Source organism: Danio aesculapii, chromosome 19 (genome assembly GCF_903798145.1).
Source record: "Danio aesculapii chromosome 19, fDanAes4.1, whole genome shotgun sequence".
Classification (NCBI taxonomy): Eukaryota; Metazoa; Chordata; class Actinopteri; order Cypriniformes; family Danionidae; genus Danio; species Danio aesculapii.
The window spans coordinates 16,676,236-16,748,324 of NC_079453.1; the positions used below are offsets into that span (position 1 = coordinate 16,676,236).

Consider the following 72,089-nt stretch of genomic DNA (forward strand, 5'->3'; position numbering starts at 1 on the left):
ATAGGACAGGGCTATTTAATTGGCGGCCTGCGGGCCTAACCCGGCCCCTGAGGTAATTTGTTCCGGCCCTCCAGTTAGTGTGACCAAGACGTCAGAAATAAATTTAGTTCATTCACAAAACGGCCGCTATAGTTCTGAAGTGAGGTGCGTCTGTTCAATAAAGCACGAGCTGCAGTTTAAGGCTGCACAGAGCATGAGTCACCTGTCATTAAGCGAGTGGCGCAAGCAGCCGAAAACATTTGGATGTGTTTGTAGAAAAGGCCTTTTGTCCAGTGCACTGATATCGTGGATGCAACGATTAGCCGATTTCACTATTAACTGCGCTTTAATTCATCATGGTTAATTAATCGTAAAGGTTTCTCAACGCTGCATTTGTTGCATGGAACAAAACTGCTGCAATTAAACAAAGTTATGCCACCTGTGTGCTAGTTTAAAGTTCCGAGCTTGTACACCGAGGCTAATACGCACACACACTGGATTGACTATACCGGCGAGCAGTTCCAATATCACGTTGTTTCCGTGCGCAAGTTTGTTATTTCTAATGTAAGAATATATGAGCGTGCACACGAAACAACATGCTCACGGCTTTCTGGGCACACGCAGTAGAAAACATTGCTTTTGTTGTGCTTTGAAATACAACATTTGAATGTTTGTTAAAAAAAGCCTATTGTACAATGCACTGATATGATGTAGTTTCAAAATACAATATATTAACATTTTAATGTAGAAAAAGCCAATGTAGGTGTCTTGAGTAAAAATACAGCATACGTGTTGTGTTCTCACTCATTTGTGTCCTCATTCATATTGCAAGTCATATCTCTCCGGCCCTTAGTTTAGGAAGCTTTTCATGCACTGGCCTTCATGACAAACTAATTGAATAGCCCTGGTATAGGATCTACCATAGACGTTGTTGATTTGGATGAATTTATCAGTTTAGACAGTTCTTCCTGACCTACTGTTTCTAAGTGTATTTATTAAGAATCTACAGTGCTCTAATTGGGACGATGCTGTAGGAGGCAGATTGATGGTGCTTATTTTATCTCTGATATCATCAATCTTGCAAGTATATTTTTATATAAGTTTACAGTATAGAATGGAGATCTCCCTCTGGAGCAGTCTGTTGTGTTCAGTTACAAAGAAGTTCCACAAGGGGGAGCTGTTGTAGTAAAAGTGAAAAGATGTAGAATAAAGAGAAGATAAGAAGTTAAGACTGAAAAAGCTGTGTGTGTGTGAATTTTCTGATTCATGCTGAGGATTTAATGAATTGGCGACGTGGACGGCAGTTCATCTTCCTCCTACATATTTGCAATGGTGGAAACCCACTGATGGGTATGGACTTAATATCTTCCTTGAATCTGTGTATAAAGGAAAACACAGTACGGATGTGCTAAGTACTTTGTGCATAAAGTGAAATTGCGTGAAATTGTGACACCTGTGCAACAAAAACCTGTGTCGATTACCATTTTCTGTGAGAGATGCTGTGTCAAAGGAACTGCACCGTTTGCTAGCAGTAGATGTCGAAAGAGTAAATACTTCACCCTGGGTATCACCTATTGTAGTGACCCAAAAGAAATCTGGAGATATCAGAATGTGCGTGGAACTTAGGGAACCGAACAAAGCAATTGTTGTGGACAGTTACACCATTCCACACATGGAGGAACTGTTTCTCAGCTAAGAGGCGCTGTGATGTTTTCAACAATTGATCTCACAAACACATACCATCAGGTGCCCTTACATAAAGATAGCAGGGACCTTACAGTCTTCATTACACACGAGGGCCTGTTTCGTTACAAAAGAGTCTATGGATTAGCTTCAGCCGCAGCAGCATTTCAAAAATTGATGTCCACAATCCTCAAAGATGTTCCAGGCGTTCAATGCTACCTGGATGATGTGATTGTATTTGGTGACTCTATCGCAAGTCATCATGCTCACCTTAAAACAGTACTGCATGAACTTCAAGAAGCAGGGTTAGCCTAAATGAGCAGAAATGTAAATTTCACCAGAAAAAAAACTCACATTTCTGGATCATACAATTTCTAAAGAAGGATTAATGACAGACAACAGTCACCGGAATATGTAAAATTTTGCATTGTATGCAATATGAAATGCTCCACCGCCACAGGATACGTCAACACAAAGATCATTCTTAGGTCTTGCAGCATGGTATGCTAAATTCATTCCAAACTTTACAGTCATAGTAGAACCAATGAGAGATGTGCTCAGAGCATATTCAGAGTTCAGTTGGACTACCAGAGCTCAGAAGAGTTTTCAGAAGGTCAAAGAACTGATTGTTGACAGCTCAGCTCTGGCATTATTTGACCCGGCATTGCCCAAAATCTTCACAACAGACACATCGGATTACGGGGGGTGTTCTGACCCAGCTTCATCCAGATAAAGTGGAGAGGACAGTGGGTTTCACTTCCAGAGCCCTGATTGCTACAGAGAGGAAATATTCAGTAGTTGAAAAAGAACTACTCTCGCTTGCGTCTGGACCACTGAGCTTTGGAGAACATATCTGTGGGGCATAAAATTCAAGTTGAGGTCAGACCATCAAGCACTGACCACCCTCTTGACTACTAAGGGTATGGGAAGGGCTGGACTGAGAGTAGCCTGATGGTCTGCCAGATTGCTTTGCTTCAATTATGATATGGAGTACAAACGTGGTGTTGACAACCAGGTCGTGGACTGTCTGTCCCTAATACCCCTGCTAAATGATACTAACCCGGACATGGACACTGAACCAGAAACTGTAGCTGACGTGAGCACTTTACTATCAGCTGTGCCACTGACTGATAACGCTACTGAGTGTTTGTCCTGCCCTGAGCTCACCAAACTTTGCAAGTATGTGGAGAATGGTTGGCCGACTACAGCTAAAACTTTGCCTGATGACATGATTCCTTACTTTCCAATAAGAGACAAACTGTCAATTCATGACGCATATGTGTTGAGAGGAACACAAAGGTTAATGGCACCACTCAGTGTGTGTTCAAGATTGGTTACTCTGGCTGATGAGTTCCATCAAGGAATTGTAAGGACTTACAAGTGCAGTCCACCATATCAACCTGTGTCATCTGCCAGCTTCATGATAAGACCGCTAGAACCACACATGCACCTCTGACTCCAGTTCAGTATCCAGCAGGCCCTTGGCAAAAACTTGGCATGGATGTAGTGGGTCCATTTGAGATAGGTCCTGCAAACTGCCGATATGCTATTACACTAATTGACTATTACTCGAAATGGCCAGAAGTAGCATTCACATCGAAAGTGACTGTGGGAACGGTTATGAGCTTCCTTACAGCTGTCTTCAGCCAAAAAAGGAATCAACTGGAGATTGTTACAGACAACGGCCCACAATTTTGCTCTACAGAGTTTAAAGATTTTCTGCAAGAGAGAGATGTCAAACATATTCGCACCTCCATATATCATCCTGAAGGAAATGGAGCAGTGGAACGTTGGAATAAAGTACTGAAAGATTCTATTCTGACTGCACAAAGAAAAGGAGTGCCATGGACTTCCTTTGTCGTGGAATTCTTGCAAACGTACAGAGCTACACCTCATGCCATTACAGGAACGTCTCCTTTTGAGATGCTGTTTGGAAGAAAGTCCAATAAAGCATAGTTTCAGAAGAAAGCTGATGTGGCTGGAGGACTTTGTGACGTAATTTTTACTAAAATAGCAGGATTGAAACAAGGTAGGTGTAAGGTTAAGTTAAACTGTTCTAATACCTATCTTTATGGTATTCATTGGATTAACAAGACATTGTTTGGTAAAAGGATAACGTATTAATATCTCAGGACTAGTTTTTGGATTCCTTGTCTATTTGCTGTATAAGTCCACGAAAGTACAGGTGTTATTCTTAATTAAGGGGAAGATGTTGTGTTGTGTTGTGTTGTGTTGTGTTGTAGTAAAAGTGAAAAGATGTAGAGTAAAGAGAAGAGAAGAAATTAAGACTGAAAAAGCTGTGTGTGTGTATTTTCTGACTCATGCTTAGGATTTAACACAGTCGTGGAATAACACATTGAAAGATGCCTTAGACCGGGTATGAGTGATTGAGTGGCAACCCCTCCAGCCTGACCGACCGCCCACCTATTTTGCAATTTTAAAAAGATAGTGTGTATCAATGATTCAGGACACTCAAACAGTTCCAAAAAGCTGTTGGTAATTGCTATTCCAGGCAACTCACTTGAACACCATGGCAGGACATTTAGGCCACACTGAATCGTCATAAGTGGCCAGATTGAATCGTCTCATGGCCCAATTTTTTTGGCCAGGCATTCACGGTGACATCTGCAGATGGTGCGCTGCATGCCAGGAATGTCAGCTGGTAGATCCACCAGCCTTCCCAAAAGTTACATTGTGCCCTTTACTCTTAATAGAGACTTGCTTCAAAAGAATGGGTATGGATCTCATCGGCCTGTTGGAAAGATCTGCACGAGGACACCACTTTGCATTAGTCCTGGTGGAGTAGTCAGTCTCCGCAGCATTTCAGCTAAAAGTGGCAAGGAGGTGCTCTTCTATATTATTTTGCAGGTGGGGAATCACCTAACGACCAAGGCACACCATTTATGTCATGCATGTTATGTAATTTGTGAGAATTGGAAGCTGAGGTGGAATTTTAGATCACCTCTTGTACATGCAACTCACCAACATCTGACATCTCGAATCATGTGTTCTGGCCTTTGCCCGTACAAACCAACTCGATTCAGCAGTATATTGAGACTGAACCAGACATGGTAGTCAGTATCTGTCCGTATCATTTGCCCAAACACAACAAAAAAGTGACCCAGAAAGGATTGAAAATATGTTAGATATGGGTGTAGTTGAAAAATCCCACAGCGAGGGGGCCAGCCTGATTGTCTTTGACCCAAAGATGGATGACTCAGTCCAGGGGCCTCATGTATCAACGCTGCGTTAGCACAAAAACTTTGCGTACGCCAGATTTTATGCTCACGTTTGGATTTACTAACGATGAAATGAACATGGGAATGTGCGTTGGTCCACGCCAACTTCATGTCTGGCATATGTGCATTTTATTGTGTGTTTGTTTTATTTCCATTAGCGAATCCTAGAGGCAATTATGTTAAATTGCACACTACAATGTATCTTTGAGCCGTGCAATGGCAGCTGTATGGGGATCATCCGCATGTCTAGCAGGTATATGAGGTTTCCATACCATGCAGTTGACCAGCCAAACATTAAAGTGCAATTTGCAGCAATCGCCGATTTTCCCAATGTAATCTTAGTGATCGACTGCGCGCACATTGCTATAAAGGTACCATCTGAAGATGAATTTGCATACGTGAATCAAAAACATTTCCATTCAATAAATGTGCAAATACAGTATGATGCTTAAATGCGCTTAACATAATACACACACTTATTAATGATTCCTACTTGTCTTCCTTGTGATGAAGAGTAGGCAAAATCTGATATGTAGTGGGTAAAAAAAAGAAGAATCAGACGCTGGATTCGAGTTCATGCTCGAACGTGTCAAAACATGTTGCCATGCATGCACTTTACCAGCTATGCCACTCACTCTGTTAAAGACATTACAAAATTTTACACCAGACCATTTCTTTTTTAATTCACTCATAGTGCAATGTTCAGACCCAACTGCGTTAACCGCGTCAACTCTCACACCCTATTTTTTATTTTTGTTAGTAATTCCGGAGGACAAACTTGCAAATAACACAGTTTTTCTCCGGTCTACCTTCGAAAAAAGAACCTCCAATTCTTCCAATTTCTCTTTTTGCTTGCTTTTGTCATTGCTTTTTTGTTTGGTTTTGCCTAAGTAGAGTCATTAGCATATTCATATGGGGGAGGAGGCAGGGAGGGGTTTTGCGCTTGCATGTGTGCTCAGTTTCACGTTAATTCAGATGTACAAAGAGAATATGCGTGGGATTCCGCGTACGCAGTGTTTCATACATCTGAATTTTTTACTGCGTACACACATTTACGGCTTTGTCCGTACGCAATGTTTTAGTATGATTTCAACGCAAGTGTTCGTACATGAGGCCCCCGTTCTGTGTGGATTATCGCAAAATGAACAGTGTGTCGAAATCCGGGGTATGTCCAATGTCGTGAATCGATGAGTTGCTGGACTGGTTAGGTGCCGCTTTACTTGACATTGGATCAAATAAGGATATTAGTAGATTCCTTTAACTCCATTATCCAAAGAGAATACAGCACCGGCCATGTTTCAGTGGTTAATTGACAAAATCTACATCTACAACCATTTACATCTGTGGGCACATGCTTCGCTCCAATGGTTCCACTGCATGAAGGATACCAAAGTTCAGATCACTAGCTGGTATCTAGCTTTACAGCTCTTTAAATTCAAGGTAATCCATTGGCCGGTTGTGCAGATGGCTGTGGCCGACTTTCTTTCCAGGACAGGGGGAGGAGGACTGCAGTCTGGATGGCTGCCTGGCATGAGAAGGGCGGTGGGGGTATATCATGAATAGGGCACGTAAATAGAAAAACAGTTTACAAGCAGGGCAGCTTGAAAGTACGCTCAAATGTATTAATAACACCTACTATTGGTGAATACTAAACGTGTTATACATAATAAAGAGAGAGATAAATTGCATGCCTCAGTGCCTGCAGAATTCCTATGAAACAGTACTTTTCTGATATCCATTATACAGAGAAAGAAGCATGCATTGGTTCAAATAAATAATGTAGATCAAAATCATTAAAGGTGTCGTATATGTTATATGGGTCCTATATATTAAACATAAATTATTATTTTTTTAATGTTGTTGCATTTCATGTGTCAAACCGGATTCGTATAAATGGGATTTTGTTTTCAGTTGAATACAGAGCCGGTGCCAGAACATAACTAACAGATGGGCACACAAAATCCAACTAGGGGGAACCTAATCAGCAATCCTAATTTGCAAAAACGAGGCATAAAAAACCAATACAGTGCAAGCGCTGTACAACAACTGGTAAAGATCAGCTCATTTCCCATAAATTGAACAAGAAATATCACAGAATAAATAAGTATTAACAACAAAACAGGTTGACTTTTATTGGGTATAACGATGTAGGAGTAGTCAAGGGTCACATTTAAGCATGCATAATAAACGCATAACTAACCTTATAAAAAAGCTTAAGGCAGCAATTGTGAACATTAAACCTTCTCAAAACTGCGTCCTTCCATTCAGTTATGCATTTTCAAGAAAGCTCCCTCTCAAAGGCTAGCTGTACTAACTGGGCCTTCCGTTAGTGAAGCATTGAGGGTCTGTGTGAAAGGATAATTTCACTTTACGAAAATGTATGTGAAAAATAAAGGCCTGATTTGGTCACTAAAAACATTACGTAGAGAGGAGAAATCTAGCAGCAGGTGTTTGCATGATGTCAGATGGAATAGGCGGTGCAGGCTGAGAAGGCAGAGTGATAGAAGTACATTCTGAATCTAAAGGCGGCCTTGCAGAAGCAGAACCAACAAGCCATTTTCTAATATCCATATTTTGCGCGATCCTTAAAATATTGTGGGGAAAAAACATGTTGCTACCTTCAAGGCTTTACTTCATGTACACATGTTAAAGACGCAATGACGCAAAAGACGACACAATGCATCCAATCAGAGAAATTGACAAATAAACACACATAAACAAAAAATGTATTACATTAAAAATCATGGAACAGTCAATGCTTATTTGAATTATTCTTAATACATTTTAAATGAATAGTAATAATAATAATAATAATAATAATAATAATAATAAAAATAATAAAAACTGTGTAGGTATCACAACAAACTCTTTAGGGGAGCATGGCCCGTGAGTGCCCCCTTAACACCAGCACTGGTTGAATAGGTTTTTGGTGTCGAAGTGTTCAGTTCAGCTAGGAATTCTGCAGTACCCTGAAAGCTAAGGGACATTGTTGGAGTTTTCTTAAAGAAAGAAACTGTAGGTCCTATGCAGGCACCACTCCAAATAAGTGTGTTCCTGCTGGAAGAAAGGGACATCATTCAAATAATATCTGTTTTTATAGTAACAAGTTACATAACAACCATGCCCAATGAGACAGTGCCTTGCATGGCTGAGACTATTTGAACTGTCAAAGGAGAATAATTTCCCAGTTATGAAGAACATTGTAAAATGTTAACCTGTAATATCTGAGATGTGATTTGGGTGAATATTTTCTGTAACTTGTATCAAAAACAGCTAGATGACATTTGAGCAAGATGTTATCTGTATCACTGAACTCTCTAGTAACAGAGAATGCAGAATTAGACAGAAATTACAAACAAACAATAAATAAATTATAAATGTAACTAGAATACAATTAGGGAAACATGGAAATAATATATAAATTATGGCAAATTACAAAAATCGTGGGTGTCTAGTATAGAAATCAACAGGGTGAGTTTCTTGTTAAACTGTTTTAGTGTTTTGTTTATTTTTAATACACAAACTTTTACTACAAAAGAGAGTATAAACAATGCTTCAATGGATGATTATGTCATTTATCAGTTAATCTATGGTACATTATCAAATTACTGATAACTCTGCAATTAAAGATGGTTTGTTCCACAATAATGTTATATGCACAGACAAACATGTCTCTGTGTGTGAGAAAGAAGAAAGTCTTCATCTAGAATACAAATAGAGGAAATAACCAATGACATCATAACAATGTAAGGATTTCATAGTTGAGACACCCAAATACTGAGACATACAAACTGACCAATCAACATGTGACCACATCGTAAAACCCTCAAAGTCCACACACCAGTCCCTGATCTAGGGGAGCGCGGGGCACAAAGTAATGCAGAGTTAAATGCAACACAGAGTTTTAAGGTTGCTCAGGGTTAACCATGGCATGCTTCCGTGGTTTTCACCACAATGTCGGCAGACGTCTTCCGGCCAATTATTGAAAAAGTTCAGCAAAATTTGGATGACAAACACAGGAGAAACCATTTTTGCAGCATAAAAGTATTATAGTGATTTTTTTTTTATTTTAAAAAAATCTGTGAAAGTATGTGCGTAGAATCTTATGTCGTTGTGATTACTGTCTTCTAAGCTAAAAAATGAAGCCATTTTTAAAGATGTAAAAAACACACAGTGACTGCTAGCCAGTTTTGAGGAAAACATGACACAGCGGGGTTAGTTGTAACAGGGTGTTACAATTAAGCCACACACTGTTGGACACCAATTAAACTAACAAAATAATTTTTTGAATTTTGAGTGTAATGTTGAGAGCTTTTTAAATAAAAATGTTTTTGATAGAAAATACTCTTTAAATAGAAAAAATATATCTATTTTATTGCTAATAATGCAAATAAATGCATTGTATAATAATTGATAATAATGCAAATAGATTCAAATGTGTTCATCCAATAAACAAACAAATAAATATACATACTGTGCTATGTAGAATTTAAAAAAAATGAGCCAATTACTGAGGAAATATAGTAAACAGTATAGTTTTATAGTATAGTTTAAAGTAAACAGAAATTAAATTAACTGTGTGAAATCTGCCTTTGTAAGCATGTGTTACAACTAACCCTTTGTCTGTTACAACTTGCCCCGCAGGTGGGGTAAATAGTAAAATTTTTACTCCTGGCACTTTTGGCAATACTGCACAGAAACCACAGGTCCGGCGATCATAACTTCTTGAGAGTAAGACATTAGAAAAAAGATTTAGGCTTATTTTATCTATAATATAGAGCACATTTGGATGGTGGGAGGAAACCGGGGAACCCGGGGGAAACCCACGCGGACACGGGGAGAACATGCAAACTCTGCACAGAAACACCAGATGCCACCATGCCGCCCATTCTGGATAAAGGTGGAAGAAGGGGAGGAGGGGGTTTCTTCCAGATTAAGATAGTTGTAGAGAGGAAATAAGGGGATATATAGTGACTTGGGAACCTTTGATTGGAGGATCATGATTAGCTAATGTGGACCAGCTGGGTCAATCATGAGCACATGCTCCTCTCGAAATTAGTTTAAAATTAAACTTCACTTATGAAACTCAACGTAAGCAAGTGTGCTTTATCTTGCTGTAATATGAAAGATTATCTAGTAAGACTGGCTTACAGCAAGCTATGAGTGAGTCTGCTCCATTTTCCAGTGATGTGCTGTGACTTTTTAGTGTTCACTTTAAAACCATACATACAAATATGTCCAACTGATGCACCTCTGATAAATTTGGTAAATTGCTTAATTAATTTAGACCTTTTTATGCCCATCCAGGCCATGATAGTTTAGTGTGTGTGCTTGACTTGTTTGACAGGATTTTTTTTCAAGTTTGCATGAGTTTGCAGATACGTTTTAACAAATTACAGATAATAGTCAGTGAGTCATCTTTATTCATTTAAAAAATATATATATTTTTTTTAATTGAAAGGCCAAGTGCATGAACAAAAGCCAAAAAACAGTGGTTTCAAAATTATTTTGACATTTATTTTCAGGTTTGAAGTGATAAATGCAAAGGATATAATAATATGACAACAAAAACTGAACCCTTTCAAAAAAATGAAACATAATTTCATTGTAAAAAGGTATATGCTTTGGCACACTTACTAAACTTACAAAAACTAAACATGATAAAAAAAATTATGTCTGTGGTTAAAAGATGACATTGATGACTTTTATAGGGTCGAAATACTTTGGGCTGGTGCACATTTCACTGAAGTACAGTCATTACTATAAAACATTGGATAGAAAAGTTTACTTGAAAATATCAGAAAAGTATGGCTTAAGCCGACTCCACTGATGATAATGTCTAAATAGGCAGAATGAGAAAAACAAACCTAGCTATATTTATATATACACACACACACACGCACACACACACACACACACACACACACACACACACACATATATATATATATATATAAATTGTGTTGGCTCTTGTACAACTACATCATTTAAAAAAATTCAATTTTGATTTTTGAGAAATTCACTAGCAAGAGACTGATGTAGTTGGATTTGTAATATAATGAATATAAACATGTCAAATATTGAATGTCAAATGTTTAAATAAATGCAAAAATCACTTATTCTGCCCAGTATTATACTATGTATAAAACTCATTGTTAAATCTCCTCTTCTCATTTTAGTGTTTCATATCAATTATGCTCATTCCAGCGAGCACACGTTTGTTCTTGAAGCCAGCCGGCTGAGGTCATGTCTGTGGTATTTGATGCTGTTGTCTCTATATTGTCACGTCTGTTAATGTGCTGCTAATAGCTGTGAACAGACGTCCCATCTCAAGCTGCTGACTGGCAGAGGTGACATTGAAGACTGTGTTTCAGACGTGATGCATATTGTGTTTACAACAGCAGTGAAATGCCAGTTCCCCAACATAGGCTGATTTCACACTATAAATAAATACATATTCCATAAGATTCTTTCAACATTTATGTTAGCGTTAACTTGCCTCTTTCGCAAGTCTAATAACTGATTATTACACTTCATTGCTGCAATATTTTATATGAAAAGGTGTATCTGAAAACATGTAAAGTGAATGATGCAACAGGACAGTGCAGCAGTAAATGTATGCAACAACAAATCTGCACAGATTTTAGACAGATTTTTTTAAAGTTATTGTTCATAAGTTAACCTTTGAAAAAATCTATGGAACTATAAATTTTGTCACGCCTCTAATTTATTTAAAGTTTACTAACATTTGTTAATTAATTAAATGTACATGCTCCTTGCATTAAGCTGACACTTAAGCGAATAAGATAAATAATAATATTTAATAAATATTTGAACCATAATGTTATGTGCAGTGTGTATATGTGTACTTTATTCATTGTTGATAAAAATCAGTTTGACATTTACAAAAGTCTGACATCATAATTATAAATTAACACATATGTGTGCCTGCCTGTTCATTTGTAAAAAGTGATTGCTGTATGCTTTGTCTATACAACAAATTTAATGTAAATTGTTGTATGTACTGAGGCCAATCAAACCAGTGCCAAGGGACCCTTTACTAGGACTAGCCCTGAACTTCAAGAGTGAGCAATCCAGTAAATACATTGAAAACTGTTGCAAGCAATTTATATGGGTTGAATTTAAACAAATTAAAATAATTAATGTTCAACTTTTTTGTTGGTAACACTATTTTGTTGGTCCATTTAAGTATTAGTAGACTGTCTGCTTAATATATGTTGATAATGCTCCTTCAACAGACATTCAACTGACTATAAGAAACTTTGCAAGTATATGTCAACTTACACTAACCCTAACCCCAATCTAAGTCTGCTTATAATCCTATGTGAATTAGTTGACATGTATATGCAATGTAACAAACGGACCATCAAAATACAGTGTGACCAATTTGTTTGTTTAAATTCAGCCCAAATAAATTGTTTACAACCATTTAACTTAAAAATATTTTGTAAATCCAAGCAGTCATCTTTCAATCTTTTTATGTAATAGTATAATAATAATAATAAAAAAAATTATAATTACATTTAGCTAAAAGCCTAAATTTTGTTTATTTTAGTATTGCTGTATTTTCATTGGTGTATTGGTTTCTTACCTTGAGCTTATGTTGTTTCAGTTATTCTGCAAGGAAATATTTATATATTGTATATCATCATAGTTCACAATTATTTGTAATTAATTAGTAACAACACTGGCTGTTTCTAAGCCACTTTATTGTGTTTCTTGTAACTTAGGCTCCTGATAGATGTATAAACAGGAGAGCAAGCATTGTGAGCAAAATCAAGCCAAAATAATTTAGCTTTTAAACTACAATAAAACTGGTCCATAATTAGTAGATGTGGACATTTTTCTCAGCTTAATATGCACTGTTCGGTTTGAAAACTGTCTTAATATTGTCAAAATTGAAAGTAATGCCAACACAGATTTTTTATCTTTGATGCTGTAAAGTTGATTGCTTTAAATCAACCTAAACATGATCAAAATCATGTCATGATCAAAACATGATTTCAATGCAGCCTACAAAGTTTGATCAAATATATAAACACATTGGTATGTTGTTGTGTGTGTGCATATTTACATATTCTGTTCAATTATGCTCTCAGCAGCATGTGCATGACCAGAATCTCGCGAAGTGTTTCAAACCACTTCTTTCATCATTAGGCCAGGTGACTGAGGAAATCTGAAACATCTCACCTATAGTCTCATCAACAACATACACAAAGGCAATGAGTCTGAGTCATCTATTAATGTCAGTAGGCACAGGGTTATAGTCTGTGCTGAAAATGAAATGTTAGTCTGCAGCACAGACATCTTATCAGTTGAGTATTTCCTTCCATTTGTACGGGTGTTCACTGGAGGATGAGAAAATGAGTTTTTAGGATCACTGTTTCTTCTCTAAAGTCTCTGGAGAGATTGGTGTTTCCTGTGATGCTGGAGACTGAGCTCCTCCAGGACCATCTTCAGAAAAAGAACAACATGCCAGGTTAATGTACAGAAGACCAAATTTGTCTGTAAGCGTGAAAGTAAAAGAGTTTGACCTGTGAGGGAGATTTCAGCTAGTGTGAGGGGCAGGTCGGATGGGTTAACACCAGCAGGAGAGCCCAAAATGTCAGGAAGGGCATTACGTCGACCTGACCGGCCTGATGATGCAAAGTCCAATGCCGGCTCCACCTCCGTCATCTCACCACAGCCATTCTTTTTAGCCAAAAACAGAAACAAGAGCTGTTTTCAACAGTGAAATTAATATTCAATTATTCATTCACTTTTCGACTTAGTCCCTTTATTAATTTGGGGTCGCTACAGTGGAATGAACCACCAACTTATCCAGCATATGTTTTACACAGCAGATGCCCTTCCAGCCACAACCCAACACTGGGAAACACCCATACACACTCTTTCACACACGTACACTACTGCCAATTTCGCTTATTCAATTCAACTATATTGCATGTCTTTGGACTGTGGGGAAAACCGGAGTACCCAGAGGAAATCCACACAAACACAGGAAGAACATGCAAACTTCACACAGAAATGCCAACTGACCCAGCTGGGGCTCAAACCAGCAATCTTTTTGCTGTGAGGCAATCGTGCTACCCACTGCGCCACCTTGACACCCCCTGAATCAATTATCATTAAGCTAAATAACACTTTTATAATAACGACACACTATGAATAATTTATTAAGCATTAGCAAATAGTAAATTCAATATCTTTTAAGCATTAACTAATTGGCGTTATTAAGCAGTTTATAACTGCAGCTACAAATGCTGAATTCTTGACTTATAAGTAGGGTCAGACAGAATCTGAGGATTTTTTTGCTGAGAATTTTATAAAAAATCTGCGGTCTGAGTATCATAACTAGAAACTTAATATATGAAATAAAAAAGAATACCTTTTTAACTTTTATTTAAAATTTTATTTAATTTAATGCAAATCCAGATTCACTTATTTGGTAAACAAAGCAAGTCTCTTATTTAATATATCTACTAAAAGACAGAAAATATTACTTTACAAACTATTATAAATAACTCATGGATACTTTAATATTAGTCAATAATGTTACTAAAATTTATTTAAAAAACTGAATAAATGTACAGTGTATAATGGCTTTATGACTGTTGTAATTTGTACTATATATACTTTATACTATTTTCATACTTTGTTAATGATTATTTTTTTATTACTAAATTAAGTATTGCAATAATTACAAACCTTTTATTTAAGAATAGTTGGTGCTTTTCAACCCTCTACTGCAGGGGTTTTCAAACTGTGGGGCGCACCCCACCAGGGAGGTGCCAGCACCTATTAAAGGTGGTGAAAAATTTGACTGTTTACTTGGTAGACTCTAATCACAGTATTGTCCTAATCGTATTAAAATCGTATTAAAGTATTGTTGCCCATGTAAACATAGTCAATGTTCGACTTAACCACACCGTCAGTGCTCTGTGGTCTTGGCTTTGCGAAGCAGCATTTTCTGTATGTATGTATGTACATCAAAAGCAAATATGCTATGGTTCACGCATATTGGCAGTGGACGATGATTTACGGTTAGTCGTGTCAGAAATCCAACCACAGATTAACATGTTGTCCTCACAGCAACAGGCTCAGCCATCACACTGAATCAGGTAAGTTGTATATTTATGTTTCAATGTCATTAATGCTACACACTTTAAACGCAGCAAGTAATATGTGAATGATGTTTGCACATGCATTATAATTTTGGCTCGAGTGAAATTGGACAAACTTGGGGGGGGGGGGGGGGGGGGGGTGTCCTAAAAGTTTGAAAACCCCTGCTCTACTGAATGGTGTAACCATATGGCAACATGATACTTATGTTAATTTCCCTGCCACTGTTTCTTTAAGACCAACATTGTTTTTTTTTGTTGTTGTTAGAAAGAGAAGAGTAGTGTAGCCAATGATGTGCTTTGGTTAAGCCACATGACATGCAGTGTTTTTCTGTGGCGTTATTTCTGACAGACTGGCGTTTATTGTGAGTAGTTGCTAAATGCAAATGTAAACGTCAATAAAAACAAAGGATCAAATTATGTCAGATCCACAAAAAAATCTGAAACATCACCTTTAGTAAGTTATGATGACATATTCACAACTCAATTTTTTTAATCAAATTAATTTTTTTGTAAATCGCTCAATTGTATCTGTTGCCAAATGGCAACACTGTGCAATAGTGGAACATGCAATATTGCAATGGGTTAGCTAGCAAAGTCAGCTGTGAACTTTTAAGTTGTAACAATAACAACATGAATGCTAGTAATATAATGTTGATTAGTTGTGTGTTAATGGCATTTGCATTATGGACAAAATCTAGTTTTAATGGCAATACTACCTTTGAATAGATATGAATACAGGGAACAGTGTTTTAGTGAGCACCACCATGTTCTATGGTAAGTGAAAGAAGAAAAGGACAGAACTGGCTCTTTCTGCACATGAAAGTGAGGATGAGAATGATGCATACTGGACATTTGATAGAGACAGTTCAGGTAAGTTAGCTCTGAGGCAGATAGACAGGCGTAGTTTAGTATATAGTATAATATATAAATATTGTTAGCTATTAGCTATATTATTCTGATGCATCTGGATATATTAGACTTGTTATTTATTTGTTATAATATTTACTGGAGAAAATATTTATATTTACTGTATGTTGTATACATGATAATACAATATTATGTTTGTTTATATTCAGCAAAAAATAATGGAATTAATGAAAACTGTTGGAAAGTATGTATAAGTTCTGTGTTAAAGTGTATAATACTGCAACACCAATTGAATCATTTCAAACAACAAAATTATTACTTATAAGGAAAATTCTAAATTTGAAATTTCTAAGTTAGATCCACTGTTGGACGATGGTGCCATATGACAAAATATCATAAAGTACCTTAAAATAAAAATGAAAAAAAAATGTTTTTAAAGCACTTCACGTCATTTTAAGAAAAGAAAAACAGATTTATCTGTAAACAGATTTATCATAATGCATGTGGTAGAGAGTTAAGTCTCTAATATATTGTTTTCCAGGAAATTACTTCAATTGTAAAAACAGGAGGTAAAGACTGGAGGCAGAAAATGAAGAGGCACTTCAAAGGTTCGTAGCAGGTAGGAGAGCTGAGTAAGGGATGCTTATAGGGTGAGGGTAGGAGGGATGCTTAGAGGGTGTTTGGTTCAACCCGGGCTCATTCTGAAAACATACCTCTATATATATTTCTGTAGAGTTCCAAATATGTCTCAGGAGCTCCTTTTTTTGAAGTTTTTGTTTTCACAAATCCACCAGAGGCCGCTGTTAGCTGAATAATTGACTTACTGAATGACTGACTGAGCAATCGACTGACCCACCCTCCGCCTTCTTTAAACCCAACCAATAGTGTTTTCAAAAGCACAGATTGACCCACCCGCCCACTACCATAAACCCAACTGACAGTTTTAAAAAGCAAACCAGAAAAAGAAAAGCCCTCACCTGATTTTTACCACATTTTCAGATTTTACATTTTCACCCTGTTATTTACTTGTTATTTTAAATTATTTTAGTTTTTGGCTTCTGTTTTTGTCTTGCCTGCTTTCTGGAACCATTCTTCGCCGGACTCTAACCTCTAACCTCATCATCAACTCCTCTCTGCATCTCAAGGTCGCCGACATACATGGCGAGCTAACTGGACAAACTGGTAACATCGGGAAAGCCGTCCATACGCAGGTAAGTGGTCAGCTGGTAAGCACAAAAAGGAACGGCATAATACCGCCCCGTAGCACTTGTTTTAAAAACGAAATGCAGCCATACATACTTCTGGCAACATAATTTCTCCAGAATCTCCAGAAATGTATATAGGGCAAAATTTTCAGAATGAGCCTATGTTGGGTTGGTTGGTTGAATGGTTGGTCATTGAAGTTTGGTGTCTCTCTAGACAGCTAGAAATATATACAATGGTGTGAAAAAGTGTCCCTCACTGATTTATTTATTTTTTATTTTTTTTGCATGTTTGTTACACTTTAATGTTTTAGATCATCAAACAAATATCAATATTACTCAAGTAAACATTTCTCGCAGTTTTGATTATTAGGGGAAAACAAAATACAACACACATACATTGGTACAGTGCTGTTGTTTCTATGGTAATAGGAAAAAAATAACCTTTGCTAGTCAAGCATGCAACTGTCCTATTCTTTTCCACTCTTCCAGTTAAGCACCTCTCTGCTCACTGCTATTCACTGTTACAACTCATGCATTATTGCTAAAATATTGTTTTTTTTTTGTTGTTGTTGTTTTTTTTTTTTTTTAATTTTTGCATTAAAGGTAAAGTCATTATAAAACAAAAAAATCTAATTTATTTTTAAGTATTAAAAAAATGGAATTTAGTGCAAAGATCATATGGTTTATTTTATAATATACATTTATTGCAATAAATTAAAAATTTGTTTTGTAAAAATTTGTGTTTTTTACCCTGCTTGCTTGTTCTGTTTGAAGCATGAGGCTTCAGTTGCACAGATGCTCTCAAGACCCTATTGAGTTCACCTAATGAAAGCAAAACGATTTTGTAACAAGATGAAGATGAGTATGTTGACAACATGCTTGTGGTAGCAAGCCAAGAGTTTGTGTGTTCCCTGTTAGCTTATATTGCATCTAAACGATGCTACCATTGTTTGTAAAGGAGTTTGTTGGAAAAATGTTTAATCCACAAGCCTCAAAAATCAACAAACTTCATATAAAATATCTGTTAGGGTTGAGGAGTATTGGTTACTTTTCTTGATTACAGGTAATGAGTGGGCCGTGATGCGAGCGCACCGCAAGGTTGTCTTAAATTGCTGGCCCGTGGGCCATTTACGGTCCCCCCTTCTCCTCCCTCCGGCCTGCAACTGGCGTCATAAACATAACGAGATTCATCACACCAGAATACATATTTTTGAATTACTATCATTGTTGACCCTCCATCGTCTGCACATTTAAGATACTGCACTTTATACTGTTAGGTTGCAGTGTATGTTAACCCTGGAAACATATGTCCGTAAGTGCTCTATTTCTTACTAAAGCTTTATTTTTGTAAATATTCAAGGATCATTAATAGTTTTACAAAACAGAAAGACATTGAAAAGAACAATCGAGAGTCAGTAAAGTTACCAAAATATTCTGCTGTTCTTATCTGTAGTATGCAATCTGCTAAACATCAGCTTAAGCAACAATTGGTTAGGACAGAATAATATATATGATTATGCCTATTATTTGTAATAATAGTAACTAATATTGACAAGTTGTTTATATTTTGTTTATTTTGTTATAATAAATATTTTTGTTTAAAATTATTCCACTGTGTGGTCTCCCTTTATTGTTACATCCTTGAGCTGGGTGTAACAAATTATAATACAACAAATGACTAACAATTCTGAAAAAAAAAACATCTAGTTTAATACAATAGGTATATAACTAACAGTGTAGCATCTTGGTCTAATCCAAATACAAAAGCACAACCCACTAAAATCTGTATGGTAGCATAAAATATACCAGTCACAGGCACACTAATAATGCAGGCAGTAAAAAAGAAAATAAAAGAAAAACAAATAATAATTCATTCGTTTTCTTTTCAGCTTGGTCCCTTTATTAATCCGGGGTCACCACAGCGGAATGAACCGCTAACTTATCCAGCACATGTTTCAAGCAGCAGATGCCCTTCCATCCGCAACGCATCACTGGAAACACCCATACACATTCATTCACACACAAACATACAGACAATTTAGCCTTCCCAATTGACCTATACTACATGTCTTTGGAGTTGTGTGGGAAACCGGAGCACCCAGAGGAAACCGACGCGAACATGGGGAGAACATGCAAACTCCACACAAAAACACCAACTGACCCAGCCAAGGCTCGAACCAGCAACCTTCTTGCTGTGAGGCGAACGTGCTACACACTCCGCCACTGCGTCGCCCCGACACAAATAATATTCAAAGTAATTTTTTGACAAGCTAAATTGTATACTAATATAAAGAGTCATTACAAACACAAGACAACAGCATGGAAATTAAATAGTGTAATAAATGTTCATTAAACAATATATAGTCTCTGATATAAATTAAACTGTATATAACTGATAATTTAAAAAAATCTAAAACTATTTTGAGATGTTATTATTTTAACAAAATACAATCAAAGAGTGAGATCCCATTGTGACAAAGAGACATTAAAGCTGAGCTACCTTCATGGTGCCCTATACCTTATAAGCCTAGGACTGGTCAAAATTACACTGAAAAACAACAACAACAAATTAACAAATTGTCACCTTGGAATTACAAAGTCTGTGTTCTGAATGATTTTGAGATATTGAGCTTCAAAGTTTTTGCATTCCATAGCAAACAGTATGTGTGTAACATTTGTTTTTTCAAATAAAAAGTCTTTAAAAAACTTAATGTAAATAAGTTGTCATTTAATAAGAATATGTCAATAACTCAATTTTGACAAAAATGTCAGATAGAATCTTATAATTCTAAGGTGACGAAATGTTTAACAAATTAAACCGGTAAATCCATTTATTAACAGGCCATTAATAAAAAAAACTGTGAGTGTATGCTTGCATATTTGTTTGAGAAAGCATCATGTCATCAGTAAGCATCATGTCATCATGGTGCCCTATACCTTATAAACCTAGGACTGGTCAAAATTACACTGAAAAACAACAACAACAAATTAACAAATCGTCACCTTGGAATTACAAGGTTCTATCTGTGTTCTGAATGATTTTGAGATATTGAGCTTCAAAGTTTTTGCATTCCATAGCAAACAGTATGTGTGTAACATTTGTTTTTTCAAATAAAAAGTCTTTAAAAAACTTAATAAAAAAAACTGTGAGTGTATGCTTGCATATTTGTTTGAGAAAGCATCATGTCATCAGTGATAAGAAGCACATTTGGACAGATATAACACAAAGTTGTCCACAATGAGCATATAAAATGAAAAAAACAACGAAACTCATAGTACAAGATTTAACACAGCCTAAAGTATTAATGCTTCAACCCCATGACATTACAGAGGTTCTTTTAAAGTACTTTAATAACCGGCCCTCTAATTAGAGGATATTAGAGCATGTGTATGTGTCTCTTCCCCTTGTTCTGCTTCCATAACAACTGGTTCATTACGTAGGCAAACTGTAAAACACCAAACATCCTAATCATCCATTTACACAAAAACTTAAAATGCATACAAGAAAAATACATTGCATTAAATACACTGGTGGTTAAGGTTGTTGAATCATTTGTGTTTCTGTTCTTAATTATCTGCAGTTCATTGTCAGTTAGAAAAAGCAGATGTGAAAATGTAAAAAGGTCCTGTGGGGATGGATTACACATCTCTTTGTTATAATTTGTTTTTAAATTTAATTACACCGTCTTCTCAAATTTTATCTTTCTAAGTCTTCTGAAAGATCCAACAGAGTCTGGCTACAGACTTGTCCATGCACTCTCAGACATTCACACTCAGACACACACACACTCAATAGAGCAAGTGGAATCGCTGTGAGGGGTAGGTGTCAACGGGGCATCAGCGTCAACGTTTCTCATTAGGTGCGTTCGACTTGAACCATGGCTGCAGCCGGTGATCAATGAGATTAGCCGAGCGCAGGTGGGGGCGGAATTAAAAATGGAGCTGTCAAGCCGGACACTTCGGGCTCAAAGTTGCGTCAGTCGTGATGACCGATCACATGGCGTTCATCATCATTTTAATTTTTTTTTATTTATAACAACAAAAGATTTACAGTACACAATAAAACAGAATACAGTCTCTACAAACTATAGTTCATTTTTTAACAATAAGGGAATTATGAGTTAAATGCACCTATGGTAAAAAATCTACTTTTCAAGCTGTTTGGACAGACATATGTGCAGGTATGGTGTATAGACCCACATATTGGGGTGATATAAACACACCCAGTCCTTTTTTTCAATTCAGCAACATAAAACGGTGGACCAATTGGAGCGGTTTTCAGACCGACGGCAACTTGACGTAGGAGTGCGGTCCCCCCGCCCACCGAATTTATTGACAGCTGCGCGTATTAACATGTCCCGGTAGTCATGTGTATAATCATATTAACAAGACCAGTCGTGCGCAAAGCAACCGGGAATAAAAGGTGTGTTCAGTTTGCTAGGAACATCAATCCTCATCAAATGTGATCAAGAGTAAGTTTCACATGTTTAAAATGTTTTAAAACAGTGCACGTGTGTAATGAATTACAGCGATTTACTTCAGATTCACTTCATCAGCACAGCCACGTGTCAGAACAATTATAAAGGAAGGTGCTTCAGTCCAGGTTTGTGGACGTTAAATCAGGTTTATTTTGTACATTAACATAATAGATATCCAGACAGCAGTGGAGATTAAACTGTATCCTGTCACATTTGCGTGCAAAAATAGTGCAAAGCTAAACGGGCGCTCTGTCTGTGTCTGTGTGTGTGTGTGTTTGTGTGTGTGTGTGTGTGTGTGTGTTTGTGTGTGTGTGTCGATGCAACTGCACAACAAATACTCATTGGTAAAGTTCTTACTGTAGTATTTCTCACAAACGCTAAGTGAGATCTGCTTCCTTTAAGTCTGTCTGTTGTCTGACGTAGCTGAGGGAGGAGATTAAGGCACGCAGAAAGGCACGTAGAAACGGTGGGCGGGGAGGACTAGCCTTAAAGGCGCAGTACGACAAAACAGCCCCCTAGTACAAAAATGTATAAAATAGAATCTTGCAAAAGGTACAATGAAAAATCTGATGGGTTTTTTGAGCTGAAACTTTATAGACACATTCTGGAGACGCAAAACACTTATATTAAATCTGAAAAAAGGGTTAACCTAGGTGCCCTTTAAATATATAACAAACGCATGAGAGAAATAACGAGAAACGAGAGGGTAATATAAACATAAAAATAAATAGGCCTATTAAATACAAAGCAATAAGCACAACTTCTAGTATTTTAAAAATCATTCTTTATGCTAATACTTCTTGCTTGAATATGCTAAAAAGGGGTTTACATTTATTTACATTTATAGATATAAAACTTTCCAATATATATTATTGTAAAACCCAAAACAAGGTGTTTTGATTAAGTCTTAAACAATGATTAAGTTTATTTTGGATAATGACAGCATTATCCAAAAGCTAAAGCTAGAGGAGCACTTTTCCAACTCTGATCCTCGGGGCATGTGGCAGGGCATCCAGGCCATCGGCAACTACAAGCCCAGCCAGTCCACCCCCACAGCCACAAATGTCTCCTTCCTGAACGAGCTAAATGACTTTTATGCCTGCTTTGAAAGAGACAATACAGAACCCTACAACAGGATCACTTCCTCAACCGACCACTCACCTATCACACTCACCTCCTCAGAAGTCTACACTGCACTGAGTCGGATCAATGTGCGTAAGGCTGCTGGACCAGACGGTATTACTGGGCACGTCCTCAAAGCATGTGCAGAACAGCTCGCTGGGGTATTCACAGACATTTTCAACCTGTCGCTTAACCTGGCAGCTGTGCCAACATGCTGTAAAACCACCTCTATTGTGCCAGTGCTCAAACACTCCAGCCCAACATGCCTGAATGACTACCGCCCTGTAGCACTCACACCCATCATCATGAAGTGCTTCGAGTGGGTTGGTCCTGGCACACATGAAAGACTCTCTGGCATCCACACTGGACCCACATCAGTTTGCCTACCGTGGCAACAGGAGCACAGAAGATGCCGTCTCCATAGCACTGCACTCTGTCCTCACACACCTGGACAATAAAAACACTTATGCACGAATGCTGTTTGTTGACTTCAGCTCAGCATTCAACACTGTCATACCCTCTAAGCTAATGATCAAACTTAGAGAATGTTAGATCAGGCCACATCTGCTCCACCACCGTAACACTTAACACTGGTGTACCACAGGGCTGTGTGCTGAGCCCCTTCCTCTACTCCCTTTTTACCATCGACTGTAGGCCTGTGAACAGATCCAACACCATCATCAAATTTGCAGATGACACCACAGTGATTGGTCTAATCAGCAATAATGATGAGACTGCCTACAGGGAGGAGATACAGCATCTGGCCACTTGGTGCACCGACAATAATCTGCTCCTTAACAGCAACAAGACCAAGGAGCTCATTGTGGACTTCAGGAAGGGACGAACAGGCTCACATGATTCCATCCACATGAATGGGATGGCCGTTAAGCCTGTCTCATCTTTCAAGTTCCTGGGGACCCAAATCTCAAAGGACCTTTCCTCGACCACCAACACCTCCAGCCTGGTCAAGAAGGCTCACCAGCGCCTATTTTTCTTGAGGCAACTTAAGAAGAACCAGCTTTCATCAGCTGTCTTGGTGAACTTCTACCGCTGCACAATAGAAAGCATCCTGACCAACTGCGTCACAGTCTGGTATGGAAGCTGCTCTGTTGCTGAGCGTAAGGCACTGCAGCGGGTGGTGAAAACTGCCCAATGCATCACAGGGACCACACTGCCAGCCATTGAGGACATCCAGAAGAAACGCTGTCTGCGCTGAGCACGCAGTATTCTTAAGGACACCTCTTACCCTGCTCACAGACTGTTTTCTCTCCTGCCTTCCGGCAGGCGCTTCAGGCTCCCCCGGACAAAAACCAGCAGACTGAGGAACAGCTTTTTCCCGAGAGCTGTCTCCCTTTTGAACTCTGCCCCTCACTGACTCTTTTGCATCCCCCCCCCCAATACACCCCCACACTCCGCTAACTTATACTCCTCACAATCACTGCACTTTTTAACATTTGCACATTTAAATTTGCACATATTCATTGCACTACATTGCACTGATTCACTTATTTGAACTGTACATACGCACTGCACATGGACATTTCTAATTATGTACACACCCACTGTACATATACATTTGTAATTGTTTATCTATCTGCACACTTCTGATTACTAATAGCAACCTGTGCATATATTCATTTATTGTAAATCGCTGTTCATAGCTAATACAACCTGTATATAATGTTCATAGTACATCCATCTGTAAAAATTACCATAGTTTTTCTATAACTGCACTTTATAACTTATACCTGTATCCTGCACTTGCTGCTATTGCACTGCTGGTTAGACCTAAACTGCATTTCGTTGTCTTGTACGTGTACATGTGTAATGACAATAAAGTTGAATCTAATCTAATCTAATTTTCAAAAAAGCACTTTAATCCAAAAAGATTTAACAAAAGGTAATTCCTAAAATTAGTGAGCTACACCTTAAGTAGAAGTTTCCCAGAAAGAGCAAGGTACATCAATGTCACTTTTAAAACTTGTGTATAAATAGCTTGACAGGAAAGAAAATATATATATTTTTACAATCATAAATCGTTTTATATTTATTTGATAAAAAAGTTCTTTAACTTAGTGTCACGGATTGGCCAGGCTCTTCCACCAGCATCACGCAACGATCACCGTCACCTGAGTATTAACCACGCACAGCTGCACCCAATCACTCCTATTCACTATATAAGCACACACCTCACTTCAGTCAGTGTCCGGTCTCGTTCCCACGAAGCGGACTCATAGCGAGTACCTCCTGGTAGTCACTATCACATTGATCTAATCTCTTGAACTTACCTGATCTCTGTTTCGTTCCAGTCTGTCCAGTGTTCCCGGTGTCCTGTCTGTATTGAGTGTCGTCAGTTTGTCTTCCCCGCAAGCCCTCTGGTGTGTGCATTCGGTCTCCCTCAGTGTCTGTCATCCATCCTGCTCCGAAGAAGGAATATCAACTCAACCAAACTACATTCACATCCCCATTGTTATCCTTGTGTGCTCCGTTGCTGTAATAAACATCTTTCATCATATACTCACCTAACTTGTCCGTCTGCTTCCCTAACAGAAGACCGGACCAAACTTCCATACAGCATGAGCATTCCCGATCCCATTCAGGAGTTGGTGGACTCACTGAAGAGAGTTTTAATGCCAGCTACTCCACTTCCAGAAGCACCACCAGCACCGAGCACTTCTTCACCGTCCACCCACTCATCCAGTCCCATGGCTCGACCAGCGCCTTACTCTGGCGGGGCGGAGGAGTGCAATGGCTTTCTATTACAATGTTCTCTGATATTTACAATGCAACCAGATTTATACTCCACAGATCGGTCCAAAATTGCATTCATCATCTCCCTTCTCTCTGGGTCGGCTCTCCGGTGGGCTGAGACCATCTGGCAGCAAGCTGGGCCGGTAACCAATTCCATTCATAACTTTACCACATATTTCAAGGAGGTCTTTGGTCGTACAGATGGAGAAGTAGCAGCCGGAGAACAATTATATCATCTTAAGCAGGGAGCCATGTCCACCCAGGACTATGCGCTCCGGTTTCGTATTCTGGCTGCTGCTAGTGGATGGAATGAACGATCTCTCCTAACAACCTACCGGCTCGGATTGGAGCCCAACCTGAGATTACAGCTGGCAGCCCTCGACGATACCATGGGGTTGGAAAAATTCATCCAACAATCACTTCGATGTTCTGATCGTCTGAAGGTCTACCAGCATGATCTCCCATCAATCTCACAAGCACTCCTTCGTCCGCCAGAGCCAGTCGTCCCTCCAGAACCAGAACCTATGATCGTCGAATCTGGTAGACTTACGATTACTGAGCGACAGAGGAGGCTGACCCGGGGTCTGTGTATGTACTGTGGTGCCGAAGGACATGTCAAGCTGGATTGTCCCATTCGTCCAGTACGTTCCTTGGTGAGTGTGTTCAGTTCTCCCATAGAAAAAATGCACCTTCTCACCACCAATGTTCAGTTAACTGCCCATTCTGTCTCTATTTCAGTCACGGCCCTCATCGACTCCGGGTCAGCTGGAAATTTCATCTTGCACGCCCTCTGTCGCCACCTCCAGCTCCACACCGAAGCCTCAACGCACGTCTACCAGATTCAACCTATAACCACCGATATCCATTCCCAGGCACGTATCCATCGTAAATGTAAACCCGTCACTCTCAGAGTAGGTTTACTTCATAAGGAAGAAATTCAATTTCTGGTTCTGGAGGGAGCATCAATGGACATCATCTTAGGGCGCCCGTGGCTGGTGAAGCATGATCCCATCCTCTCTTGGGGCACAGGAGAGATTAAAAGATGGGGTAACGAATGCGTCTCCAGCTGTTTTCCCGACCTACCCTTGCAGATTCAGAGACCCATAACTGTCTACGCCACGTCTGTCGAAAGTCCAGTTGAGAAACGATCCATCCAGATCCCGAAGATCTACTCCTCATACGAGGACGTATTTTGCCCCAAGAGAGCTTCCCAGCTACCTCCACATCGGCCATGGGACTGCGCCATCGACCTGCTTCCTGATGCTCCTATGCCCAGAGGTAGGATCTACCCGTTGTCCCTTCCAGAAACTAAGGCCATGGAGGAGTACATTCAGGAGGCTCTGAGTCAGGGGTATATTCGCCAGTCCACGTCACCCACGTCAAGGATGGAGGGCTGCGGCCATGTATTGATTATCGAGTCCTGAACCAAGGCACCATCAAATTCAGATATCCACTTCCTCTCGTCCCTGCGGCCCTGGAACAACTCCGATCCGCCAGGATATTCACCAAGTTGGACCTCCGCAGCGCCTACAATCTGGTACGAATACGCGAGGGGGACGAATGGAAGACGGCGTTTGTGACCCCTACTGGGCACTACGAATACTTGGTCATGCCCTATGGTCTGGTCAACGCCCCCTCCGTATTCCAGAACTTCATACACGAAGTCCTCCGGGAGTTCCTCCATGTCTCCGTCATTGTCTATATTGATGATATCCTGATTTACTCCCGGAGTGAGGCCGAACATCGCCACCACGTTGCGGAGGTCCTACAAACCCTACGGAACCATAAATTGTACCTCAAGGCTGAGAAGTGCTCATTTCACTTACCATCTGTTCAGTTCCTCGGATACATCATCGACCGAAAAGGGGTTCGCATGGACGAGGGGAAGGTCACTTCCGTCATCTCCTGGCCTGAACCTAAAACCATTAAAGAACTCCAACGATTCCTAGGGTTTGCCAATTTCTATCGACGTTTCATCCTCAACTACAGTCTTATCACCGCTCCGCTCACCAACCTCCTAAAGAATCAACCCAAAACGCTATCCTGGTCACCCGAAGCTGCCGCAGCCTTCCAAAAACTCAAGAAGTCCTTCACGCAGGCTCCCCTCCTGACTCACCCCAATCCCGACTTACCTTTCGTGGTCGAGGTGGATGCATCGACCACCGGAGTAGGAGCCATCTTGTCCCAGCTCCATGGTAATCCCTCACTACTCCATCCATGCGCCTACTTCTCCCGAAAGCTCAGCCCGGCGGAAAAGAACTATGACATCGGAAACCGTGAACTTCTAGCCATCAAGCTCGCCCTGGAGGAGTGGCGACACTGGTTGGAGGGAGCTAAACACCCATTCCAGGAGATCACCGATCACAAAAACTTACAGTACCTTAAAGAGGCAAAAAGACTCTGTCCTCGTCAAGCCCGGTGGTCCTTATTCTTCTCCAGATTTCAGTTCTCCATATCATATCGACCAGGATCCAAAAACATCCGGGCAGATGCACTCTCCAGAATCCATGACCAACAGGAAATGAGTGAGACCCCAGCCAACATCCTCCCAGATCAGATCACTGTCTGTCCCATCACCTGGTCTGCTCCAACAGTTGTCGCCACCCCAGAGTCCAGAACTCCGCCGGGCTGTCCCCCCAATAGACGATTCATCCCTGAAAATCAACGGGTAGATCTCATTCACTCCAGTCATACCTCTCTGGGCATCCCGGGGCCAACAACACCCTCTCGCTGCTATCCCAACGCTTCTGGTGGCCGAACATGGCGAGGGATGTGAGGAGATACATCCAAGGCTGTAGAGAATGTGCCATGTCAAAGAGTCCTCGTCATCTACCTGCAGGAAAACTCCATCCCTTGCCCATCCCAAACCGCCCCTGGTCACACCTAGGAGTTGACTTCATGACAGACCTCCCATCGTCTGAAGGTAATACTTGCATTTTAGTCATTGTAGATCGATTCTCCAAATTCTGTTGTCTGATTCCTCTGAAGGGTCTACCCACAGCCCTAGAAACTGCTGAAAACCTATTTAACCATGTCTTTCGATGTTTTGGGCTACCTGAAGACATAGTCTCGGACCGAGGACCCCAATTCATCTCCAGACTATGGAAAGCCTTTTTTAGACTCCTAGGTGTGACCGTCAGCCTCTCGTCTGGCTATCACCCACAGACCAACGGCCAGACTGTGAGGAAGATTCAAGAAGTGGGGCGGTTCCTCAGGACCTTCTGTCACGGTCATCAGAACTCCTGGAGCCAGTTTGTGGGCTGGGCGGAATACGCCCAGAATTCCCTGCGGCAACCTACCACCGGACTTACGCCATTCCAGTGTATTCTGGGCTACCAACCGCCACTCTTTCCCTGGGATGGCGAACCTTCTGATGTCCCCGCAGTGGATTACTGGTTCCGGGAGAGCGAGAGGGTCTGGGACGATGCTCATCACCATCTCCAGAGGGCAGTTCGCCGAGCCAAGGAGGTGTCAGACAAGAAGAGGATTCCTGGACCTACCTATTCTCCGGGATAAAAAGTTTGGCTCTTCACCAGGGACATCCGCTTGCGACTGCCCTCCCGAAAACTTAGTCCCAGATTTGTTGGTCCCTTCACCATCCTGGAACAGGTCAACCCAGTCACCTATAAGTTACAGCTACCACCACAATACAGAATCCACCCCACATCCCACGTGTCACTCCTCAAACCCTTTCACGACCCTCTGATTCCCTCCACAGAGCCTGGCCATGAAGAGGAACCCCCTCTTCCACTGGTGTCAGAAGAAGGGTCCATATATAAGGTCAAGGACATTCTACGGTCCCGACGTCGTGGTGGTCATCTGGAATACCTCGTAGACTGGGAGGGATATGGTCCAGAAGAGAGGTCTTGGGTCCCCAGATCCCGCACTTATGGAGGAGTTCCACTCCAATCACCCCGAGTTCCCAGCACCTCGTGGACGAGGTAGACCACCACGGCGTCGGCGGTCTAGGCCCTCAGGAGCGGGCCCTGGGGAGGGGGGTAATGTCACGGATTGGCCAGGCTCTTCCACCAGCATCACGCAACGATCACCGTCACCTGAGTATTAACCACGCACAGCTGCACCCAATCACTCCTATTCACTATATAAGCACACACCTCACTTCAGTCAGTGTCCGGTCTCGTTCCCACGAAGCGGACTCATAGCGAGTACCTCCTGGTAGTCACTATCACATTGATCTAATCTCTTGAACTTACCTGATCTCTGTTTCGTTCCAGTCTGTCCAGTGTTCCCGGTGTCCTGTCTGTATTGAGTGTCGTCAGTCTGTCTTCCCCGCAAGCCCTCTGGTGTGTGCATTCTGTCTCCCTCAGTGTCTGTCATCCATCCTGCTCCGAAGAAGGAATATCAACTCAACCAAACTGCATTCACATTCCCATTGTTGTCCTTGTGTGCTCCGTTGCTGTAATAAACATCTTTCATCATATACTCACCTAACTTGTCCGTCTGCTTCCCTAACACTTTGTTAAGAAAACTTTAGGGTGGCAGGATCAATGATGATTATTAAGATCTGTAAGACTTATTTGAGTTAATATTTAGGTTATTAACAAAATAAATCATTTAAATCGTTCATGGAGCTGAATACAGTAAATAGTCTGTATAAAAAAGGTCGAAAATAAACCTGTGCAAACAATATAGCCTTTATAACCAGATTATTTAACGAAAAATTATTACTGCAGTAAAATATTTGTAGTCTTTTAATAAGCATGATATATACAAGATAGAGATGGTATGAAAAGTTATTTGTTTGTTTTGAAATTTGTGAATGGGAATTTGTCCAATAATAAAGCCGAAACACACGGGATGTTATATGGTGAACTCCAGAAGTCTCCAGCTCCAGCTCTTCGCTCTTCAGATGCTGCACCAGCTGAATCAATCGTCTGACCTCGGAGCGCTGTCGTGATACTTTGATGCCACTTGTGACAGTCATGTGTCGTCAGCGTAGCATCAATCTGGATAAAATTTCTAACCAGCATGCACCGCTTTAAGCCAGATTTCGATCGATCTGCGCATCGCTGCATGAAGTCGAACGCACCTTTTCACTTTGAATAGGTGATATCAGGCGTTGTCGAACTGCATTGTGGATCCATCGATGCCGTGTTGCAGAAGTTGGGAAATTCTCAACCTTTCAAGCCCCAATGGAAGCGTCAGCCAACCAGATCGCTTTATGCAAATACTGTACCACAGCTCAGACAGTGGCCAATTGTGGACTAATTTCAATGGCCAACTTCAGACATGCCCTCTGTCAAGCCCCATGTGAATGGGGTGTTAGGGGTAGTGTAGGTGTATATGTAAAGCCTATAGTGTCTCAGGGTGCATGTGCAATCAGATCCTTCTCAAAGGATCAGAGTCTAATTTTCACATTCTGTCTTTTTGATTTCTGACCGATTTTTATGAAACTGCTTTCTAAAACTTGCTATGCACACTCCCACATTAACACAATCATCACAAACCCTAAAGATTTCCCTTAAAGGTCTGAATGCTGTGACTTGTTTTGACCACCACTTTGAATCACTTCCAGAGGCAGTCAAAAATACATTCAACCAAGTTGCTTGCATTGTGTAAAAGCTAATGCACACTTGTTGCACATGCACAAAAGTTTTCACGGTTATGCTTTAGTTCCATACCACCAAGAAGGATGGACCACATCCAACAGGAGTAACTGTGGACGCAAGAAGAAGCTGTCTGAAAGGGATATCTGCTAACCCAAGTTGTATCCAAAAAACATAAAATCACAGCTGCCCAACTCACTGCAGAATTAAATGTGCAACTCTCCTGATTCCACCTGTTAAAAACTGTTAATTTGGAGCTCCACAGGGTCAATATACTTTGGCGGGCTGCTATAGCTAAACCTTTGGTCACTCATGCCAATGCCAAATGTCGATTTCAGCAAAAATCTAGGCTGCATGTGGAAATGTGAAACATGTATTATTCTCTGATGAGTCCTCTTTCACTGTCTTTCCCACAGTGAAGGTGTGGAGAAGCCCCAAAGAAGTCTATCACCCAGACTGTTGCATGCCCAAAGTGAAGCATGGTGGTGGATCATTGATGGTTTGGGCTGAAATATCATGGCATTCCCTAGACCCTATACATATGCTAGATGTGTGTGTCACTGCCAAGGACTACCGAAGGACTATATGCACCCGATGGTTCAAACATTGTATCCTGACTGCAATGTGTGTATTGTGTGTAAATTACACATTATGTATATTATTCCACGTATTTCCACAAAAATACACACCCTCCAGAAAGCTCCTGAAGCGCAGCTGTGATGCCTTTATAGTGATGCTCCACAAGATGGCATTCTAGTTTTTAGAGTGTCTATTGGAGAGAAAGTGAGAAATGCAGTGTTGACATACTGTAGAATTCTGTGTAAGTGCATGTGAGTTACCATTTCATCAGTTATTAAAAGTTTCTTAGTTACATTTTTGCTGTTTCCTGCCTTCATGACAGCATAAATTTCCCTCATTGTATTACCCCCGAGAGTCTCTAAATCACTTTCCAGAATCTTTTCATATACTGTCCCTCACTGGTGGAATGATCTTCCCATCTTTTCTTTAGCATCCAGGGCTGGACTGGGGCAAAAAATCGGCCCTGGCATTTTGGGCCAGAGCGGCCCACTAAATTCAATCAAAATGCTATCTATCTATGCACGTCCAATATTTTTATCAACTCATATTCTATAAAACACAAAAGCCATATATATGAAATAAATAAATAAATACAAACTTTAATCTCAATTTAATTTCTGTATACTGTCCATAAAGATATTTGTTGAGTTCTAAAAAATACACTATTCATTCATTTATTTTTCTTCGCATAAGTCGCTTATTTATCAGGGGTTGCCACAGTGGAATGAACTGCCAACTATTCCAGCATGTTTTATGCAGCAGATGCCTTTCCAGCCACAACCCAATATTGGAAATCACCCATACACACTCATTCACACACTCATACACTACAGCCAATTTAGCTTATTCAATACACTATTCACTCAGCCTATATTCAATAATAAACATAACAAAAACTGCCTGCTAATGCATGGGTAAATCTTCAAAGGGAACAGTGTTACATTTCAACCTCTTTCACCTCATCCTGCTTGCTGTTTCACTATCTAAACAATGAAAACATAATATAAGTCAAATTTGTTTCATTTTGATATTATGATTAACAGACACCAAACAGCCTCGTGTAGCTGCATATTTTTATGAGCGTCATCTTCACACTGCATATTTATAACAAAACAGTGCTTAAATATAACTGTCTCCTTTCATTTCCATTGAAAAGAATGAACTTTACCCTGTCTCTTTTGCAGAATATCAGTTTTAATAACCAATAATGGCCATTATAACAGTATAACGTACATTAAATTTAAATGATAAAGGTAAGCAATCAGTCAATGTGCAGAATCAGTGTATGTGGTTACATAAATTAATATATTAGCTTATCTTTGCACTCAGCCAAAACAGTTAACTGAGAACAAGTGATTCAAAAGACATAAGAATTGTTAGATAGAGACAACAAGATGAATTCAATATCACGTTTAACAACTATAGTGGGATGAGATCATCCAGCAGATGAACTGTCTGACATGCACTATACTCTCACCTGGGGTTTATGCTCACCCGCTGAACTAGTGGCTGCAGCTCTGGGCAGAGAGTGTGTGGTCACGTGATTTGCGTTTTTAGCCGTGTACTAGAATAAACAGAGAACTTTTCAAAATCGCTAAATGAAACGCCGGTGTATTTCCCGCGATTTCTCTGCGCCTCCCTTGTGTTTCTTCTCTCTGACTCTCGACTATTTTGACAAATACACACAGACGACGCACGCTCACACGGATTCCAAAATAGGAGTTTATGATTGGGCCAGCCCAATGTCAATACCGAAAAGAGCCAATGGGCTGCAGAGTGTCACATGGGCCGGCCCGGTCTGTCTGTCCGGGAAAAAAAGCATCTACTTTTTAAAAAAAAAAAAAAAGCATCTACTTTCAGAGAGTCACAGATCACAGCAGCGTCAATCAATAAGGCAGAAAAAAACGATAGGCTGCTAAGCCTTTTATGGGCCGATCAAATCATAAGACGATGATCAGCCCGGCCCAAAAAGTACGTCGGCCCACCGGGAAAGTGCCCGGTCTGCCAGATGGCCAGTCCGCCCCTGTTAGCATCTAACTTAAAATAAATTGAAATAAATAAAAAATGTAAAAAATATAATTCCATTAAACTTTTCCAGCTTGTATTTTTCAGCAGTAGCACTAGTTTTACGTTATTTTGGATAAAAGCGTCTGTTAATTACGGTGGCCGAGAGAGCTTAACGTGCTGCAATTTAACAAAACACATGCAATTACAAAAACACCAGCAAATTAAGTAAAGATCTTCATCCGTTTGACAGCAAATCCTCACAACGCAAACACTTTTTTAAAAAAAATCTGCTGCATCTTCACACAATGCAAACAATTTAATAAAACGCGCTGCATTTTCTCACAACTAAAACAATTTACAAAAACAAAATGCATTTTCTCACAACACTTGCAAAAACATCGGAACACAATGCAAATGTTTCATGCGGACCCAAAAATGTGACGATGGCGCTGTGCCATGACTACTGCTATTGAAAGGTGAGATTTTTGTTTGTTTATTTTAACATCCTGATTCCCTTGCCTAAATAACCATAACCTAAATAGCCGAGTTTGTCACATTTTAGGGTCCTCTTGAAACATTTCCGTTGTGTTCCGTGCTACATGAAAGTGTTGTAAGAAAATGTTTACGTAAATTGTTTGCATTGTGAGAAAATGCAGCATGTTTTTTAAAAATTTGTTTGCATTGTGAGGATTTGCAGCACGTGTTCTGTCAATCGAATGAAGATTATTTCTCTATTTGCTGGAGTTTTTTGTAATTGCATGTATTTTCTTAAATTGCAGCACGTTACGCACGTTAATATGTATACTCTTTTTACAAATATTCTGAGGTTATTGCTTTTAACTTATAATTGTGTCTAATAATCTAATTGTCTAATTGTTATATTGTTAACAATTAAAATATTGTTTATTATTAACACATGGTCTGTAAAATGTGTTTAATTTCATTAACTAACTGACTTTATGTGCCACTGTTAAATTCTAAAATGTCATTGGCGTTAGATTCAGCCTTTGATATTGATATCAGCCAGGAAAAAATGAACCATTAGCATAAATCTTGTCTATACCATCTTATTTTGTATAATATGCTAAAAGTGACCCATAATCCCTGGGTGGTATTTTAAGGGATTAAAAAAAGTCCTTTTGTCTCTCTAGAAACATCATTCACTCTTGACAGCAAAATTAAAGGAGAGTGGAATTTCCATTTGTGTGGCACTGTGCACATTGTAAAAGCTTAACAGTGTAAAAGTGAAAATGTCTCATTTGCTTTGTTGCATGTGTCCAATAATGTATTTTGTGGGTTTAATTCACCATGGTTAGGAAATGCTAGGTTAAATATCAAACAGACACACACACACACACACACACACACAAAGATTAATATATACAGTTGAAGTCCGAATTATTAGCCCCCCTGAATTATTAGGGGCGATGCGGTGGAGCAGTAGGTAGTGCTGTCGCCACACAGCAAGAAGGTCGTTGGTTCGAGCCTTGGTTGGGTCAGTTGGCATTTCTGTGTAGAGTTTGCATGTTCTCCCCGCAATCGCGTGGATTTCCTCCGGTTGCTCCGGTTTCCCCCAAAGGCCAAAGACATGTGGTATAGGTGAATTGGGTGGGCTAAATTGTCCTTAGTGAGTGTGTATGGGTTTTTCCCAGAGATAGGTTGCAGTTGGAAGGTCATCCACTGCGTAGAACATATGCTGGATAAGTTGGTGGTTCATTCTGCTGTGGCGACCCCTGATTGATATAGGGACTAAGCCAAATAGAAAATGAATAAATGAATTATTAGCCCTCCTGTTTATTTTTCCCCAGTTTTTGTTTAACAGAGAGATTTTTTCAACACATTTCTAAATATAATAGTTTTAATAACTCATTTCTAATAACTGATTTATTTTATCTTTGTCATGATGACAGTAAATAATTTTTGACTATATATATTTTCAAGACACTTCTAATTCTAATTAATTAGATTATAGGCAGGTTAGGGTAATTAGGCAAGTTATTTTTATAATGATGGCATTACTTTGACCTTAATTTTTTTTTTTTAAATTAAAATCTTTTTCTAGCAGAAATAATACAAATAAGACTTTCTCCAGTAAAAAGAATATTATAGGAAATACTGTGGAAATTTCCTTGCTCTGTTACAGTTTTTTTTTACAAACGCACACATTTTTCAATACTTAGGTCACTTTTGCAAAACTCTTGACAGTGAGCACAACAGAAGTTTAACTGAAGCTAAACTGAGGATCAATTATCAAATTTCATGAATTCTTTTCTCACTCAGACACAACAACTGCCAAAAATCTTTGTACATACAGGACATTTTGCACGCGCTTACATACTGTTTTAAAAACTGTTAAACTTCTGTTAAAACAATAACATAATGCAAAACTGAATAAGACAGCAAAATTCAACAGCAATATTTTATTGAAACAAATTTCAAATCTAAAGATGCAGTTTAACCAGCCAGATTAGCATTATTATTGTATCTGTGTCAGTGGATGGTGTGTATACAAATACTTGTATTTTGGACTTACTTAATATAAAAATAAATAAATAAGCGAAAATATTGAGGAATTCTGCATCATGTCTGATTCATTCTAGTAACATATATTGCAGTTATAAACAATATATATTGCAATTATAAACAAAGATGTGTCCTTGTTTTGCACAAGAAAACACTGTGTAACGCTACATGTTTTTAGTGTTTTTCGGTCATTGTTTTGTGGGTGACAAAGTGTGTTTGTCGGCTGTTAACCTTTGCTAGTGTTCTGGAAGAATGAGTTTATTTGAGACCTGAATAAAGTGTTTTGGTAGTTGTAGTGCATTTTAAATGTGAAATGAACTGTTTTGCCAAGCTGAAATTCAGTTAGGAGAATTGTGTGAAGAGTTTTGCAAAAGTGACCTAAGTATTGAAAAATGTGTCCTAGTGTCTGTAAAAAAAACTGTAAACATAATTTGTGAAATATTTGAAAAAGAAAAAAAATTCAAAGGCGTCTAATAATCCTGACTTCAACTATATATATATATATATTTATCCTGGATTTATACAGACATGTACATGAAACAAGTTGTTCTCTCTAAGACAGACTGAAGGAGATGATATGAGTCTGCAAGATGACTAAATTACTTGTCAAGGTGAACACAAAAAGGCAGTAAACACAGAGTCAATCTAAGAATCTCACAAAGCAAGGAAAAGCGTGGGCTGAGTGTGCTGAATTACCCAGAATACCACACTGAAACATCTTACACAACAGCCACATGTTGCTGAGAATCAAATATTAGGATATGCATGTTTATGCATCCCATGCTCTTCTCCACTGCACAGCATAATAGCTGAATGTCCTAGAACACTAGGTGGGGGGTAAAGAGACAAGGCTGAACGCATACATGATGAGATGCTTATTCTGCTCTACAGTGACTCATTTGGTTAAAGAGATCATTCCAGAAAGAGAACAGCAGCTCAGAGAAGCAGCTTGTCTCATTGCTTTCTGGTAATGAAAAGGTGACATCTGATTCTACTGGACACTGGCAGAGGTATTTAAATGGCTGTACATTTGGAAACTTATTGACATTCTGCAGTAAAATTTACATTATATGAAGATTAATGTCAATGGGTACGTACCCTCAAATAGGGAAACAATATTTACTATTCAAAGTTCTTACAAGTATGTTAAAATTGAATATTTCTATTTGGACAGTAAAATGCACCTCTTAGAGTTAATGTACAATACTGTTCATTTAAAAGGATATTTCACTCAAAATAAATATTTACTCACTATTTGTTGACCATCAAGTTGTTCCAAAACTTTATGAGAACACAAAAGAAGGTATTGTGAAAAATGCTAGAAAAAAGAACAGGTTTGTGACAAATGAAGGCTGAGTAAACAATGACAGAAAAGGGTAATGATGACTGCTTTTCCCCTAAAATACAACTTAAAGTAAAAGTAATATGTACTTGACATAAAGACATTACGAAATATCAAGAACCAGATAAATATAATATTGTGTTAATACATTAACATTAACAGACATGCATACAAATTATAAAGTAACTTCAGTTTATTTATTTATTTATTTTTTTGTATATAAATATATATTATAGCATTTTTCTCGTAACTGTTACAACTTAACAATATCCCAATAATGTTTAAAATATATATTTATCGAGATTAATTCCACATGAACTTTAACAAAACAGTACCGTCAAAGTAAAAATATTTCAATAACTGTGTTATAAGAAAGTAGTTTAATATTCTGAATCACAACATCGTGGTTGTTTATGTTCAATCCAATCAAAAACGTGTCTAATATTAACACTATAGTATTATAGATAAAAGCATCACTTACCAATAAAAAGTACCCCTACAGCAAGATGATTTTCATTTCTGTATGTATCATGTTTCTTTTGAACAAAACAGGTGAGAATGAGGGCATTTTCACTGTGTGTGTGTGTGTGTGTGTGGCAAGCAGGCTGCTGAACAGTTCACAGAGGGTTTGGAAACAGACTGTACCATCCTCAGCACACTGAGGGGGAGGACAGATTCAAATCAGATTGATTTATTATGTTCCGTGCTCCAAGTTCATCAAATAAAAAGAAAATCTGAAGAGAATTCCACTCGAGTTCAAACAAAAATGTGCTTTATTTTTTATTTATTGCCTCAAATTAAACTGTTTAAATGCCTAAAAGCCCAGAAAATGTGTATAAAGTTAAAATTTACAGTACCAGTCTTGTTTATTTATTCATTCGTTTATTTAACGCTACACTAGTAGAGTCTACTCAGTTGTAATTGTCATGAAATAAATGTAGAAATTTATTCTTCTTAATTTAACATATTCACTCAATTACAAGGCATATTTCAGAAATTTTCTTATACATTTTCGTCTGTATTTTTGGAAGCGTATAACAAGTTTAATCAAAATAAACAAATATAAAGTTATTATAAGTATTCAGGAATTTGCGGTGAGTACCATCGTAGAACACAAGAGAGACTCTTATCTATCTTTAAAACAGACGTGCATTGCTTTGTGTTCCACTAGATGTCATTGCAGTGCGCTAAATGTTATCATTAAACGTTTTAAATAATACAAATAATTTGACTGTTGGATTTGAGATTCTTTCGAAAAAAAATATAAAATACTGCTGAAACGATTGATAAGTTCGAATGAGTAGTAAGTATGTTTGAAATCAGATCGAAACAAGCATAATTTGAACACCTAATTTATTGTCTTTGAATTTAAAGACAATAACACAAGATTAACAATTTAATAATAAAACAGAAACAAAAAATAACATCCAACCTATTTTTCCTGTATAACTACTCATATCAATAAAATAACAACTGATAGTAGATGACCAACTTCTTAACCAAAGTGTAATGGTATATTTACATTATGCTACTGACTGATTATGCTAACTGAAATGCATAAATAATGCATATATTTTTAAGCGAATAGTCTGCATATTGGTCTGTGCTATTTAGTATACAGTAAGCATCACGCCATTGCGAACACAGCCAGTGTGCATGCCCGAGCATGCGTGCATGGTGACAAACCCACGAGACTCCACCTTCCAGTAACAAGAGATGATTTATCATGAGCACACTGGCGACAGAGGCTCGGAAATCAGCCGATGCTTTCACGTAGCCGGTGCATCTGGTGTGAAAGTGTTTTGTACTGCGTAGAGGGATTGAGGAAAGGTCCACGCGTATGTATGAGAACACGAGAGGAAAACCAGACTTGCGAGTGGGAAGCAGCACAAAGTAAACGATGGAAACGGATGTATTGATGCTTGTGATAAAGGCATGATTGCTTGGATGTCTTCGTCGGATTCAAACGGGCGTGTGCGACTTATAAAAACATATGCCTTGTGCATTGTTGATTTGTTAATATAGCGTGTACTCCTCGGTTGTTAATATACATTGATAAATAATGTGGAGTGATGGGAATCAGTTTAATGTCCTCATCGGATGTAGCTATGTTTCAGAATCTTCATAATTTGCTAATGTATGAAAAAATAATGGGTTCCTAGCAGAGACCAATAAGCGACCAATCCAAGTGTCAAGTGCAAGTCTTATAGATGACGAAATGGAATACAAGAAATTCAGAAGCCACTTTTGGAGGCCTCGACCGTTTTAACCTCTATTTGGACTGCTTTTTCCAGGACCAGGGACAGCGGCCATGAACAGGTTACGCAGGAAAGCGTGCGTGGCTTTGTTATTGTTCACTCTGTTCATTTTTGGTACTATGATGGGCCTAAGAACACTAAAGCCCACGGATGGTTTCTCAGATCTTGCACCAGGAATGGAGCTGATGCCTTTGGTTGGGGAGCGAATGGAACAGAAACCCAATCATTTAATAGAATCAGCAGGCCAAAATGGTGGTTTGCACAGTGACACCAAGATCGTGTTCTCCAATTCTGGTCCTGATCACAGCATATTCTATGACATTCACATATTCTATTATTTATGGTACGGCTCACCACAGATGGACAGTAGTTATATACACTGGGACCACGTATTGGTGCCACACTGGGACCCCAAAATAGCTGCCAGTCACCCTAAAGGAAGACACAATCCTCCGGATGATATTGCGTCCAGTTATTACCCTGAACTGGGACCCTACAGCTCCAGAGATCCAGAAGTCATTGAATCTCACATGGCACAAATCGAAGCTGCAGCTGCAGGTTTTTTTGATCAAAATACAATTTGATGAGTTCTGCTTTAGTGGTGATGATGATGATGATGATAGTTCATCCTTAAAATTCAAGATTAAAAATGAAGAATGTATTTACACTTTTGATGCCAGGTGTTGTGGTCCTGTCCTGGTACCCACCTGGTGTGGCAGATGAACATGGCAAACCTTCAGAGGATCTAGTGCCTGCTGTAATGGATGCTGCCCATAGACACAGTATCAAGGTAACTGGTGAGAGAACTTATCTTTTCTTAGTAAAAGATTTTTATTATTATAATTTTTTAAAAATAAATTCGCACTGCAGGAAATAAAAGTGCAAATAATATACATTTAGGCAGAAACAGTTTGACAAACAGTCAGACAATGGGGCAGTGCCCTTAAATTTTTATTGGCCATGTTTAGCTTTAACAGATGAAGCACCATAGATCAATGGCAGACCACTTAAACATAACACATTCATGTAAAATACCCCATTCAGTAATTCAAGACCACATTGGTGTCCACATATTTACAGTTCTCTGATTTCAGTTGATTGTCATCTAACATTCAAGCGAAGAGATATTACAAATCTTAGTAATTGTTTTATACAGAGACTTTTGGTAATGGAGTTCCAAGTGTTTTCCCCGTGTTTGTGTGGGTTTCCTCTGGGTGCTCGTTTACCCCCACCATCCAAATACCTGCATTATAGATAAATTGAGTAAACTAAATTGACTGTAGTGTATGAGTGCATGTGTGAATGAGAGAGTGTATGGGTGTTTCCCAGTACTGGGTTGTGGCTGGAAGGGCATCTGCTATGCAAAACATATGCCGGAATAGATGGTGGTTCATTCCTGTGATAAATAAGGGACTAAGCCTAAGGGAAATGAATGAATGTAAATACTTTTAAAGGCATTCAGTTTTTCAAACATGACAATTTTTGAAAATGGAATTCATGCAAATGTGAATATGAATATTTTAAACCATAAGCATATTACAGTTCAAACCACAGAATTTGTGAAGACTGAACTTGTAAGAAGCAGATGTTGAACAATGAACGGAGCTGGACAAAAATCAAGTTAACTGCTCGCTAAATAGCTATGTGTACATTCTTTAAAGAAACAAAGCATAATTGTAATCCCCTCTAAGATAACTGCTATTGGTAATGCAACAAAATGTGCACTGTTCTTAAAACCATGTTCTTAAAATGCTATTTTTCAAAAATTTGGGCATCTTAATTCCATAGATTGTAAAAAAGAATCCTAGGACAGTCAAAGTGGGCAAGCAACTCTTTGTATATCTGCATTCTTCAAATTGTGAATGTTTTCAAAATAAGATAAAAGTTGACTGATTTGGAATGAATTTTCAGTGAACAGTATATATACATGTATAACACAGCAGAAGAAGCTGTGTTAAGTGGTTAAGGATCAAAAGATCTGACATCCCTTCAGATTTATAGAGTTTTACGTTATGTTACAAAATATTACCTATGTGCTTATGTATATATATATATATATATATATATATATATATATATATATATATATATATATATATATATATATATATTAGGGGTGGGCGATATGACCTAAAATTAATATCACGGTATTTTTCATCTTTTGAACGGTGATGGTATAATATCACGGTATTACTTTCAATAGCAAAATAATATACATCTCAAGAAAGAATGGACAAAAGAAAGTCTCACTTCTATCGCTCTTTAAAAGTTTTGGTTTGGGTCATTTTAAATGCTCAGTCTCTTTATGAGCTGATCTTCATTTCTCTGTGTTGGTGGAATAAAGCAGGTGAGTCAGCCGCACCAATTTATGAGCAGACAGAGCAGGATTCTCATGATGACCACCGGCGCAATTCCGCTCTTTGTTATGAGCTGTAGTTTCAGTGTAAACTTAGTAAAGGTAAGTTTCTTTGGCGATGATGTCTACAGTATTAGACTTTATATTTAGCGGACATTTGCGCTGAACACGCGGTGAATGCAATGCATCGAGATTCGGGCACCTTCTCCGAAAACACTCGATTGATCTCAGCTGGCGGATCAACATTTACCTCATGTTATGATCGCTGTCATCTGCGCCATTATTATTATTATAACTTTAGGTGAGGTTTGCAAACCTGTGCAATTTTCACTCTTCAGCCGTTTGCATTTCCTGCAGTAACAAAAGCTCCCTGTTATCTGACAGCGGGAAGCGTTGAGTGACTGACAGCTAATAACCAATACTTCAGCAGGGTAGAGCGATTCAGCAAGTTTTTAGAGAAAATCAAATCAGATTGCACTACAACCATTATATTCAGACTAGGGGTGTGACGGTAACCGCATCACCGTCATAATGAGATATCAACCGCAGTGATGTGGTTATTACAGTCATCACCGCCCATTTTAGTTTAGTATTTATTTTTGCTTGTGAATCTTTCAGGATTGTATAGAAAAACAGAATAAACTAAATAAAAGGAATAAAAGGCCTGCCCTGAGTATTTTCCACTTAAATTACAAATTTAGATTACAAAACGAAAACACCGAATCCTTTTTATAACCAGCATAGGCTGTTTTTATTTTAAGCTTATTTTAATAAAGCAGACCTACTAACTCAAATCAATCGCTCCACAGAAAATAAGCATTTTTAACGCACCGCTGTAATTTCTATATCTCAGTCCCTTTATCAACATTTTTAATACAAGTCATTATTTTAAAGATTATGACTTGAGAATATGATTTTAGCCGCGGCATATAGCGGACCATGAGGCACATCGCTTCACCTCAAAGGTTATTAGTTATTCTTGTTTATTTTGTAAATAACTGACCGACAAAAACTAAGATACAAATTGTACAAAACTAAATTCGTTCAAAGAATATTTTTCTTCCGACGAAAATATATAAATTGTATATTTTTGTGCGTCTCCATCCGCTACACATCTGTGCAGTGTTTGTTTCGCTCCACGGAAAAAAAGGATTTAATTAATACTCCACTGTAATTGCTACACAAACCCCTGTGATATATTAGCTACATTTTTAATAAACTTCTTTACACACAATTATTATATGCTAAAGCCTATAGCCTACTTTAAATAAGTCAAATATATGCAATTGTTGACTCATCACCGGTCCCAGCATGCGCGTCTGTTTATAGCTTCTGTAAAAAAAGACCCACATTTGACCAGCCTTTTAGCAAAGCCTATATTAATATACTGATATTCCTGTGCCAGTTTGACACTGTAAATTAAACTGAGGAGAGTTTAACTATTTCACAACACTCCGTCACCTGCTCAGCGCGAGGGCGAAGGAGAAAAGTGCAGCGCTGAGGTAAAATCATATTCTCAAGTCATATTCTTTAAAATAATGACTTATTTTTTTAATGGCTTATTTTTATATATCTGCGCGGTTAACCGACATACCGCATGATTTCTTCCATTACCGTCACAGCCCTAATTCAGACACACAAATGCTTCCAAATATATTATGAGGGCGCATAGATTAAATTTCGGGCGCTCATGTGACCAAAATGGTTGCAATTTCGAGCCCTGTAGTATAAGGACATGTATTCAGACCACAACTGAACGTTTGAAGAAAATTGAATGCCTTATTATTTAGAATTAGCTATTATTGATGTACATGCAGCCATTCAAGGCGCATAATTGATTTATCACGGTATTGACGGTATTAGAAAATCCATGTCGTGGCGCAATGTCACACCGGTGATGACTATGAAACCGGTGTACCGCCCACCCCTAATATATATATATATATATATATATATATATATAAGCCCCCCTTTGAGTTTTGTTTTTCTTCTATAAAAATTTTTCCAAGTAATGTTTAACAGGAAATTTTCACAGTATGTCTCATAATATTTTTTCTTCTGAAAAAAGTCTTATTTGTTTTATTTCGGCTAGAATAAAAGCAGTTTTTAATTTTTTAAACACCATTTTAAGGTCAATATTATTAGCCCCTTTAAGCTATATATTTTTTCGATAGTCTACAGAACAAACCATCGTTATACAATAACTTGCCTAATTACCCTATCCTGTCTAGTTAACCTAATTAAACTAGTTAAGTCTTTAAATGTCACTTGAAGCTGTATGGAAGTGTCTTGAAAAATATCTAGTAAAATATTATTTACTATCATCATGGCAAAGAAAAAACAAATCAGTTATTACAGGTAAGTTATTAAACCTATTATGTTTAGAAATGTGTTGAAAAAAATCATTATTCCGTTAAACATAAATTGGTAAAAAAAAAAAAAGTAAAAAATAAACAGGGGGGCTAATAATTCAGGGGGGCTAATAATATATATATTATATTTTTAAGGCTGTATTTTAAGGGACTTTTAAAAAAATGTAAATTGGGTTGTAACTAGCAAACAACAGCAGTTGTTTGTACACATTCATGAATGCGTCCAGCTGTATTGCAAAGGCCGCTTGTGCAGTGGAGTATAATCAAGCATATGCTTGTGCTTAGCTTCCAATCAAGATTTACAGTGCTGGACTTTATGTTTGATATTCCTTTTTTTATAATGTTTCTCACCAGATATAAGCATCTTAATGACAAATTATCAAAGTTCAGATGCTCTGACAGACTTTTGCTTTGTGGCTACAATATTAGAGTCAATAGCTACATCTTCCTTCTCACAACCAAACACTTATGGGATTTCTTTAAAACATCATAGTTTATTTGATCAAGCTTGAATACCCACTAAAAGACAATAACCGTTACAAAAGACTCAGATTATTAAAATGATTAAAAATCTTCATTTTTACTTTTGACTTTGACTTTTTTGTGTAAAAAAATTGCTGGACAAATTGAAACTTTAAAGTAATGTGTTCACCAAATTTAGACTTCTTCTCCATTTTAATCTCAAAATAGATGTTTTCAATATGATAATAATAATGCCTGGATTATTACCATCCTGTAAAACATTATTTTGCAACTTTTCTTAATTTCATATTGTTATTGTACCAAAATGTTAAATCGAAACCTTCAACAAACAGGATAGTTGTTTAAAAGGAGGCTGAGATTAAGGTGATGCTGCTTGCAGCAAGATGTCAAAACGGCTGGCAGGGTTGGTGAGACTGTGGAGTTGTCAGGTTGACATAGTCCAATATGTTGTGAATGTTGAGAATAGAAAGGGACAAAACACTAAACCTGAGAGCACCTAAATGATCTAGTTAAACAAGCCTGCCCTCCAGAAAACCTTAAAGAATCTGTTCACACACTTTGCACGTCTGCAGTTGATCATTTGGGTGAGCTGTCAGCTAGATTGTTGATTTATTTGTGTACAGTATGTACACAAAAAACAGTTGGTTTTGAGAAAGACTTTCAGTGAAATCTAGTATTTTTTTAATTTGAGTCTGGGTGAGTGAATTGACATCACTCCAGAGCTTAGACAACAACCACTGTATCTTTTAACCATGCTCAAGGCCATGGTTCATTTTTACAGAAACATTCAGCCATTCAAATGACACAGGATTCATCAGTAGTTTTGTCTCTGGGTTGATTTTTTTCCAACCATCAAATTAGTCTTTTTTTCTAAAAGATAAATGGTAAATTTGCATTTCATGTTTAAAACATTTCTTAAAGATACCTTTTCAGCTAAAATGGCAGTGCATAAGAGATTACAGCCGGGAATTGACACTTCTGATTTGCAAAATGTGTCAAAACAAATTCACAATTCAGCATAACATGTTCACTGTCATATAGCAGGAATAACACAAAGCAAAGCAGAGACAGACTTTGTTCAAACAGGTAGCACTGTCTGACTTTCTATCTTCTTAATTTTCTGTTTATGTGTATATGTGAAGCAGCAATGTACTTGTACTAGTTGTTGAATACACTTATGATCAATCACTAGAGAAATAGAGGCATGCTAAAACTCATGACCGATTTAGTGGAACAGATGTACAATACTTGTTCGTGAGTCTGATGTCAAACTGTCTATGATAGACTTAGCTGTGTCGCTGAGATGCAGGTTGTCATGGAAACAGTTCATAAAGACCTTCCGGATTGGCGGTGTGGAAAAATGGTGGGTGTTTGTGCTTGGCTTTTCTCCTTCAAGGGCCTCAGGGTTTTGTAGTTCAATCAGCCATGTACATGTCGCTGTCACTGAAGTGGAGATAGGCTCTCTCCTGTAGGATTCATGACTGTGTCTCAAGTTACCATGCTTCTCAGACTGAGAAGGTCATCTGTCAGAAACCTTTCAAAGGTGTTGCTGAAGTATTCAGAAATATGTTAAATATCTCTGATTTGTATGCACACCTATATTTACTTTTCCAACTGGATAACTGACATTTAGCAGACATTTTATTCAAATCAAGACAATTCAAGGAAATTACAATGGAAATGCATGGATCAAGTGTCTTAAACAGATCACATCATTGGTTAATGACATGGTCATGTCATTGGTTAACTGGACTTACCAGCTTGAGTATTTGAGCCAACAAATAGCATTTGTTGTTGCATGTAATATCTGCATGCAACAGTGGTTTTACTGGCTTCCCAAATTGTCATTAGTCCCTGTAGAGCATGTATGTTTAATACAACAATAATGTGTTATTTCATATGTTACTAGATGTAAAATTTCCCACACATTAGAAAGCAGGAGTGTTCTCATAGCAGTGTTGTATTATAAGTATTTTCAATCATTATTTTTAGAAGAGTTTGCCATTGTAAAACTAGAGGAACACAGTCATCATTAATGTAGTGAACTACAGCTATGGTTTTCAGTGAAGGGAGTAATAGGGTCTATATGTACAGCTAGTGTTTTTTTCCCCCTACCGATAAACCGGTGAAAGGATAATGTGACTTTTTTCAATTTTAGACACTTCCTTTCACAGCATTGATGTTGTAACGTAATTAAAAAATAATCAGTTAAATAGACTTAAGCAATCATTTAGTTATTAAGCTGTAAAACGATAAAAAAGTCGTTTACATACAGGATCAGCAGGCTAGTGTGACAAGGTGTGGAAAAATGGGTTTCAATGCAGTGCCTCGTCTACATTCCCACTTCGTATCGTATATCAATCAGGCAGTGAAGATCATTGATTTTTTTTTTAATAGATGCTACACCTGCAATTTTGTATGCCATACAGTTCTCCGGAAGCACTTTAACTTGGTTACTGTAAATAAAAAGTCCTTCTGCATATAACCTGTTACTGTAATTTATTAATATTTATCAACAGCAGAATCTCAAGCTTTTAGAAATCTTGTCAGTAAAATCCAAACATTATGCTAAAAGTTAACATTGTGCTTTCATATAAAGTACAGGCAAGGGATGCACCAGCTGTTCATAAGTTCTTGCTTAAACTGGCTTAGTGACTACTAGCTAGTTAGTAACTAAATTTGTACTTACTTCAGTTGCACCACATTTTTAAGGCAGAATGTATTATGTCGTAAGGCAACGTGTAACTGCATTGTATTACATAAAACCCAATCTAAACCCTTCTTGTTATTAAATGGGAAAATGGCTTGAAAATGCTAATTAAATGAACATGATATCAAAATCAAAACATTAAACTTAAAATTATTTGAACACCTACAATTTCTTAATGTAAATTGGGTATGCAAAACTAGCAATTGATAACATTTCATGTTTTACAGAAACATTACATTTCAGTCACTTAACCTTTGGTTTAAGTGTGGTCACACAGCATTACTGTAAAGCATTCAGTTATGGTTTTAGTCTGAATATGCTTGGAAATATTGGTCCATTATCCAAAAACATCCTTTAAATGCATTTTTCACTAGTTAGCATTAGCTCTATATATGTTTTTTTTTTTTCTTTCATGGTTGCTGTTATGACATTTACATTATTATCTCCTGTCTCAGTGTGACTGTTGCTGTATAACTAATTGCTGGTAATTTTTTCTACTATGAAGATGAAGCTAAAAATGCACAATTTCCACAGCAGGCTATAAGATTTGCATGTAGATTTAATGTGTTCATTGGGAGATTTCATAGAAATAAAGGATAACAAATATTTCCTTATATTAGAGGTGCCATGTAAGGGCATATGATAAACATACATATGTTTACATAGACATGTTTAGCATATACCATCTGTTTTGCTTTTTGTTATGTGTTGTAGGCTGTGTATTAGCTGAAATGACTGAATTGTATTTATTGCTGTGTCATTTGGCTATAGGCATCATTATAGTGGGCTTAAGGTCTGTTGTGTTTAGTAACTTGCACAACACTAGTGGTTTATATGCTAAGATACTTGCACAAGCTTAAAAGAACTGACACCCTACATCCACAAAATCAAAATTTTGCTGAGACACCAGCAAAAATCCTAGTCCAACCGATTGAAAAGATGGCACTTATGTTTATATTTTGCATCAAATGCAATGCCATTCCCGCATTTCTATGTTTGGCTTGTGTAATTATCCTTATCATATGTATTGGTTTATCACAGGGATATGGTCAGATGCTGTACGTTTGACTGATTTAAAAGAAAAACTGATTTAAAAACTGCTACTAATTGTTTTATATTTTATTAACTATATTAACACAACCCCAAATCATAAAAAGTTTGGAAAGCATGGAAAACGCAAATAAAAAAGAAAGTTATAATTAAATTTACCTTCACTTGTATTTTATTGCAGACAATACAACAGCACATTATTTAATGTGTTCCTCATTATTTTTCTTTTAAATAAACATGTAATCCAATTTTTAGCATCAATGGTACCATCACAGAAATGTAAGTTACCTTTGCCACGGGTACTGACACAACCTCATGCCATGTAAAACCCTGGCTTTTTCTTTGGTCTGGAGGACATGGCATCCATTTCTCCCAAAAATACCTGAAATACTGATTCATCTGACCACAGTACATGTTTCCACTTTGTGATGGTCCATGCCTGAGCTCAGAGAAGTCGACACTGTTAGCATAGTACAGTTTGAACTGGCATTTCTGGATGTGACTGGATGTGTTGTAGTAAGTGACAGAGTTTTGCCAAAGTAGTCCTGAGCCCATGTGGTGAGCTCATTCAGCTTATAGATTAAGAACGATAATTCTTGATGCAGTGTCATTGTTCAGCTTAGGCTTGCGCTCTTGTCCTTGATGCGCTGAAATTCTTTTAGATTCCTTGAATCTTTTAATTGTTAAGCACTATTGAAGGTGAAATATACAAATGTCTTCCTAATATGTAATCCTCAGCCCATCTTTGCTCCTAAAGGACTAGACCTTTCTTGAATGCTGCTTTTGTATCAAATCATAATTAGAATCACCTGTTTGATTACCTGTTTCAAATCACATCATTATTTAACAAATTTTTCTGATTACTAGCCCTAAACTGCTCCTGTCCCAACGTTTCTTGCAATGTGTTGCAGGCCTGAATGACTGGAAAGGATGTATATTTACAAATGAAATGAAGTTGACCAGACAAATTTTAAAATAGTTTGTGTTCATAATGTCTGCAATCAAATACAAGTCAAAGTAAATTTAGAAATTGCTTCTTTCTTTTTATTTTTGCATTTTCCATACTGTTGAAAGTTTTTCTGATCTGGTGTTGCAGATTTTATTTTTTATTAACTATATACATATATATATATACATATATATATTTACAGGTTGCGTTTCACCTGCAGCCCTACAAAGGCCGGACAGACCTCAGTGTGCATGACAACATCAAATACATCATTGACACGTAAGATTCACCTCCTCAATACCAAACCTCCATTCAACCTGCACCTTTCTGACACTAATGATCAGAGAGTCTCCTGTCTGCTAACCTGAAGGTCTAGCTCTTCCTCATTCTGATGAGCTGGCTTGCTTTGAACTCAGGAAAAGGTGGTAAAATTCAATCCATTCAGGCAAACAGAAAAAGAGAGTGGTGTTTTAAAAATAGAGGTCTTTTCTGTTATTAATCATTCATGAAACAGAACGTATAACATGACCTGATGCTATTGCAGCTCACCCACTCAGGTTTAATAGATGGTAACAATGGCTGCAGTCTGTAAAACACTAAAGCATTATAAGTGTCTACTGGCTTTAATATTTTTCAGTATTGATGATTGATTGATTATGAACAGATTGCAAATATATCTATCATTGAATTGTTCTTTATTAGCAACAGAAATTATGTAAAACTGAGTTAATCATAGAGTAGATTTACTGTACAAAGTCCATGCTATCAGGTAACATAGACAGCTTTACTGCCATGTGTTCTGTAATGCTCATGTTCAAAACAAGGACAAAAATCTCCCAGCATACACTTCATTATTACTATTAATGTATACAACTTTGGATTTGAAAATCTAATCAATAAATATATAAATTAACCATAAGTTTAAAGGGTTCAACCAAAACATTCTGCCATAGTTTGTCCTTGTGTTTTTTAATTTTTAATTGCTTCCCCCATTGAACATGACAGAAGACAGTTTGAGAAACATCTGCTTTTTTTTCTTTTCAAGTCAGTGATAATCAAAACTGTTTGCTACTAGAATGTCTTGAGATGTTTTGAACATTGCTTAAAAAAGAAATGTTTGCTAAAGTGATTTCTAAAGACTTCTGTGACCTGAAGTAATGTAGCTGAAGAAAAAAATCAGCTGTGCAAACTAATTTTTGTAATGATTCTTAACTATATTCTAATAAATAAATGCAATTTAGTTTCTAATGTTGGTACTTATTTGATTAGTCATGAATAGATAAACAAATATTTATATAATTATTTCAAATTATAATGCATCCCCAGTGTATGTACACCATCCATCAGTTTGGGATCAATACCCTTTTTATGTTCTGATCGCAGGATCTAATGCAGTGCATCCGGACAGTATTCATAGCGCTTCACTTTTTCCACATTTTTTATGTTACAACCTTATTCCAAAATGGATTAAATTCATTTATTTCATCAATATTCTACACACAATACCCCATAATGACCCCATAAACCATTTTGTTTTTGTATTTTAATTGTTGCAAATTTTAAAAAATTAAAAAACCTGCGAAATCACATAAGTTTTCGCAGTCTTTGCTCAGTACTTTGTTGACGCACCTTTGGCAGCAATTACAGCCTCAAGTCTTTTTGAATATGATGCCACAAGCTTGGCACACCTGTCTTTTGGGAATTTTTGCCCTTTCCTCTTTGCAGTACCTCTGAAGCTTTATCAGGTTGGATGGGAAGTGACGATGTACAGCCATTTTCAGATCTCTTCATTGTCCTGCTGGAAGGTGAACCGTCGCCCCAGTCTGAGGTCAAGAGCACTCTGAAGCAGGTTGTCATTCAGGATGTTTCTGTACATTGCTGCATTCATCTTTCCCTTTATCTTGACTAGTCTTCCAGTTCCTGCTGCTGAAAAACATCCCCAGAGCATGATGCTGCCACCACCATGCTTCACTCTGGGGATGGTATTAGCCTGGTTTTCTCCAAACGTAACGCCTGGCATTCACTCCAAAGAGTTCAATTTTAGTCTCATCAGACCAGAGATTTTGTTTCTTGTGGTCTGAGAGTCCTTCAGATGCCTTTTGGCAAATTCCTTACTAAGGAGTGGCTTCCGTCTGGCCACTTTACCACACATGCCTCATTGGTGGATTGCTGCACAGATGGTTGTCCTTCTGTAAGGTTCTCCTCTCTCCACAGAAGAACGCTGGAGCTCAGACAGAGCGACCATCGGGTTATTGATCACCTCCCTGACTAAGGCCCTTCTCCCCTGATCAGTCAGCTTAGATGGCCGGCCAACTCTAAGAAGAGTCCTGGTGGTTCCAAACATCTTCCACTTACAGATGATGGAGGCCACTGTGCTCATTGGAACTTTCAGTGCAGCAGAAATTTTTAGTCGTCCCCAGCCTTGTGCCTTAAGACAATTCTGTCTCAGAGGTCTACAGACAATTCTTTTGTCTTCATGCTTGGTTTGTGCTTGGTTTGTTTTATTTTTAATAAATTTGCAACAATTTTCAAAAATCTTTTTTCACATTGTCATTATGGGGTAATGTGTGTAGAATTTTGAGAAAATAAATAAATTTAATCCATTTTGGAATAAGGCTGTAACATCAGAAAATGTGGAAAAAGTGAAGTGCTATGAATACTTTCCAGATGCACTGTATATTACATAAAATATTGGTTTTTGAAATACATTCAGTAAGAAAATTGTTATTTCGTAATAAATGTTTCAGGGTTTTACACTTTTGACTGTATTATTAGAGTTTTTACATTTATTAAATAAATGCAGCATTGGTTAACAGAATCTGCTTAAAAACTTTTACAAATCTGACCGATACCTAACATTTGACTGGTAGTGTACATTCTTTACATATGTTTAAAAAATAATTTGAGTGTAAATAAACAACACATCACTATTGAAATCTTTTTCAGATATGGGACACATGGTGCTTTCTACAGGTTTAAGTCCAGCACTGGGAAGATCCTTCCACTCTTTTATGTGTACGACTCTTACCTTACCCCACCTGAGACCTGGGCTGAGCTGCTAACCATTAGAGGCTCTCACAGTCTCCGAGGAACTCCCTACGATGGCATCTTCATTGCCCTCATTGTGGAAGAGCGTCACAAGCAAGACATCCTGGCTGGCGGTTTTGATGGCATGTACACCTACTTTGCTTCTAATGGCTTTTCCTTTGGATCCTCCCACCAGAACTGGAAAGCAGTCAAGGCTTTCTGTGACAAAAACAACTTGTTGTTTGTGCCTAGCGCTGGACCTGGTTATATGGATACCGCTGTCCGGCCATGGAACAACCACAATACACGCAACAGAGTGAATGGACGATATTATGAGACCTCTTTACAGGCAGCAATGTCAGTAAGGCCTGATATCATCACAATAACTTCTTTTAATGAGTGGCACGAAGGAACTCAGATCGAGAGGGCTGTTCCTAAAAAGACTGTAGCCCGTCTGTATCTGGACTACAAACCCCATCAGCCAGACCACTACCTGCAACTCACCAAGAAGTGGGCGGAGCATTTCAGTAAAGAGAAAGAGCAGTGGCTTATGTGATTGGACAACACACCTTCTTACCGTTAACTATGTTTCCTTTCACATTTTAATCTAAAACATTTTAAAAAAAATAGGTGAAAAAGGTAAGATGCGCAGAGAAAAAAATGATGTGGAGATTTTTTACACACAGGAACATGTGAGTAAAGAATCACAGAAACCCGTTTGTCAGATGAATTCCTAAACGTGCAACAACAAACGCTAACTTCTTCTAAACATATGTTGTGATGACTAACCGGTGAAAAAATCCCAGTGCACATCATATACAATATTGTCTTTCTGAAATGCAGATTTCGTTTTATTGAACAATTGAATGGAAACTATGCTTTGTTCACAATGTATTTATTTAACATTTCCTTTCACCTGCGTTACATTTAAAACTTTGGGTGGAAGCATTAATATTGTTCAGTTATGCATTTAGACTGTTTGCACAACACCTTTTTTTAAAGGCAGCTAATTTACAATCTTATTTTTCTCACTTCTTACAGAGTTTTCAATTCAACTTTACCCAAAAATTTGAATTCTGGGTCTCACTTTGTTGTTATGTGGCCTTAACTAATATGTACTTACACTGAAATTAATAATTTGCTACAATGTACTTATTGTATAAATACATGTTCTTACATTGTATTTATGATGGATTAAATACCTGCATTTAATTAATTTATGTGATTACATTTGTAATGTTGACCATGTGACACCCTTAAACCTAAACCTAACCTATCCCTAACCTCACTGTATACCACCTCAAGAGTACCAGAAGTGTTCTTCAATGCATTATGAAAACAGTAAGTACATAGTATTTATATCTTGATGTAAGTGTATAGTAGTTAAGGCCACCTTATAAGGTGGGACCAAATTGTGTTATCATTTGCTCATTCACTTGACATTACAAAACTGATTGCAATTTATTTATTTTGTGGAACGTAAAAGGAGATTTTTATTACTATTATAATTATTTATTTATTTATTTTAAAGAATGTTTCCCTTTTTTTACCTTTTTACACACTTATAAACATTCTCTTATGTACAGAACATACAAAATATTGAACATCATGATCAGTCCATGGCAAATGAGAATGAGAAAATGACTTATACCCTGCTTAAATTGTCATGTTGGAATGTAAGTGAATGCAAATAAGAGTTCAGAGCTGCAGACTTTCAGTGAATATTTTAAAACTCTTTGCAAACACTTTGTGTGGCATGATTTATTTACTTATTTTATATATAGGTTTCCTTAGGCAGCACCTATCCTCATTCCTTATAATTTCTCCTTTTGTATTCCACAAGAAAAAGAAAAGCATACAGTTTGTAGTTACACAGTGATGAGTGAAGTTGAAGCTATAGCTACTCCTTTAATGTTATAGACATTCAATCTGTGAATCTGACCTCTTGCTAGCATTGACAATGCAACCTCCATATTTATAGACTGTACCTTACTATTAATGTGGTTTGGATGCAATATGAAATGTTGGTTGTGGATATGGTTTGTTTGGATATTGGCTGGGTCTGTTTTGTTCTGTAAATGCTAAATATTCATATGTGATTAACGGTAAATATTAAATGACGAAAGAAAATCAACTCTTGTTATAGGGCTGTAATACAGACATTAACAAACTGAACAGAATGGATTTCTGTAAAAAATAAATTGTAAAATAACAATTCTTGTGCAATATGTGTTTTACTAAGAACATAAGATGTGATTTTGCTCATCTTTCATGAGGGGCAATACGATACCAACGTTATAGAATGTTAGAGATAAACTAAACTTTTGTTAAGTTTTGTTCCTTGGGTGAGTTTTGTTATGTTAGCTTTATTATTGTACCACACACAACAATTATTGGACATTGTTGTCAAGTATGACAAATGAGGTTTAGTGTAGTGATCACAACTCTTTAATTAATCAAACATTGACTGGGCAGGTTGAGCTAATGGTAGCCAATGTTGTTACAGTAGCATGAATGCCAGCCCTGCACTAAGCAACACTCAAAGCAGAAATGGACTTCAACAGAAGTGTTGCATAACCAGCGTACAAACTGCACTGCAACTCAATCAGCACCGTGCTAAAATAGCCACAGAAGAAAAAAAGACTCACTTTTATTAAAAAGGCTTAAGAAAAAATATACAGTCAAGCCCAAAATTATTCATATACTGACATGTGTTTGTTTAAATGTAAATAATAGCTGAGAATTTTTATTTATTTATTTTTTCGATTGTCTTCAGAACGAACCTGTCATTATACAACAATTATATTTTGTATAAAATATTGCACTTTAAGCTGACTACTAGTATCTTGAAAATAAATAGTAAAATATGACATACAGTCATCATGGCAACAAAAAAAATCAGTTATTAGAAATGAGTTATTAAAATTATTATGTTTAAAAATGGGTTGAATTTTTTTTTCTGTTAAACAGAAATTTGGGAAAAACTATAAAGGGAGCTAATAATTCAGGAGGGCTAATAATTCTGACTTCAACTGTATATTCAATGTTGATTTAAGCTAATTAATTTTCAGGTTGCAACTGAGCTTAAGCCTTTAAACCCTTGAATCCTAAACTTTACTCTAATATTTACAAAATGAATATTCAGTAAATGGAACCATTAATGAAAATTATGTAAAACAAAAATAGTGTACTTTGAAAGCATTATTTATTTTGATGTTAATACCCAGAGGCACTTGTTTGTAGTTCTATAGTTTCTGGCCCATTTGCACTGATCATTCAGGACAGTGGAATGACATGGTTAGTTGACTGCATTCCACATCATTTCTTTCCTGCTCATATAACCAACGTACACCACACACATAAAAATGTCAAACCTAATCTAATTGTGGGCAATATTTTTTTCCTCGGGTGACAGGCCTGTTCTCACAGACTTCTATCAACAATTGGAAGTCAGACAACTACAGCTACAAAAACAGGTCAGGAGATATAAAATGGCATTTGACACAAATAGAGAACACTTTTTATGTAAGTGGCTTGAGGTGTTTTGTAATACAGTTAGAAATTAATAAATGAAGGGGACGAAAAAGACTTTGATGTAAATTTCAGTCAAACATAAAATTATTTATACTTGCAGATATACTTGCATTTATAACTTCGGACTTGACTGTATGTATGTATATATATTATAAGGGGGCATAAATTATTTTTTCTATCTAGATTAATCGAGATTAAAATGGCTCATTTGAATTCTGCCGAAGGCATTTAGAATATGTAATATTCTACCCAATGTAATATATTACATGTAATATAATATCCAAATAATGACTAAAAGTAAGTCTCTGAGAATGGGTTTCTCAAGCCAGGTTGCGCATTAGACTAGGGGCTCATCTCCTGTTTCCGAAATGCATCACAAACTGCTTGAGAAACTGTTCTACTTTGATAATTGGTGATGAAAATAAATTATGTTCGATAAGATGTACTTGTGTTTACTAACTGTTTATTCAGTTAAACATGAATATTGAACTGTAGGCCTACGTAAGCTGGAAACAGCGATTTTTGATCACCTTAATCCGACTAAAGTCATAACTGAACTAAACAGAAATGGAATTAAGACGTGGAGTATACATATATTAGTCGCATTATTGAAGTAAACAATACTTTCCATTCTTTCCATTCGGTGTGCTTTATTACATTCCATAACACTCATTAGTCCTTACTCCGTATTTGCGTTCTCACGGGGGCATGAATGAAATGTTCATGAGTGAAGGTGAAACTGCCGAACTGCAGTTAAAGTCACCCAAAATTACAGGAAGCTCTTACATGAAAGCACTTCACGTAAACACATTAATTATACTATTGTCTTTTAAGGCAAATAACTAGATTACAGATGTCCATGTAAACGTAGTCAGTAGTGTCCTCGAAGTAAGTGAAAGATCCAGAAGAGCATCCTGCTGATTTGATTTAGAAGGGCACTTTTTTGTCAGATGGCTCACCAGTCAGGTATACATCCACGCTAAAATATCAAGGTGAAAGTCATCATAGCTTGCGTAGAATAGACCCAGCTCCCAACCCAACTTTGAGAATAGATTAACGGTGATATTTTTTTTAATCACCCGATAAAAGTCTCACGTTAACGGCCCACTACTGTATATATACAGTTGAAGTCAGAATTACAGAATTATCAGCCCCCCTGAATTATTAGCGCCCCTGTTTATTTTTTCCCGAATTTAACAGAGAAAAGATTTTTTTTCAAAGCATTTATAAATATAATAGTTTTAATAACTCATCTCTAATAACTGATTTGTTTTATCTTTGCCAAGATGACAGTAAATAATATTTTACTAGATATTTTTCAAGACACTAGTATTCAGATTAAAGTGACATTTAAAGGCTTAACTGGGTTAATCAGGTAAATTAGGCAGGTTTGAGTAGGTAAGTTATTGTATAATGATGGTTTATTCTGTAGATTATCGAAAATAAATATAGCTTAAAGGGGCTAATAATTTGGACCTTAAAATGTTTTTAAAAAAATTAAAAACTGCTTTTAATCTGGGCGAAATAAAACAAATAAGACTTTCTCCAGAGGACAAAATATTATCAGACATACTGTAAAATCTCCTTGCTCTGTTAAACATAATTTGGGAAATATTTAATATAATAAGATTTTCTATTTTAACTCATTTGCCCTTGAAATCTTAAATTAAAATACCTTCCTCTCCCTCTTTAGTGATAATTAACTTCCATGTGCCAGAAAGTACATCTCCAGGATAAACTAAAATATACACAAGTTAATCACTGAGTTCAAGCTGAAATGATGAACATGATTAAAAACATAACAGATAAACACTTTTATCAGAATTACAATGATTTGAAAATGTCAATTTTGTTTATTCTTTTTTATACAGCAACTTAAATGTTTCTTAAAACAAAAATATGCACAAACACAGGAGAAAATCCAATCTCAATATATTGTAAATGCAACAGCTTGGCAGAGTAAAGTCCATGTATAAGTTATGTTGTGGTTTTTGCTGTTCCTTAATTAATCAAGCTCAGTCTGGAGATTATGAATATCAGAAGAATAGACTAAAGCCGAGATGTCCACAAGCAGACCTCCTAAACAATATGAAGACCTCCCCAGCACAATCAATGTGCCTGAAATTTTCAATACTCTTGTGGTTGACGTGCTGCTTATGGCCGTTTCCACTGTCAAAAAGCGTACCAAACCGTACCGAACCGAACCACTTTTTCGGCACCCTTTTGAAAGGGTACCAAACACGAGATAGGGTACCAAAAGGCGGAGCCACACGCGCAGCTGAACGCTATTGGTTTACAGAGATACGTCATTTGCTTACGCAACAAGCCAGAATGAAAACAAAAAACCTGCCATGTTTGAAATAGACAGCGAGAGATTATAGCGGAATTATAAATAAATATAATAACGAGCCATGGTCGATCTGGGCTCAAACAAACCTTGTCGTCGTCTGGATGAACAGCCACAAAGCCAAGAAGAAGAGCAGATTTACCCTGTGCCCTGTAGTTTTTTACGAGCCAGTCTGAGGCGCGAGCGGTTTCGCTTTCTTGCTAGCGCTCGCGCGCGTCTAACATTATATCTGAAATAACAAACTTCTTGAGCTGATGATAATAACCTGCGCTTGATTATTGACGTGCTTTTGAAACCCGATCCTGTCAGACACTGACAAACGCGAGAGTGAAGCATGAAGAAACAAAGGAAAAGCCAGAAAAAAAGGAGCACATTATTTTTCAGCAAACATGAACAAAATGCCATGTATAACTAACTTATTATCATCACCTTTTGGACTAATATGAACTCAGAATGACGGAATTACTGTCTAACAGAGGTTACATGTGCTGCTGAAGATTACAGACACAGTTGAGAAGTTTCCACTGACCGTGGGCTATATTTTGTGTTGTTTTGAACCTAAATACAGATGCAAAGTCTGCTATATGTAGTTGTTCTGTAGTTGGTAACATATCAGAGACTGTAAGGGGTTGTATGTGGTTATATATTTTCATTTATTTAGTTATTTAATATAATTACAGACGTTACAGTAGGCTGTTTCGCACTGTCATTGATCTGCAGTTATAATCAACTCATGTTCATTGAAAAGTTAGTAATAAACATTTCTACACAAGTATTTATGTGTATGAAGCATCTGTTTTGTGAGAAGTGCTTTTCATATGATATGTAAGTGACCCATACAGCTTTATTTTAGACATTTCCTCGAGCTAGAATGACGTCGACTGAAACTTTCTGTCATACACCATGCCCACCAAAAGGGTACCCTTGTTAGTGGAAACGCAAGCCTGATAAAGGTGACCCGTACCAAACCGAACTGTACCGTACTGTACCAGTCAGTGGAAACGAGCCATTAGAGTGAGAGAGTGCCCAACAGGCTGAGGAGTGTGAGAGAGCACCTCAATGGGCAGAGAAGAGTGAGAGAGCACCCAAACGGGCTGAGGTAAGCAGGAGAAAAAGGCCCAATGGGCTGAGGAGAGAGAGCCCCCAGTGGGCTGATGTGAGCGCGCCCCGGTGAGCAAAAGTAAGTAGGAGAGTGAGCCCCAATAAGCTGAGGAGAGAGAGCACCCTAAAGGTCTGAGGTGAGCAGGAGAAAAAGTCACGACGTGCTGAGTTAAGCAAGAGAAAGATCGTGCCGACTGGCTGAGGTTAGGTGAGAGAGAACCCCGACAGACTGATGTGAGCAGGAGAGAGCACCTCGATGGGCTGGGGTGAACAAGAGAGAGATTGTACCTCGGAAGGCTGAGTTGAGCAAGAAAGAGAGCACATTAACAGCCTGAGGTGAGAGAGTGTCCCAACAGGTTGAGCTGAAAGAGTGCCCCAATGGGCTGAGGTGAGCAGAAGAGAGAGCCGCAAGGAGAGAGAGTGCCCTGAACAAGAGAGAGATTGTGCCTTAGAAGGCTAAGGTGAGCAAGAGAGCTATGATGGGCTTCTAGGTGAGAGTGGTAAGGCGGGCTTTGTGATGAGATGAAACGAAGCCCCGGCAGGCTGTCAGGGGAGATGGAGCCCCAACACATGAAACCCCAGTGAGACATTGCAAAAATTGTGAGGCGAGACAGAACCCCTGTGGACTGTTAGGTGAGAAGAAACCCCAGTGAGTTTACATCATATAAATCCCATGAAATTTACAGATTGTTGGGATTTACAACAATTCATGTCTAGCTGTTTGGAAAAATTCTTTGGAGTGGACTGCTTTATCCTAATTTAGGGGATGCAAATTCAGCTGATGCTACCTGAGGATGACGGCAGGCAGTGTCTACCCCCAAAATAAAATGAATTTAAGAGACTAATAGGCCAAAATAGGCCATATAACACAAAGTGCTATAAAATCCAACTGAACCACCACCAGTAGCTGCAAGGATAAAACATAGGATGATCATTACATGAAATTGCAATTTAAGTCTGAAATTTAAAATGGATCTAGAGAGACTTGCATGTTAGGATGACCATGTACATGTCAGCTGAAGTGGTTGTAACTCAAATAAGCTGTGTTTATGGAAGGAATAGTAGGCAAAATAAAATATGCAATCAAAAATGTGTTTGTTATTGATGTTGTGCACTGAAGAATTTCCATTATTCTTTCAAGTGAAGTATGTTTTAAACATAGATACTTTATGGATACTGTGTGGAAAACTGTTGTTCCTAGTTTTTTAATAGTCATTTTCATGCGTTTCATATTTCATATAACAAGGATTGGTTTTGTATGGTACTAGGAGAGGAACTGGGCTGCCGAGCACTTGACCATTATATGGTTGATGACCTTTTACCAGATGTGCTTAGTCACAGTCCTAGAAAACATTAGTACTGTGCATATATCATTACAATGCTTTAGCAGAATTTTATTTCCACTTTAAAGTTAAAGGGCATGATGTAAGATAAGGCTTTGGTGTCTCCAGAATGTGTCTGTAAAGTTTCAGCTCAAAATATCCTTCAGATTATTTATTATATAATATAGAATCTGCCCATTTTGGTATCTGATGACAATGTAGCTGTTTTTGTAGCCTGTGGCATTAAATCCAAGTCTATTCAAGCATTTGCAGTACACAAACACATATGTGCATTTACTGACATAATGTGGTTGTGGTGATTGTAGTGGTCAAGCATTACATTACATATTTTAAAAACATTTTAAACTTACAAAATTCATTATTGAGGTGTAGCTGATCACAGAGACTTGTAACATATCCTCCTGAGACCCTGCCCATTGACTTGTGTCCTCTGTAGTGGACATTTCATTTTCATACATTTTCTTTACATTTTTTGAGCTACTATGTCAAGGACATCCTGGGCTTTCTAGTGATTTGTCATTTGATTGGCTGGCATGCTAGGAACCACTTCTTACACTGCATCCAAAAATGGCGGACATACAAAAAAGCACATTTTATGGGAAGGAGAGATGTATGTAAAATTTTGCTTCTTAAATGTTTTTTACTATTATTATTACATTTTTTTTATTATTAAAGTGTCAGGAACAATAAATTTAGCTTTCAAAGCGGTTAACTTGTTTGTGTTTCAAAATATCATCCTTTTTTAAATGTCCACTGTAGTGGACACCAGGACCGTCTTAATGTAATTAATGACTGCATGTTGTAGGGGGCAGAACTGAAGCAGAGATGATTCTTTATAAAATAGTTGAGGAAGACTCTGATTTAGAGTCTGACAATTAGAGAATGACAATCAGTTTTAAATCACTTTTATGTTAAATTTGTTTTGGATTAACATCACTTTTTTGTTTGTTTTTGTTTTGTTTTTTTTTAGTTCGGCTCTCTTTCAGACTAAACTGTTTCAGAAATTTCAACACAAAAGGAAAAAATGGCTTTTGTTTTGTTTTTGTTACATTATTATTGGATTATTATCCCTTTACAGCCATACCCTGTACAGTTTTGTTGTCTGATTGGCGGTCGTTTTGAACTAAAATGGTCCTGTGGTCCACTACAGTGGACATGCTATAAAATTAAAAATAAAAACAAAATGTAAAAACTCTAAATTGTAGAATTTTTTAACCCAAAGGATCACATAAAAAAAAAAAAAAATGTATTCGGGTCTCATGATATGTTTTAATCTCAGTTTCTGTGGACATATGTATACATGTTATTATGGAGACATGGCACCTGACAATCAATTCGGTGGGTGGGGAAAACCACACTCCTATGTCACGTTGCAATGAGCCTCAAAATCACTGGGATTATATCCTATTTTTTCAGTAAGTTGTGTTTATATCACTTCAATAGTGGACACCAGGGGCGTCGCTAGACCCCATTTACTGGGGCACGTGCCCCAGTATAAATCGCCAGTGCCCCAGTAAATGCTTTGAGATATGACTTACTTTATATGCAAGTGTATTTACTAAGAGTGGTAATCCCCGATTAAAGACGTTATTCTCTATGTGCAACCAAACCAACTCTGATGAAAGCAATGCAGTTTAATCAAAAAACAAACTGAGCAGCATGTGCGCAGAAAAAAAACCTGCGCCGCCACGCGCATCACGCACACCGCTACTGCTTGGCACTGACGCGCTGCTCTGCTCCCGGTCCGGTTGTGAACATGGACGCCGAAAAAATAGCCGCACTGCTCATGTGTTGTAAAACAGGCACGCAGTGAGTTTTGCAAGTCGACAAAACAAAGTTTAAATAATACGATGGTGATCTTGTTTATACTGCATGGCTCCTGATAGTTTTTTTTTGGTATGAAGCAGAAAGGAGGGATGAAGTCAGGGAGGTTAGACTTAATAAACCTAATTTTCGGTCTTGAGTCGGGTCTAAGACTAAACACAACAGATAATTCTATAAAACATATTTTTTTGGTATTCTATGGAATTGTCTATAGAATTTCATTCTTATAAAATTAATATTCATGCAAAATATTTCTTAAATTATCTTATCATCACTCCAGTTGTGTCTTTAAACTGTTTTCCAGTTACATTTAGGATTAATTTCTGTTATGTATTTAGAATAATAATTGGATAACAACAATAGTACTGCTATTTATTTATAATTGCTATTTATTAAAATGCTATTTATAATATATATATATATATACACACACACACACACATATATACACACACACACATATATATACACACACACACACACATATATATATATATATTTATATATATATATATATATATATATATATATATATATATATATATATGTATGTATGTGTATGTATGTGTATGTATGTACGTACATAGATATATATATATATATATATATATATATATATATATATATATATATATATATATATATATATATATATATATATATATATATTTATTTATATATATATATATATATATATATATATATATATATATATATATATATATATATGTGTGTGTGTGTGTGTGTGTGTGTGTGTGTGTGTGTGTGTGTGTGTGTGTGTATTTATTTTTATTTAATTTTATTTTTTTTTATTAATTTTTTAATTAATTAATTTTTTATTTATTTTTTTGGAGGGGGTGGTGTGCCCCAGTAGAGCTTTATGTCTAGCAACACCCCTGGTGGACACTCTATAACTACACACAGTTCTGTTCATCATAAGTGCCCTTTAAGTAAATTATATGAACTTAAGTGATTACAAAGGTATTGGATAAAGAGTGTGAAGTTTTATATTGTGCATAAATACATGTATTGTAATAACATTTTTGTAAAAAGTATTGTGAAATGTTATACAGCAAATTGATTTTCTGAGTTATGTTTTCATAAGAAAGTATTTCTTTGAATCTAAATTATAAATAACATGAATTCTCTTATCAAGGGTTAATGAATGGATCAGCTCGCACCGTGTCACACCACTTTTATGACCATCACACTTATAGGCTGGGCTCACCATCCTTAGTTTCCTTTTTATATCTCAAACAAAACAAAAAAAAACACAAAGTACAGAAGAAATAAATTCTTAATAGAATAATTCTTAACATAAGACCTCATGAACTTTTTTCCTTAACAATGTAGTGTAACCAATCACCACAGATATACTTTGATTACACATGTATTTCTTAAAACATATTTCAAAAATGAATTTAATTACATAAAACAACAATAAAAGTGTTAATAGCATTAACAGTGTTTGACATTTTACTTTCTCTATAACATATTTCTTTTTTATATCTTGAAGCCTATTGATTTGGCTTATCGCTTCTGTTTTTTTTTTCATCTATAGGTTGGTGAGAAAAGAAGAGACCGAATCTGCCTATGGGATATAACATACATAGCTTTAATGTGTAAAATGTAACAATGCCAAATCTGCTGCCTGCTTACAAAAGGTCAATCCCAGTTCCTGTTCCTTTAAAACAGACTTTTTTTCCATGTGAGGTTTGCATTTCAGCCACTATATGATTGTCATAGGTTATAATGTGTAGCTTAGTAAAGTGCTTCAACATACTTTAAATATAAAAATTAGTGATTAGTAATACACAAATGTCAAAATAAAATGCCATTACAAAACTAAAAATGCAGTTCACAAAATATGATATTTTAATATAAAGAGGACTCTTGATGGCCCTGAAGCATGAGATGATAGCTTTGAAAACACAACCAAAAAAGTCTTAAATATAACGCCTAGTCATGATAGAGACTGCAGGGTGACCCTTAACATCCCATAACACGATTTAATGCCTTAACTAACAACTGAAAATACATTTGTTAATCTTAACATTACTTGAAATTATGATTTTTTTCGAATTGGGCTACATTCATGAAATCTCTCTTACTCATGTTCCCCAGCATAAGATTTGATCCCCCCCTACCCCACACACAGGTTGGAAAGAGATGCTTCAGTAAGAATGGCTTCGGCATACGTTTCCATATCCATGTCATAGCATAAAAATATAAAATTATGATTTAAAGAATTCTTTACTCTCAAAAGTCAGTATATTAACAGAATATGGTCATTTATTGAGTGGCACGGTGGCTCAGTGTTATGGACTGTCACCTAACAGGAAGATGGTTGCTGGTTTGAGTCCTGGCTAGACCAGTTGGCATTTCTGTGTGGAGTTTGCATGTTCTCTCTTTGTTAGTGTAGGTTTTCTCTGGGTGCTCTGGTTTCCCCCACAGTCCAAAGACATGCGTCATAGTTGAATTGGGTAAACAAAATTGGCCTTGGTGTATGAGTGTGAATGGGAGAGTGTATGGGTTTCCCAATATTGGGTTGCGGCTGGAAAGGCATCAGCTGCGTAAAACATGTGCTAGAATAGTTGGCGGTTTATTCCACTGTGGTGACCCCTGATAAGGGATTAAGCCTAAGGAAAATGAATGAATATATGAATGAATGTTAATTTATTACAATTAACGACAAGCATCTGTGGACTCCTAATTGTTTTATAGTATGCACATTTAAGCATCAAGTGATTTATTATGACAAACAAAATGTCTCCAAACTGTTTTATTGTCTTTCACCAGATAGTAAAATTGGACAAGCTTGCTGATTAATAATCAAATAATTTTCCATGCAAAGTATTTAGGGCGATAAAAGCGATTCAATTTCAGATGTCCTTAGACTGAGCTTGATTTGGCAGCCAGTTTCCCCATTTCAGGACTGTCTACTTGACATTGCCCTTCAGCTGCATTTGTGGAGCTGGATTTCACCGCTGGTGTCGTTTGCTTTCTTTGAAATGTCTTGGGTTTGACCCTGTTCTTGGCTCTTGACTTTGAGTCTGCCATTGTCCAGGATCTCGTCTCCTTCTCTCTTGACCCCAGTCTGCCTGACTCTTGTCTCGGTTGCTGTTTCGGATCAGTTTCCTGTTGACTCCTTACTGACACCCAGTCAGACTGCTTTTCCCTCCAGTCTCTAGCTATGGTTCATAATCATTACTGACTGTGAATTTTAACAAACGATTATCTGACATTTCACTGTTCCTGGGTTCTTTTTTTTAGAATCATGACCATTTTAATTGTAGTACTTCAGCAGAAGAATTTAGGCTCTTATGAGTCAGCATTGAACTGTGGAATTGAATAATGATACTGTTGTCTGTAGAGCTGCTATTAGCTGAATTGATTCATATTAATCAATTGTATAGTTATTCAACTGAACTGAACCAACACTAAAGTGATTTTAGGAGAACAATGGAATATGGAATATGTGTCTTTTTAAGAGTTGCTTATTGTTTGAAATCTTTTTCATAATTGAGCAACTTTGCAATATTTCCAAGAGGGGTCTGAATGCAGACTTGGTCCAGTTGCAAGCCGAACTGCAATCAATGACTTTTTAATGCACCTAACACATAACCCCGCCCCTAACCTTACCCCTCACTAGCTCAGTTGAGTACAGTGTTTCTGACACTGCTAATCTGAGATATGTAGTCTCAGCTTGCAAACTTTGTTTATCCCATCTGATATGAACAATGAACAAACTGCTGTGCACCATGTATGACCAGAAAATGTGCCTATTAATTAAAAGTGAAATAAGTGAAAACATTTTAGTGTGTAGTGTGTACACTCTTTTTAAGAACTAATGGAATTGCATAATAGGCACTGGATGATAATCGGTTTCAAACTTTACCACGGTTTGGAAAAGTCAAGATTTTAAAATCACTTAAATTTTCTGTGTAAGTGTAACCCAGGTTACTAGAACCATATTAACCTGCAAGTAGAAAAGAGAAACATATTATAACACATAGAAAATAGTTGCTAGATCTATATTTGAATGATAGATAGCCAAATATTATTTGAGGAACAATAGTAAATATTAAAAAATAATAATTACTCTCGAAATTGAAAAATTTAGGTTAGCTCCGCCCATTAGGATTGAGTCACCACGAGTCGCGGGAGTGAGCTGCGTCTTTACACAGAGGCCAGAGTGAAATGAGCGGTGAACGAGGCAACAACAAACTAGCGCGATTCCCAAGATAAGTTTTTGAAAAGTGAGATTAGAGAACTGATATAGAGATAGAGATATAGAAAATTGATACCTGAGTAAAGTGTTCGAGAGAGAGAAACGTCATCAGAGAGAAGTTTCATTTAGTACTGTCTGTGCTGTGCTGAATCCGAGGAGCGAATTCATCTATTTGATTGCCGAAAATCAAGGAAATCTGACTTTTCCTAGCATCATCAAGGATTTGTTTTGAAACCTTGTCATTTTCTTGGTTGGGTTTTTTTTCCCTCTTTTCTCCTGTTCTCCTTTATTTTACTTTATTTCACCTGTTGCTCCTGAGATTCGTCGCCTGTCGCGATTCTGGATGAGGAATTGAGAGAAGTGCTGGAGTTTTTTGTTTCTGCTGCTGTAAAAAGATAAAGTTGGTGGAAACTGGCGAGCCATCCCTGCATTCAGCGAACCTGGTCATCAATTCCGTGGGAAAAGTGGTAGCCATTCGCATGCACTACAAGTTTCACAGTTCACACACACACTTCATTTTTACTGATACTGATACGAGCGAACGGGTTTTGCAAAAGTTTTTCCATCCCGTGGAACTGAGTTTTGCTTTCTGAACGGACACCAAGAAGTAAAGACAGTACTGAACTTCTGTCACATTTTTGAATGTCAGTGCAAGGACAGTTTATTGTCAAAAGCTAAATTGTTCCTGTTGAATATTTCAGTGAGAAATTGACATTGTGAGTTCTGTTTTGTTTTTATTTAAAGTGTTTTGAAAGAAAAAAAAAGAGTTACTGTGTAAAATAATTGAATTGCATTTTCTTTTCTTTTATTTCAACTACCTTATTTTATTTCAACTGTGAACTGAGTTTATTTTCTTGTGAAAAGGAAGTCATTGACCGTGAAGAGCTAAAGTGAAACTAATTTATTAGATAATTAGATTTATTAGATAATTGGATTTATAAGATAATATAATTAGACTAGATAACATAACTAGATCATTAGATAATATAATTAACTGAATAAGTAAATAGGTAGCAATAAGTGATAAATAATACATATAGGAGTTATTATATTATATATTTCAAATAATGGTATTCTAAATATAGTATCCTAAATAATAGCATTCTAGATATAGTAATCGAAACAAATTGGGTTTAATTTTGGTTTTATCAACGTATTGTGGTATTTGTTTATTTAATTAAATTTGTTTATTGTTTCTATTTTATTTGTGCTGTGTTATTGTGATTTTGAATTAATTTAAACTTGAAAAGGATTTTTATAAAGCACTTATTTTTTCAATCAAACCCCATTGACTGGTGTCTTTTCTCTTGCTGCAGCTCTGGCTCTTGAGTGAATCTAGTCTTCTGATTGGCCCATAGTGTTAATTAGGATATCAAAATAATCTGTAGGTCACAGGTGCTACAGAGAGTTGGCAAGCCAGCCAGGAGCCAGTTCTTGCAGCAACCGAAAGATCTGCAGAAACGAAATTTGTATTTTACAACGCGAAAATGGACATTGTATAACAAAAAAATGTTAATGTAGAGAATGCACTCTAAGTTGAAGGCCTTACACTAACCGAAGTTGACAACGAACTAGAAAAATACTTGCAGAGATATGGTTCTATTAGCCAAAACCTCATTATTGACGATCCCGAGTCTGAGTACTTCACAGCAGGCTATGATTCGTCTGAGAGCGTTCTCGGGGAAGTCCCCACAACCCCCACATGAGCAATATTTTGACACATGTAGAGCAAGTGTTGATTTCTTGTTGAATGATCCATCCATTTCTGATTTGCACAGAACACGGAAAATTCTGGATAGTCTTCTGCCCCCAGCAGTTGACGAAGTGAAGCATGTGCGCCCTCCAGCCTCACCTGCTGCTTATCTTCAAATATTGGATTCTGTTTACGGTCCTGCAGAGGATGGTGACGAGCTGTTAGCCAGGTTCATGAGCATTCTTCAGAATCAGAATGAGAAGCCATCATATTACCTGCACCGACTGCAGGTCCTCCTTAGTACAGCTATCAGACGGAACGGTATAATGGAAGGTGACCAAGATCGTTACTTGTTAAAGCAGTTTTGCAGGGGCTGCTGGGACAATCACCTAATAGCAGACCTCCAGCTTGAGAAAAAAGAGGCCTGTCCACCTACACTGTAAACCCGGATTTTGTGCTTATAAAACATTTTAAGAGATCATTATTAATTATTTATTGTTCTTTAAGAAATTGTGTCATTATTAAATCAAATTAGCTATTTGCACTAATCAGAAGAAAAAATGAGTTTACTTATCATGTTAAGCAGAGACAACTCTTTTCCTTATGTTTTTGTGAGAGAGGGGTGGGGCCTTGATTGACTGAGGTGACGTGAGCAAAACGCTCGGTGAGTGACTGCAGCTTTTAGGATGTTGGGTTACCGCGGATTTTTGAAAATCAACATGAAACGGTAAGTGTGCAAAGAAGCTTTTATCAGTTTATATGTTTTTCTGACAAAATTGATAACTGAAAATCCACACTGATGCTGAACTCAAAATATTGTCTCCGCTATTAATATGTCAGTTAGTATAATATTATCATATGCATTTGCCTTTTCTGTCTAGTCACCGTTTATAACGTTAACGTTATCTACTACTCTGTATGTTCACTGTTTAAAGCATGTTCCCTGTAAAAAGTGATAATTATTACACGTCGTGTCGGTTCGTAATAGTAGCACGAGTCCATGCATGAGCACAGGCTAACGGCTAACGCTAAATATTATAAATCTTTAATAACGCTAAAAGTTTCACATGAAACTGATTTTTTTTGTGAGTTTATTGCTCCGGCACGTCATTTTGTCGATCCCCCTCCTCAACCGCTCTTCTCCCCCGTCCGCTGTTCACTTTCGATTTCTTCTGCGAATCCCAACCCTCTTCACTGTCGTCCGCCATCCACTGCACCAACACCCCTCGTGCCCCAATTTTGTGCGTGACACCTCTCCATCCTCGAGTAACATGCCAGATCAGTTACCTCCATCTGTTCCGAGACCTCTCAAATAACAAATTAAGCACTGCTTAAACTGTGTAGAAGTTGAGGTCACTTGCAAAATTGATTTACTTCTACAGTACAGTTACAATTATATTTGCAGCTTTTTCTAACCTTTTTCCCTAAACTTTCTTATTTGCCGTTTAAAGATGGACCTTACGTTTGCACTTAGAAAAAAGAAGTGGTGGAGTTTTAACCTGCAACAAGGCTGATCCTGCTATGCTGGCCTGCACTTTTTACAGTAGATCAGGTATGTTTAAGAATGTAATAACATTTTTCTATTATTATTTTATCTCACTGTTAAGTGTTGCTTACAGTCTTTTGTGTCACTTTATTATTTACTTTATTATTATTGATCTATTTTTTATTTGTTTAAAGTATCTTTTTTTTTTTAGTAATTTAGTTTAGAAATAATAATATTCTGTCTTTTCTCTTGTTTTGCAGGTGGTGTTGTAGTTCAGCAGTGGGAAAGAACCTAAAGCAGGAATTTGTTAACACTTTATAATAACTACACACTATGAACCATTTATTAAGCATTAGCAAATAGTGAATTCTTTATTTGTTAAGCATTAACTCTACATTAATAAATGTTAGTAAGCAGTTTATAACTGCAGCTACAAATGCTGTATTGCTGATTTACAAACACATTTATAATGTGCTTAATACTTGTACTTTCATACTTTGTTAATGATTCATTTTCTATTAATAAATTAAGTATTGCATTATTTACAAACCAGTTATTTAAGAGTAGTTGGCTGTTTTTTAAGATCAGTCAGAATGAGTTAGTAAATGGTATAAATTATAAATTTCTTATAAATGACAATTAAAGGCTCAGTTATAATCCAAACAGGAAAAATGAACATAAACGACATTATTAATTTCTATTCATTTGAAGATACACAAATGAAACAGTATCAAATAAAAATAAATCTTTGCAACCATATGTAAAATAAAATTACTGAGCAGTTTAAACATTGCATCTTATTATATTGTTAACTGATTATATTGTTTTTGTTTTATCCAATTTGGTGTATTTTGACACTCCTGTCATTCAGCAATGTTTAAAGTTTACAGTAATTTTCCTTTTTAGATAAGATTGCAAAGATTATTGTTCATGTGATACTGAGCCTTTAACTGTCATTTATAAGGGATTTATAAAGCATTAATAGTCCTCACTTTAGATCAGGTCACAAAACTGGATGAAGTTGAGTTAATAAAGCATTTATTAACATATATAGTAACCATTGCTACGTGCCTGAATAATAAGATATATAAACATTGATTTCAATAGTTTATTAATAATTTACTAACTCATTCTAATTTATCTTAAAAACCACCAACTACTTTTAAATAAAAAATGGTTTGTAAATAATGCAATACTTGCTATTGAAAAACAAATTATTTACAAAGTATAAAAGTACATTTAATAAGCACATTATAAATGTGTTTATAAGTCAAGAATACAGCATTTGTAGCTGCAGTTATAAACTGCTTACTAACGTTTATTAATATAGAGTTAAAGCTTAAAGAGCCCATATTATAGATGAAATAGGGTCATATTTAGGTTGTAAGGGTCTCCAACAACAGCCTAATATGCATGCAAGGTCAAACAACACTTTGATGGTCTTATAATCTGCATTTATTTTTACCTAATTATCCCAGCGACTCCCATATGAATCGTTCAGCGATTCATTTATACCCAAACCCGTCCTCAGCGCGAAGCTAATCTGCGCTGATTGGACCAATGACAGGCTGCTGCGATTGGTCGACGACACTGACAGGCTTCAGGGCGAGACAGAGTGAAATGCCCAGCAGATTATCAACAATATAAAAGTAGTCACAGTGTACACACGCTTCATAGTGGATTTTGGCTGCCAGTGGGTGAATGTAAATACAGACGATGGACTAGAAAATACTGACGACTAACTATTTTATCAAGCAAAAAGTCCAAGAACTGGCGAGGATTTGTCCTAGCAGTCTACTTGCTCTTTTTACACACACGCACACACAGGGCCGGCGCGT

General features: G+C 37.3%; 1 protein-coding gene and 1 long non-coding RNA gene across 2 annotated transcripts; one reads left to right on the top strand and one right to left on the bottom strand.

Moving 5' to 3' along the window:
- Positions 1–12,494: 12,494 nt before the first annotated feature.
- Positions 12,495–38,067, bottom strand: LOC130246940 (uncharacterized). The gene is made up of 3 exons (XR_008839473.1): positions 37,969–38,067; positions 13,457–13,613; positions 12,495–13,376 (listed from the first exon to the last, which is right to left on the bottom strand). It is a non-coding gene; the product is annotated as an uncharacterized LOC130246940 (long non-coding RNA).
- A 1,149-nt stretch (positions 38,068–39,216) lies between these two features.
- On the top strand, positions 39,217–54,867 carry maneal (mannosidase endo-alpha like). Its single transcript, XM_056480549.1, has 4 exons — positions 39,217–40,303; positions 40,426–40,535; positions 49,868–49,944; positions 52,612–54,867. The coding sequence occupies exons 1-4, from the start codon at positions 39,799–39,801 to the stop codon at positions 53,246–53,248; spliced, it is 1,329 nt and encodes a 442-aa protein (XP_056336524.1). The 5' UTR covers positions 39,217–39,798; the 3' UTR covers positions 53,249–54,867.
- Positions 54,868–72,089: the final 17,222 nt, after the last annotated feature.

What these genes read in the sequence shown, in the direction of transcription:
- maneal (XM_056480549.1), top strand. Translation starts at nt 39,799, where the DNA reads ATGAACAGGTTACGCAGGAAAGCGTGCGTGGCTTTGTTATTGTTCACT. An exon ending in AATCGAAGCTGCAGCTGCAG is followed by an intron (nt 40,304 to 40,425) that starts GTTTTTTTGATC and finishes TTTTGATGCCAG; the next exon opens with GTGTTGTGGTCCTGTCCTGG. An exon ending in CCCATAGACACAGTATCAAG is followed by an intron (nt 40,536 to 49,867) that starts GTAACTGGTGAG and finishes ATATATTTACAG; the next exon opens with GTTGCGTTTCACCTGCAGCC.